We start from the raw sequence: 71127 nt of genomic DNA on the forward strand, positions 1-71127 counted from the left end.
GTGTGGAGCAGAGCATGATCCTATATTGTTTCCAAGGAAAGAGGGGTGACATGAAGGTTGTGGAGCAGAGCAGGATCCCACATTTCCCTCCCAGGAAAGAGGGGTGACTTGAAAGTTGTGGAGCAGAGCATGATCCCACGTTGTTTTCCAGGAAAGAGGGGTGATGTGAAGGTTGTGGAGCAAAGCATGATCCCACATTTTTTCCCAGGAAAGAGGGGTGATGTGAAAGGCGTGGAGTAGAGTATGATCCCACAGTTTCCCAGGAAAGAGAGGTGATATGAAGGTTGTGGAGCAGAGGACGATCCCACATTTCCCTCCCAGGAAAGAGGGGTGATGTCAGGGTTGTGGAGCACAGCATGATCCCACATTTTTTCCCAGGAAAGGGGGGTGATGTGAAAGGTGTGGAGCAGAGCATGATCCCATGTTGTTTCCAAGGAAAGAGGGGTGACATGAAGGTTGTGGAGCAGAGCATGATCCCACAGTTTCCCAGGAAAGGGGGATGACATGAAGGTTCTGGAGCAGAGCATGATCCCACATTTCCTTCTGCTGGCACCATTTTAGGAGCAGGAGCCTCTGTCTGAGGGGTGGGAGAGGCAAGGAGCTCCTAAACCACCACAGCTGTTTTCTCAGGGAGCAGGGCTTTATTGCAGCCTTTGTGACTTGTCATTACACTTTGGTTTCACCCTGGTCCTGCTGAAAACCAGCAAAACCCTTGGAGCTGGCTCCAGATGGAGTTGGACTGTGGTCTGTGCTGTGAACCACAGAAGAAAGGACACTAAAACCATGGACTTGGTGCTGCTTTCCCTGCCTGCTTTTCCCACAGCTAAACAGAAGCCCCCTTCATGCTTGCCAGTGATCCTGAAATGAGTAGCAGTGACCAGAGTGAGCTTAGAAAGGCTTTATGGCCAGCTTTGGAATGTCTGGTGAGCGCTCACTTCAGCATGAACAGCAGCCAGCTGGTTCTGGGCTCCCCTAATCTGGTATTTGCAGCCTTCCCTCGCTGCCAGATGACATTTTAGGCCTTGGATGGTTTCACTCCTTTTGCTTGGTTTGGTTTCAAGTTTACACATAAACAGCCACTACACGAGACGCCAACAAACCTCGACTCAATTCCTCATCAGAAAACAATTTTGTACTCCCACACCAATCCCACAAATGCCTCTGACTCTCTAATAAGGCAGCATTTAAAATGTGCTTCCTGACGTGACTTAGGGCTGAGATATGATCAGGGCTGGAGGATCCCTCTGAAAGGAGAGGGTGAAAAAGGACCCTGAACCACGGGCCTGCTGTTGCTGCTCTCCAAGAGAACTTGGGACATCACCTTTGAGGAGCTTTGTGGGGCAGGTGGAACCTCAGTGTGCAACACCTGCCATTCCACCTTTTCCAACCCCACAAATTAAGCCTTACACTACAGGACTACTCAGACACCCATGAGCGTTGCCACATGCTTGATTGGTACAAATGTAATTACGGCTGAGGTGGTGGTGATGAGCTAAAAATAAAGCCATGACTTCAAACTACAGGAGATTTTAGACCAGGAAATAACTGGTCCTGAGCACTGGGGACCAGCTCAGGGATTTGAGCATTTTCAGATTTGGGGTAGCAATGATGGAGGGCTTCTGTGGGGTACTGGAAGGAGGCCCAGGCTCGTTCCTCACCCTCTTAGCCGCAGTTTTTCATGTAGACACAACACAAGCCATGACCTTTCTCTGGCTTGATTATTTACAGCTCTGCTGGGCAGGGTCTATTTGTCCCCATGTGTTTATGTGGTACACAGAACACGGGGACAAAAATTTCCACTGGGACTGTCTGGGTGACAATACCCCACAAAAACAACGTGTGCCCAAACAGGCCCAGCAGGATGGCCCTGTAGGGAGGCATGGGGAGGTGAGGATGTGAATCCACCCAGCACAGCCAGCAAGGGGGTGGCCACAGCACCCATCATGGAATCACGGAATATCCTGAGCTGGGAAGGACCCACAGGGATCATCCAGAGCAACTCCTGGCCCTGTCCAGACCCTCCAAAAATCCCACCCTGGGCATCCCTGGCAGCGTTGTCCAAAGGCTCCAGGCTCTTCTCCTCTGGGGGAGAACCTTTCCCAGTCTCCAGCCTAAACCTCCCTTAAAACAGCTTCAATCTGCCTTTCAGAGCTCATCTGCAAGGAAAGTTAAGGCATAAAAGTGTCAGGTCACCAAACTCGATGTGAAACTTGTTGAAGCTCTTGGAGGGCAAGGTAGACCTTCCTTGAGGACCTCATGACTCCACTTAGCAAAGACCTCCTGTGTGTTGTGCAAGCTGACCTGCTCATTTTGACTAAAACTGGTTTTAGCCCTCCCATCCCCACCCCTGGCCAAGGAACAGGTCCTCCAGGAGATGCAGGGAGGGATAATTTTGGATGGGGAAAGCATTGATGAGCTCCACTTGGCAGAGATGCAGCCGGGACAAGGAGTGCATCCACAGCCCAGGATTCAGCCAGGGGTTTGGGATTCCTGTTTTCCCCACAGAAATGAAAACCCCTCACATCACCCTGAACCAATCTCATTCAGATGAGTTTGTTTTGCTCAGGCTTTGTCTGAGCAGCTCCAGCTCCAGCAAACCAGGCTCTCCTCCCACCCCTTTCAATTTTCCTGCTGCAAAGAACCAGCCCAGGCAAAACCAGCAGCTGAACTGGGAAAGGAGGAGTGGCGACTGAACTGGCCCCTCCCAAGATCCACAGAAACCACCAGAATGATTTTTGTGGCCTGGCTGCTCTACCCAGGGGGAGGTGTACACTGGTATTTCCAAAACCCAGTGCTCATTCCAGCAGCAGAGATTGCTGGTTGGGAAGTGATTCCCAGAAATACCAGGAATATCTTGCAAGCCCTTTCCCTCCTCCAGCCCCCAATTCCCTGTTAGCTCAGAGCAGTGTCCTGGATGCTGTCTCTGCTCCTGGAGGGGCAGCGCTGACACAGAAGCTGTGGGGCAGGAGATCAGCTCCTCAGTCTCCTCTGTTCCTCCAGGATGAGCAGGGGGATGGAGGCATGCAGGGAATGCCACCAACAACAAACACCGGGAGCTTTCCAGGCTGCCTTTACACATTGGGAAAACAAACAAACAAGAAAGGCATTCAGACATCCCCTCTGTGTTTGACAGAGCACTTTAACGCCAACACTAATAACTCCCAGGGGCTGCCAGAGGACAGAAAAAGCACGAGCTCTGTCTGTGATCCAAACATCAAACTGCAGCTCACACTACATCTGTGCACCTCAAGAGCTGAAGCCTTTCCAGCCCAGGAAGCTGAAGAGCTGACCCCGTCCAGATGTTTCCACAGGACATTATCAGTTGTTCACAGAGAGGGCCCTTTGAGAAGCTGAACAAACACCTGATAAAGCTGAGAGGCAGCAGAGCTGCACTCACCCTGTGCCAGGCAGCATTCCCAGAGCTGGCCTGGGAAGCAATCAAACCAAACAGTTTAACACCTTGGCTTGGGGAACAAAGGAGAGTAGCAGTCTAAACTGAAATGGAAGGAAACTAGGCAGAAAACAATTATCAAAATTGGAATTTGGCCTGGATGGAGAGTCTGACATGAAACCCACCACAGGATAGTGATGAAGGCTGAGCAGAGAAAATCCCAGTTTTCCAAAAGGCAGCAGAGTCCTAGCAGGGCTTGTATAGGACAGAGTTTCATGAATGGTTGAGAGCAAGAGCAATGTCAACTCCTTAATCACCAAACTGCTTCCGGCAGCACCCACGGGCTCCTGATGAAACCTCACCAATTATTGATTGGACTCAGCCCTCTTGAGCATGCAAGATCAGATAAGGTCACAGCCTGAAGTGATTCACTGTTGACCTGGAATAAAGGGCTTCATTACAAATACAACACTCATTAGCCACACTGCTTAATGGAAAATATGCATTTTAAAGGGGAATAAAAGCCATTGCCAGGATTACTGTTCCTAATCCAGTTACACATAGCTAAATCTGAGTGTTTACACGTGGCTTTAAAATTGTTTCCATTTTGGAAAAAGAAAAAAAAAAAAGAAAAAAAAAAAACAACCAAGAAAAACCAAAACAAAACCAAAAAAAACCCAAAAAAACAAAACCCAACCAACTATACCAAAATCTGTACCTGGAAGATCTAAAATATGTATTCCTCTACAACTTTGGCACTGAAAAAGGGCTTCCAAAGATTTCTTAGGCCTTTAATTAGCATTTAAAAAATTCATTTATCATGAATACATGTAGAAAATTTCATCAGATCACTCAGGTGTTTATATAAGGAGCTTTTGTTTTTGTTTCAGAGCATCAGACACCACTTACACTGACTCACCCATCTGCATTGTCTTCATGCAGATTGCAAACAACAAAGAACAGTGACTGTGATTAGAAAATTTCCACTTCAAACTTTTATTTTTCCCCCAACACAATATTCACCAGCCATCACAGCAACAAAAAACTGCCTCGCTGAAGGTTCTCTGGTGACAATCAAAACAAGTGAAATGCAGAAAAAAGTGTGATGGACTGCATCAGGCAGCAGGAACAGAACAGCATTTGAGTGAAGTGTAGCTTGGATGGATCCCAAAGAAGAGATGTGCTGAGATTGTTTACAAACACAGAGATGTCAGAGCTCAAGCTGGAGTTGGTTGGAATCAGGAGGAATTCTCCAGGGGTTACAGCTTCCCGTCACTGCATCTCTGAGAAAGGGGAAAGCTGCAAGAAATGTGGAAGTTTCTCTCAAAACAAGCAACCTTCTCCCAGCCTTTATTCCCAGTCTGTGTTTCCCTGTCATCCCAGGGATTCACTGTTGATCATGAAGGAGAACTGAGGCAGCCACATTTCTCTGCTGGGATGCTTCTCCTCGTTTTGGGAGGGTCCCTTAAGTCAAGACAGAATCCATCTTCTGCCACTGCTGCAGCCCCTTTGCACTTCTTGAGGAACACAGAGGGTCTATAGAAGTGACCACTCTGCTCCCTGGAAATTCTTCTGCCACACCTGGGATCTCTGTAGGGTGGCATCTCTGCCCCATTGGGTTTGTAGCCCAGAGCATCTCTGTTTCTCCAGGATGGATGTGTGGATAAGGGAAGCTGCATCCAGGTAAATTCCCTGAGCCATCCTGCAGGCCACCATTCCCCAGCTCTCTTCCAGAGCTGAATTCCCTCTCTGAGCCAGCTGCTTACAACTCACATAAGGAATATCATCCTTACTTTTATCCAACAGGCAACCTTCTCCTGGCCTTTATTCCCAGTCTGTGTTTCCCAGTCATCCCAGAGCTTCACTGTTGATCATGAAGGAGAACTGAGGCAGCCACGCTGCTCTGCTGAGATGCCTCTCCTCGTTTTGAGATGATTCCTTAATTTAAATCAGAGTCCATCTTCTGCCACTGCTGCAGCCCCTTTGCACTTCTTGAGGAACACATAGAATCCAAGAAAGTGACTACTCCACTCCTTGGAAATTCTTCTGCCACACCTGGGATCCCTGTAAGGTGGCACCATTGGGTTTGTAGCCCCAGAACATTTCTGTTTCTCCAGGATGGATGTGTGCAGGAGGGAAGCTGCATCCAGGTAAATTCCCTGAGCCATCCTGCAGGCCACCATTCCCCAGCTCTCTTCCAGCAGCTGAATTCCCTCTCTGAGCCAGCTGCTTGCACTCACATAAGGAATATCATCCTTTTATCCTTTCTGCTGAGGCTCCACAGAGCTCTGGAAGTGAATATCCCTGACTGAGCATTTCACATGGAGTCAGAACCTCAGAGCATCCCTTCTGGGGTCAACAGGAGGGGAAAACAAACTTCTGGATTTATCCAAGCTCTTTCAGACACTGGAAAACCTCACATTCTAAAGGGAATCTGCTGAGTATCATAATCCCTCCATGGTGACCTTCAAGCTGCCATACTGAGCAGGGAAATTTATATTTTGCTGGTTTTCTCAGCTCGTTTAATTTATGAAGAAGCAAAAGTTTCAGCTGAATGAATTTTAATTATTTCTTTTCTTTGTAAATGATGTCAAAAAAAATCTGAGCTAGCACTGACCTTTTTCTGAAGGGCTGAGTGAGTCTTGTCCTGGGCCATCAGAACTATTAAAATGAAATTAAAAAATGAAAAAGAGCAATAAATATAGGCTTCATTCACAGGGCCAGAACTTTAACTGGTGTGGACTGGCAAAATTCAGTGGAAACATCAATTCAGAATAGGCAGACTCAGCTGTTTTGAGTATTCGATGTAGAAGATGATGAAATCTTGCTTTAAATTTACACCTGTGCCTTCCTGTAGATTTCAGCAGCCCAACACCCCAAGATCCTATTCCCACTTGCACTGATTTATTTCCACAAAATTAGATTTCTGTTTTGCCTTGAGAAAGGTGTTCCTTTAGGAGCAGGGGGTTTAGGAGCCGGTCCCTCCCCAGCTCAGCATACAGGTATTTATGTGTCAATGAATAAATGGGAATATTTCAGTCCCAGAAAGATAAAATTTCTGTGGATTCCATGAGGAGAACACAGATTTCCAGTCTTTCTTTGGATACCTACAAGGATGGGCACTCCAAACCTCCCTGGGCAGCCCCTTTTTATGCTTGACAACCTTTTCCATGAAGAAATTCCTTCTGTTATCCAACCCGAGCCTCCCCTGGCACAGCCTGAGGCCCTTTCCCTGGCAGACAGCACTGCCAGGGCAGCTGTGTGGCCCAAAGCAGCATCCCCAAGGCTGGCCACAGCTGGAAATGGTAACTCAGGAGCAAAAGCTGTGCCTCTGAGCCATAAAATGACCACATTAAATAGGAAGGAAGTGAAACAATTATTCCCGTTGCTTAAGGTATGGGCTGACAACATCAAAAGGGCTGATAATTAAAAATACAGTAATGTTTTCCCAAAGTCTCTCCACTCTTATTTCCTCTTTTGAGCTGCCTGGTCGGTGTTTTATGAAGTGTCATTTTATCAAGTTCTAAAAATACCTCCAGACTTGTTCGGGGCTGTCCCTGTCACCTACAGGACATTGAATCACTCTCTTTGCTTTAAAGGCACAAACCCTGCCTGGGCAAAGCCCTGGGGCAGGGAGACGTTTTGATGCATGTGCTCAGTGTTAACCATGCAAAAATTCCCCACAAGCCACAGTCTTGGAGTGCCTCATTCAAATGGGATTTGAGAGAAAAAAACAAAAACAAACAAACAAACAAAAAACCCCCAGACATTGGAAAAACTTAGAGGGCAATTATCCAAGTTCTGTAAAATGCATGTGTTTTCCTGAGAAGAAAATTTGGCAATCTTCTCTTAACTTTCTTGGGGTATAAACACCAAAGCTAAAAAAAATTTTAAAAGCTATAAATTAATTAACAGAGCTTTCAATGAAATAGTTGAACCAACTTGTCTCATAGCACAAACTCAACAGGTCTTTAAAAAGACAACAAAAAGTGTGTAAAATTCAGATTGTTCGACAGACAGTGAGCTCACCTCAGGGATGTCACACACACCCAGACACAAATCCACTAATCCAAGTTATGCCTCAGGCACAGAGAGAGGGGAGAAATTGGAAGCACTAAAAGCAGCAGGACAAAAAAAACCCAAAAAAACCAACCAGGACAAACCCCCAGCCTATGGAGACCTCTCCATGAGAGGAGGGCTTGGTGTCCCCACAGCCCTGCCAAGTGCCCAGCCCTTTTATCCAGGCACCTGCCCTGGGTTCACTATATGATGTCTTTATCCCCAATCATCTTGTTCTGTTTATGCTGAATAATAAGTTTTGCACCTTTAGGACTTGTTCCAGAGAGTGAAGGGGGGAGAGAAGAAGCAGCAGTTTGTTTTCAGACACTGCACTCACTCCTCCACATCCCTGCTCCTGACTGTGCTGTCTGTGGATGGACAGACAGTAGGACAGAGCTCTCCTTTGCTTTTAGTTAGTTTAGCTAGCTGAGGCAAAGAAGTTCCCTGGACTGTGGAGTTTTTTCCTTATCTTTGGAGCTGTTTAAACCTGCCCTGGCCTGAACACCCAGCAGAGCACCGGCAGCTGCATCTGTGGCCACCGGGCTGGGCCTGGGCCATGACATTTCTATCACTGATCAGAGACTGAGTGAGCTCAGCTACAGCCCATGGAGGGACTGTCTGAGTTTGTCATCTCTTTTAGAGCAGCAAGGGGTTTTATTGTTTAATATTGTTTAGGTTTTATTGTTTAATAAACAGGGTTTTTCCACTTTTCTCCAAGGAGGTATTTTCTCCCAGACTGGTTGTGAAGAGGGGCAAATTGAATTTGCTTTTCTAGAGGAGTCCCTCTGGGAGTTCTCTCCCAAATTTGCTCTGAACCAAGAGAGCACCCCACTGATACTGATGGATACCATGACACATTTTCTCAGCTCCTGGATTGGGAAAGACGCTGATAGCATCATCCATGATGGCATCATGATGGCACTGAGGGCGCCGGGCCAGCTCTGCTCTGCCAGGCCGCCTTGGCCACCTTCCCACCCGGCAGCCGTGCCCTGAGTCACCCGCCCGCCTTTCCCCAGCTGCAGGCACATCTGATGGCAGCCAGCCCTATCCAGGCCATCTCCCTGCCTGTGGAATGCCACCAGGCAGGGCTGGGGAGGCTGGCTCTGGTTTCTCCATGCTCAGGGTGATTTCTCCCACACGTGGCGTGCCTGCTCCGGTGGTGACAGAGGGCTGAGCTTGCCCAGCGTGGGCGTCCCATCCCCTTGCTCCTTGAGGGGTGAGTGATGTCCCATCCCCTCACTCCTTCCTGGAGTAAATAATCAACAGGGAGTGGCTCAGGGAAGCCTGGAGCTCAGACAAAGCCTGGAGCTCCATATGGAAAAGCATCGGTGGCACAGCAGGGTGAGGAAGCAGAACTGTTACTCTCCCGACCACACAAATTAAGGATTATAAATAAAAATTATGAAAGCCAAGAGAAGAGAATTTTTAATAGCTTGAGGATTCATCTGGACGCCCTGATTTTACTGTGCCCTGAAATAATCTGCTGGGTTGTGTGTCGCCAATATGGGTGTCCCATCCCCTCGCTCCTTGAGAGGTGAGTGATGTCCCATCCCCTCGCTCCTTCCTGGGGTAAATAATCAACAGGGAGTGGCTCAGGGAAGCCTGGAGATCCAACAAATCCATAGGGACAAGCACCGGTGGCACAGCGGGGTGAGGAAGCAGGACTGTTACTCTCCCAACCACATAAATTAGGGATTATAAATAAAAATGATGAAAGCCAAGAGAAGGGAATTTTTTAATAGCTTGAGGATTCATCTGGATGCCCTGAACTTACCCTGCCCTGAAATAATCCACTGGGTTGTGTGTCACTCACCCAGTTTATGACCTCTGGAAATTTGGGCAAAAAAAGAAGGAATTCCATACTTGCACCACCTCACCCAATTTGTATTTACAGAATTAAATACCAGGCTGGTGTTCTGTCCATCTCTGCCTAGAAGATTAGCAATTATTCCACATTTTCAAGAAGCCATATTGCAAACAGTCAGTTCTGCTAATTGCCTTAATTATTCACCCCCTGATTTAAATGCAAGTTTTTCAGCATACTGCTGGCGACTTAATTAATTATAATTAGGCACAGGTCACGTTTCAGATATATAATCTTTATAAATGATAGACAGATGAGTAAGGATAGGAATCCAGATCGCCAAACACAAGTTCAGCCCCCAATTAAAGAACCGTGCGCATCCCAAATTTAAATGCTGCATAATAATTATTTCTATAAATAATAGTATCTAGAGAAGGAGCTGATGACAGAGCTGTATCCCAATAATTAGGAATGACTCCAACTTTGTTTACTATTCCCTAGAGATGCATGCCTCTTGGTTTTGTTTTTAAATGACCAGCTCATCCAAACACCTCAGTGTAGGATATATATTCACAAATATCCACACTGTCAAATATTCAAATATTCAAACTGTCTCTTCAGCCACCTGCCCTGCAGAATTAACACCATCTCCCAGAAAAGTCATTCCTGGGTGGAAATAGTTTGTTGTCCCAGTAAGGAAACCAAAATATCAGCCAACAGCATGATGCATTTATTCTCAGAGCTTTTCTCTCCATTTTTGGTCCACCAAAAGCCATTTCTGGAATGTTTTTAGCTCAAAAAAAAAAGAAAAAAAAAGGTTAAATATGCTATATTTTTAAGTGAAACATACAGCATGTAACTCACTAAAGTGCATTCAACAGATGTTTAAAAGCTGTTGATTCAGATATTTTGCTATTTAATCACATTTTTATAAGGAAATATGTGATCATGCTATATCTCACATGATTGGCTGTTTTCCTATAATAAATTTTGATCCCTTACCCAACTGCAGTCCCATTTGGCAGATGACAGGAGGTCAGGAATTAATTATGTTCCTACTTCTACTGAAAATGAACAACTGGGTAGAGGAGAGGGACCTTGTTGGAGTCCTCAGGGAAAGAGAAATTTGAATTAACCAGGAACAGGGAGCAACACAGGGAAACAGGCTGCCAGTAACTATTGCTGGGCTTTAAACCAGTTTCCCACAGATGAAGAATAGGAGACACAATTCTCCAAATTTTTCTTCTCTTTGGACTGTTCCAGTCTCTTCAAGGTGCAACCCTTCCCTCAGAGCTGAGCTGAAAACGCTTCCACTGAAGTCACCTGTGTGGTTTGTCCCTCCAACACCGTTTTCCCCCAAGGTTTTTCATCACATCAGCCCCAGAATTCCAGGGATGTGACTCAGGGGACTCAGTCCTTCCTCCATCCCAGCTTTTGCACCTCCCACAGCCCCAAACACTCCTGCAGGACTTTGCTGCTTCTCCCACCTGAAAAAAGCCAAGCAGCTGGTGATGCACTGGGTTTCTTGTGGAGAGCACAGAAACTGGGTTTAAATAAAGGTGTCAGACAGCAGGCTGATTAGCTAGTTAGTCCTGTGCTAATTAATTCACCTCTCCTGTAAACCTTGGCTCAAAACCTGCCACTTATGTGGCACCAAGTACAAGCTATTCGTGCACTCCCCTGCCTTTTTAAACTCCTTGGAAAAGGAAGGGATTGCTTTCCTTGTGTAAAGCCCGACCTAAGAGTCCCCAGGCATGAAAACTGAGAGCCAGAGCACAAAGAAAACACAGGGCATAATTGGTAATTCGACCTTTGGAGCTTATGGGGAAGATTAGGGTTAAGAGCTTTACAAAGTTTGCTCTTGAATTCGCTGTTTACAAAAGATGCCAGAGAGATAAGCAGGGAAGATTTATTTTTGGAAACTCAGAGACAAAAGATGTGCAGGTCCCAAGTTCAACATTGCTAAGCTCATGCTTGAGGTTATTACCTGCATGATGAGTGTCACAAATATCACAAAACTGAATGGATCTCCTGTGCCACCACTAACAGGCATGGAAAATGCTCTATAAATATGTGATTGACCATCCATACTGAAATATCAGAAACTGGCAGGATTTAGGAGGTTACACTGAAATCCAGCAGGGAGAAAAGTGTCACTTTTCCCATTGGGATGTCAAGCATGAGGTCCTCATATTACTTACACACCTGGAATATATTTTTTTAAAAAGTTAAAGAAGGTGTTGAAACCCTAGTTGCTGAGAATTTTAGACTTTTTATACTAATAAACACTAACACCCAAGAAAACACTACATTTAACCCAAAACCATAAAAAACCCTTTAAAAATTAAATAATAAAATGAAGATTATAAATATATAATTTAAATAAATATATATCACATAATAAAAGCCTTCAAATTTAAAGTTTTAAAATATAATAATATATATAACAAAAAATATGTATAATTTAAAATTTTAAAAATTTTAAAGCAAAAACTAATCCTTCCTCTTTACCTTGTTCTTCACCTTGTTCTTCACCTTCTTCTTCACCATCTTCTTCATAAATTTAAATTATATTGTATAATTAAACAAAAATAATCTACATTACAAATAATTAATTATTAAATTAAAAATAAGAATAATTTAAATGTAATTTCTTAATTAAACAATTTATCCTGAAAAAATTTGCTTCAAAAATGCAACTCCATTTTATAATTTATTAATAAAATACTCTACAACTCACAACTTATAAAACTATAAAATAAATAAAAACTAACAGACATCTAAACCGAACAAAAAATACCATCTCAAACATTTAATCCCAACCTTAAAAAAAAAGAAAAAAAAACACAAGAAGGCATTGATGGTATTCCTGAAAAAGGTGTGTGATTCACCCTCTAGGCATGGATGGGTGCCCATTTTCCATGACTGATCGCTCATTCCTGGCAAGATCTGGCAAAGCCAAGTATCAATAGCAGTGGCCATTTGCCAAATGGGCTCCCAAGTGAAACTGCCAGCTCATTAATTAATGGAACTGGAATAGCCTTCAGAGAGACAGGACTTTCAGTCACTCCTTACCTCCTTTGGGGAAAGGCTTTTCATCAGGGCTCATGGTGACAGGACAAGGGGGAATGGGCTCAAGATGAAGGAGGGCAGGGTTGGATTGGATATTAGGAAAAACCTCTCTATTGTAAGATTGGGGAGGCTCTGGCACAGGGTACCCAGAGAATTTGGGGACTCCCCATCCCTGGAAGGGTCCAAGGCCAGGTGGGACAAGGTTTGGAGCAGCCCAGGACAGTGGAAGGTGTCCCTGCCATGGCAGGACGTGGAAATTGATGGCAATTAAAGACCCTTCCAACCTAAACCATTCCATAATTCCCCACTTCTGTGATTCTAGGAATGTTCCCTATTTGGCATTTCCACTAAAGACCCTTCCAATCTAAAACATTCCATAATTCCCCACTTTTGTGATTCTAGGAATGTTCCCCTTTGGCATTTGGCATTTCCGTTAAAGACCCTTTCAACCAAAACCATTCCATAATTCTCTACTTCTCTGATTCTAGGAATGTTTCCATTTTGCATTTCCATTAAAGACCCTCCCAGCCTAAACCACTCCATAACTCCGCATTTCTGTGATTCTAGGAATGTTCCCCTTTGTGGGAGTCACCCAGCCCCACCATTTGTAGGCTTGGAGCAGATTTCAGGCTGATCCTCAAGGGTTGTGCTCTTCAGGCAACACTGAGACAGCAGCACAGGTCTGTCACACCTCAGCAAACATCCCCACAGGAGAACTGGCTCGGGCAGAGCCCAAGGAGGGCTGAACAACCCCTGAATTGAGGTAAATGCTACACCTCACCACAGCAGCACGTCCCTCTGCCAGCAGGAGAGCAAATGATGCTGAGCCTTGGAGGGCCTTATCTCATCTCTAATAACACACAAATTCTTATCTCCAGCCTGGTAACATGTGAGCCCTGATCAAAGGTTCCTGTTAACAGCATTTATTTCTGGTGTGATTCTCTGGAAACAAATACAGTCGAGCCCACGTTTCTTGCCTTTATCTCTGTGGGGGCACGAGGTCTGGTGTCTTTTATCTGCTCTGCTGCCTCTTATTTCTGAGATGTGTAAGAACTTTATTTCCCTCAGAACAGGAGATCCTTCCTAGCTTCAGTTAAAATTGACCAAATGGTTCAAAAGTTGTTTGGGGGAAACAGGAAGCCAGAACAAAAAAAAAAACAAAAAATCCTGAGTGACTTTGTGACTCCCATTTCCTTCAGCTCAACCCAAGCTAAAACACATCCTTGCAGAGAAAAAAAGAATCCCTGGAATAATCACTTGGTAAACAAACTTTTTCTTTAGGGATGTGCTCCTTTCAAGGGAATACACACAGAGGTGGGAGAAGGGAATATCCTAGAAAAACTAAATTCCTTTAGGTGTTTTCAACGTGCCTGAAACAGCAAAAGGAGTGGAGTGTGCTCATTTAAAATCCCTGCACCTCTCCCTCAGCAAGTAAACTCTCCACTGGAGCATGTAACAACACAGGATACAGAGACCTAAGGAAAGTGAGGGAAGGTTTTAATGTCAGAATATCAGCTGTGGGAAGCCAATGCACTGCTAAGGATTCATGGGACATTTTCTACATAATCCTCAAGGGGGGTTTTGGTTGGTTTTTTTCTTGTTGTTTGGTTTTTGGTGTGTTTTTTTGTCATTGTTGTTTGGTTGGGGTGGGGTTTTGTTGTTGTTGTTGTTGCTTTTGTTGGTTTTGGGTAGGTTTTTGGGGCTTTTTTTGGTTTATTACAAGAGGATGGTGCTACTTCATTAATGCTGAGCTTTATGGGTTAGAGTCCGGGAAGTCCCATTCTGGAAGCATCATCTGTCCCTCTGTGCTGGCTCTGAGAGGCCCCTCCAGGGCTGGGCCCAGTTCTGCTCCTGCAGGAGAGCCCTGGAGGGGCTGGAGCGTGTCCAGGGCAGGGAACGGAGCTGGGCAGGGGCTGGAGCCCCAGCAGGGGCTGAGGGAGCTGGAAGGGGCTGAGGCTGGAGCAAAGGAGGCTCAGGGGCCCTCGTGGCTCTGCACAAGTCCCTGCCAGGAGGGCACAGCCGGGGGGGTCGGGCTCTGCTGCCAGGGAACAGGGACAGGAGCAGAGGGAGCGGCCTCAGGCTGGGCCAGGGCAGGCTCAGCTGGGACAGCAGCAGCAATTTGCCCATGGAAAGGGAGCTCAGGCCTTGGCAGGGGCTGCCCAGGGAGCTTTGCAGTGCCCATCCCTGCAGGTGTCCCCTGGAGGTGGCACTGAGTGCTCTGGGCTGGGGACAGGGTGCCCATGGGGCACAGCTGGCACTGCATGGGCTGGGAGAGCTTTGCCAGCCTAAATGATTCTACAATTAGGACTAAATTCAAAAAGATCTTACAGCTCATCCAGTCCCACCCCTCCCACGGACAGGGACACCTTCCACTGTCCCGGGCTGCTCCAAGCCCCAGCCTGGCCTTGGCCACTTCCAGCCACAGCTGCTGAGGGCAGAAAGCAAGCTGATAAACAAAAATCACACCACCAATTTCTATGAAAATGTGTCTTTTCAATCGTGTATTTTTTGACTCCTTTCCATTCCTCTGATGGTCCAAGTTTTACCAACCATGAGCCCAGCCTGCTTCAAGTCTTGCTCCTTTCCTCAGTCTCTTGGGCCTAATATTTGATAATTTGGGCATCAGGCACAGCTGGTACTCCATGGGCTGGGAGGGCTTTTCCAGCCTCAGGGATTCTGGGATTCTGTGATTCACAACTCTGCCCCAAATGTGTTTGGTGTTTGGGAGCTGCAGCAAAAGCTCTGCCAGTTTGAGGCAGGGCTGCAAACTGCAAAAACATTGGGAACAGACAGAGGGTCCAAGTCCAGGGAATGGGTATTTAAGGATAATTGCCACCCATAAACCCTGGCACACGCTGGGTCTAGGTTCCCAGAAATGCCAGGTTATTGGGAAAGCACAGAAGGAATTTAAGGAAGGTGAGATCAATATCCCTATGTCTAAAAATCTGTTCAGTTTCTTTCCTGCCTGGCCAAAGTGTGTGTTCCCCTGAGATAAGAGTTGCACACAACTCCAGTTTCTCCTTGGTTTACTCAGGAGCACTAAAACAATACAGGTTCTGCTCCAAGAAATCCAATGGGGATCAGCAGAGCTCCCCTGCACAGCACCTGAGAGTGTATTGCCTCCAAAGTTTAATTTCCATGCAGAGTGAAAGCTGGGATGTGAGGGCCAATTACTTATCACATTACTAAAAAAGAAACTGAATTATTGCCATAAAGTTCATAGCAAAATCTATATTCTATATAATTTAAAGACTTCTGGGCAACCCTCAGCTTACTTTCTGAATCGGCCACGTTAAGAAAACCAGATTGCACTGAGACAAAGGAGAGAGACTGCACTGCAGGAAAGAAATGAACAATGTTCAGTTTATTTCACTCCTAATTAAAAGATTTCCAATGCTGGGAGAAGCAGCAATGAAGTGCTGTGGCTGCTTATCTGCCCCAGGCCAGAGAGCAATCCACTTCACACCTGGGAGTGAGCAGTGACTCCAGAAATCTCAGTGCTGTCAGCAGGACAGCTCAGCCATGGAAACACTCATCTCCTGCGAGGAGAGAAGCACATCTGGCCCACAGAGGGGAGGGAATTCATGCCACTGGGGAAGCCTCTGCATGGAGATCTGTGTGGAGAGGAACTGCTCACAGCACTCTCTCCCTCCGCTTGATGCGTCCAGGGCTCCACCAAAACCCGCTGTTTGTGAAAAAGACAACTCAAAGTGAAGACATGCTTTTAAACATTTAAAATAAGATTTAAAAAAGCAAAAAGAATACAAGGGTTTGATCAATCACATCTTGGGTTTACTTTGTTTGTTGGGTTTTTTTTCAAAATACAATTCACAAAGGGTTTTTTTGAGGCTGACTTTGTTGCTCCTAGGGGAGGAAATAGCCCTATGCCTAAGGTCCAGCAGATTCTCATGGGCTAAGGAAATGATTTCCCCTTGTTTAATGCCAGCCTGGCACAGCCTGTGCCCCTCAGAGTGTTTGCTGGCAGTGCCACCAGTCCTGTGTGTCACTAAGCTGCTGCTGAGTGCTTGCAGCATCCAGGCTTCACACAGGACCAGGTGGCCACAGTGCACAGGGACATGTGGCCACAGGAGTGGCCCTGTCACACCCTGCAGGAATGTCTGTTCTGCTGGGAGCATGAGCAAGGCAAGGGGACCACAGTGCTCTGGGGGGAACAAGACTCATGGGTTGGCCCCAGCTGGATACTGGTGTGGGATATCACACCTATAACCCAGCCCACCCCAAAAAAGTGAATTATTTCACACTCCAAATACAGAATTTGCTTCCTAGGGTTGATCAACACAACTAAGTTCACTTTTTTTCTCTGCTAATAATAGCCTGTGAAACCAGGATTGTTCCCAAGAACTTGGTACACAGCATATGTCTTATGTTCTCCACAAATATTAAACATTCCCCCGCCCATCCCTTCCATACTTCTCCCTCATTTGCTGCTGTGACAAAGATATTCTTTAATGAATCTCAATGACTCATCCCAAATGTTGTTTTTTTGAATTGTGATAAGCACTAGACAGGGTGACTAATGGCCTGTGTGCAACACCTAGACAACGTGAGCAATTCCTTGTTTGCCCAAACCATATTAGATACTGATAACAGATACAGGCATTGCACCTGCTCCATTGTAAAAAAGGAAAAAGCAAGCAGGACAGATAGAGCAACTGCTGCTTGTATTTGTACAAAGTGAATTTATCTTGTCAGTGTTCCAGAGAACGTATGTTGGAGCTGCTCTAAAGCTCTTTGCTCCTGTAAAAATGACTAATTTGACATTGTGCCCCTGGGGAAGTAAAAGCAGAAACTCAGCCAGCTTGGCTGGGATGGAACTGAGCTTCCCAGGGATGGCTGTGAATGAAACACAGGCAGTTTTCCAAGTCTGCCAATGTGGGCACCAGTGGACACAACCATTTTCTCATCCACTTATAGTTCAACCTGGCATTGCCTCTGCTTTTCCTACTTCTGTGGGAGTAGGGCTGGATTCCCTCATGGAGAGGCCTGGACAGCCTTCCAGCAGGAGAGGAGGTCAATCAAACAGGATGTAGATGTGACATATGGGTTATTTCAGTCAAAGTCAAACAGGATGTAGATGTGACATATGGATTATTTTAGTCAAAATCACTCAATAGATGAATTTTTGCTCCAGACACTTCAGGCTGAGATCGTCAACACGCAGTGGGGTGGATGCTGCTCACTACAGTGCTCTACTCCTGAATTTTTGCTTGGGTCAGGAGAGAAGCCACCAACTTCTCCCTCACTCTTAGAACTTAGAAACACACATCCCAGTAGAATCCCAGAATTATTTAGTTGGAAAAGACTTCCAAGATCATTGACCCATCCCCACTTTGTCCCTAGCTTAGAGCACTGAGTGCCACATCCAGGCCTTCCTTGGACACCTCCAGGGATGAGGACTACAAACCTCCAAAGCTTAACAGCCCTTCAGTGCAGAAATTCCTCCTGAAGTCCAACCTGAGCCTCCCCTGGGACAGCCTGTGGCAACTTCCTCTTGTCCTGTCCCTGTTCCTTGGGAGCAGAGCCTGACTCCCCCTGGCTGTCCCCTCCTGGCAGGACTTGTGCAGAGCCACAAGGGCCCCCCTGAGCCTCCTTTGCTCCAGGCTAAACAACCCCAGCTCCCTCAGGTCCCAACACGCAGCACCTGCCCGGAATGAATTTCAAGATATTGTGTAAACAGAGATATTCTTATTCACTGACCACAGAGAGAGTCACTGCTGTGCTTTTAGTGAGGCTGTGTCCTTGCACTGAACATGCAGTAAGAGGGATCCATGGGTGAAATGATGGCAAAAGGAATCAAGTGATTAGAAACGACTCTGTTCTCACTTTCAGTGCCACGAGTTCTGCCACTGCCCTGCACTTGGCTTGCACAGACAAAAATCATTGAGGGGAAAAAGAGAAGTGGGAGGTGAGGGATTAATCACAGAATATCCTGAGGTGGTAGGGACCCACAAGGAATATTAAAGTACAGCTTTTTGCCCTGCCTAGATCCCCAATAGTCCCACCCTGGGCATCCCTGTCCAAAGGCTCCTGGAGCTCTGATAGCCTTAGGGCTGTGACCATTCCCTGCCCAGCACCCTCTGGGGGAGGAACCTTTCCCTAAAATCCAACCTAAATGCCCCCTGGCCCAGCTCCAGCCAGGTTCCTGTCCCTGTCCCTCTCCCAGAGCTCAGAGCTGTCCCTCAGGAGGAGCTGCAGCCCCAGGGAGCTCTGCCCTCAGTGTCCTCTGCTCCAGCTGAAAGAGAATGAAGTCAGCTGAGAATAATAAAGAAGGCAAAAAGAAAACATAAAAGATGAACAAATTCTACAATGCCAAGGCTCAAGCCCTGACACACAGTGGAATATGTCAGCATGGAAAATAATAATCTTAAGTCAGTGTTCCAAAAATATTCCCGGAGCTCACAGGGACAGTTCCCACTTAGAGAAGCACAAGAGCAGCAGTGACAGAGCTCTGAGCCACGGGCTCTCACACTCTGTGCTGTGAACATCATTATCTACACACCTAGGGCTAAGGCAAAGTTTTTAAACAGCTGTCACACCTTATCTAAGTGCCAGCACACAACTTTAGCAGCTATGGAACAACGATGCCAAACTCCTCTACTTTTTGGTGCGAGGGGGAGGAAAAAAGAGGCCCACACCCAGCAAGATGAATTCCTGCCCTCGCTGCACTGAAGGGCACATCACAGTGATTAGTGAGCTGACCAGGAGAATCACAAGCTTGTGCACAAGCAAAGTAATCCTTAAATGAAACCAGCAGGGAATAAAAGAAAAAGCTCTGCTGCTAAAGGAAGCTCAAACATACTTTTTTGAGCCCAGTCATCCAAGTGCAATTATTAAGCTCTGTTGTTTCTGAATACACTTGGCCTTAAAATATTAACATGTGCTTTTTGTTTTATGCCTCAGACTGCATGAAATGAATTAAATAGACCCAAAATGGTATGAGCAATCTCTCAAGCACTAACTAGTTTAACAACTAATCTTCTGCTTTAGTATGAAAGGTAAAGGTTTAGTTTTTCAATCATATGAGGCATCATCCTACAGTTCATGTGTTAGGCATCTCTCCTGTCCACTGGCAACATTATTTGAGGCATGCCTGCAACATTTTCACTTAATTAAAAAAAAACCCAACAAGCAGATGCTTAACCACTTCAAATTTTTATATTTTATGCAGCTGGGAGTTCACCTGACTTTTTTGAGAGTTATGAAGGTGAAACTTTAAGGGCAAAAGGTAGCAATATCTGCTGCTGCTCAAACTTTGACACAGTATTTATTTATATTTTTTCTGGGCAGTAATTAGCCGTGTTGGTTTGCATGTGCTCAGAGTAATGACACACACACACAAATAACACTGCACTTTGTGACTCACTGCCATGCCTTCGCAGAAATTACCTTGCTCACACTCTGTGCCCCAAACACCGTGGGGAGAACTCTCCAGTGGGGACAGCCAAGCCTTGTTTTGTTTTAGCTGAACAATTTATTTCAGTGAACAATCCATGTCTGACTGAAAAGCCGTCCAACACCCCCCCCTTCTCCCCCCAAACCTGTATAAATATTTTGTTTCAGCTGAGTTTGAATGGCAGAGTAAATGAGTTTCATCCTTTGTTTCAACCATAACAGTGCCTTGTTTGAAGTTGCTATTTCAAGCTGGGAGAGCTGGGCCTTTATTTTTCAAAGATGTTATTTCCTGAGACCCTTCACTCTGTGAACTTAGAGCCGGCCGCCACCACTGGAGCTTCATTGTTAATTGTCTTTTTTAGGGGCACAAATATACAGCCTTTCCTTTCAAATTCAGGATGCCTCTGTTTATTTATGCTGCCGAATGCAAACTCTTTGGAGGAGGCATCCCTGGAGCACTGGGAGGAGGTGCAGGGCTCTTCTGGATACCATGAGAGCCCACCAGGCATTTTTGGGGCTCCCAGCAAAGGGCTGCTCCCTCCAGGAGAAGGGAGGGAGAAGAGGAGGAGAAGGAGGAGAAGGAACACGTGCACCCCAAACCTCCTGAGGCAGAGGAGCTGAGCCAACATGCAGATGAGGGACAGCACAGCACGAGAGGGATTTTCACTGCCCTGTGTGTCCCTGTGTGGCGCAAGAGGAATTCTGGAGGAGTAAGTCACAGCTGCTCTGTCTGAGCTGCAATGCAGCCCTGCCACATACCTGCCTCCTCACATTCCCCCTCCACGCTCCAAACCTCGGCATTTTTAGCATCTTGTTCCCCCTCTTTGCTGTCCCCAGTGAGAAGATGGTGTGCAGGCAGCAGTGAAGCCTTTCCCTGACCATCAGCTGCTGCCCTTCAGCCCTGCAGCTGCTCAGATCAGAAATATGGGGCCAAATAATCCCCTTGGACAGCCATCCATTGGCCAGGTACTTCAAAATAATCTAAATGGCTCCTTTACCTAAATTCATTACAAGAAAGTAACTCTTCTGCTTATTTCTGAGGCACTGTTGCAGAGAAAGGCAGCAAAAAAAACCAGAACTCACTTTCAGCATAGGTCCCCATTAAAACAAAAAAATTATGATCAAGAAGGACTGAAAAAAAGTCTTAACTATGTAGATTACCACAGAAAAGAGTACTTTGGAATGTTTCTTTCTTTATCAGTTTTTTTTTCCTTTTCCCTTCCTAGCTTCTTCACTCTTGAGCACCATAGCTAGTTTTCCTCCACTCCTACAAAAAACCAAAAAACAAACAAAACAAAACAAAACAACCTGAAAATATCAGAAAAAAATATCTCAGACGATTGCAGCTAGATGCTGATTCAATTATCCTTCAATTGATACCTAACTCCCCCTTTTGTCTCTGGCTCACCGTGTGCCAAAACACACAGGAATAAAACCACAGAAAATTGTGAGGACAGACAATTCCTAAAATAGAACCAAACACACGGGCACAAAACAAAAACCAAGCCAAACCTATTTTTTTCCTTTGACTCTCTGAGCTAATGATGTGACAGTTTGGAAATGAGCCATGCAGAGGGGACAGAGAATTAAAGAGGAACTTGGACTGGAGAGGAAAGTTTCAGCTCTGTGCTCTGACCTGCTGGGCTTTGGCCACTCCAGATCAGAGACTCCCCCAGGTGAAGCTTTCACTCACACTGGGAATATTCATTCCCAAATGTCGAATTGGCATTTTCCCTGCTGCCTCTGTGCACCTCTGGAGGAGCCTGGCTCTCCCTTTGCTCCAACCTCCCATTAAGGAGTTGAAATTAGCAATGAGATTCCCCATTAGCCTGCTTTTCTCCAAACTAATGAAACCCAGCTCCCCCAGCCCCTCCTCATACATCATCCAGCCCACTGAGCACAAACCACTTCTAATGAAGTCTATTTCTACACTAACAATAAGTAAAATTTAATGAACTTAAATACTCTTACATAAGAAGAACTGCTCTAAAAATACAACCTTTCAATAGAGCAAAATGTGGCCAGGTTAACAATTTTGCTCTGGGTCCCAGAATGTTAATTTAGCAAGAAATAAATAACTCCCAGCCTTTCATCTTATCTTTCTGACAGATGTTTCCCCTATAAAAAGGGTGTCATAATTGTTTTTGTCAGTGTTATAATTAAAATTGCTATGCAGCTGACATACAGTTTTTAATGGTTTCCCCTAGGATTATAGCAGATGTTGCCTTATTAGATCAGGGCTCTCCTGGAGTAAGAAATGTCATTGGCATAATCAAGACACATCTTTAAGCCTCTCAAAGTAGACTGTCACAATTTTCCCAGTAACATTTGACCCTAAGGGATGAAATATATCCTGCTTTTCTACGGAGAAAGTTTTCTGAGGAGTTTGAAAGAAACACTGACAAAAAAAAAAAAAAATCCAGTTTTTTCTACAGCCAGAAATAGCTGGAAGATACAGGAGGGAGCCCTGACAACTGCACCAGCAAGGCCAAAGAAACTGTGGCTTTTTAATGGCAAAAATATTCACAGGCAAAGGTAAAGAATCAGCTAAAATCTGGTGAGGAGCTGCAAAATAGCAGTTACTGGGCTCTTATTATAGGAAAAGTTACAACCCAATGACACAAGTGTTTTTAAATAAAGCAAGGTGGAAGAGCAAGCTTGATTCTAAGGGCAGTTTGGATCCCTGGTGTTCACTGCAAACCCGGGGAAGCCAAGGGGGAAGCAAGAGGAAAGGGTGGCTCCAATGGTCAGCCAGCTGGGAAGGGCACATGGGTCCCTTGTCTGCAGGCACACAAAGTGTTTAATATCATAAAATAAATAAATAATATCATAAATAAACAATATCATAAATAAATAATACCATAAACAAATAATTTGTAGGTGATTTCGCAAGAGAATCAGGCAAGTTAGGTGGTTCCAAACTAAAAAAAGCCACCCAGTCCTGCTTGTCCACAAAATCAGGGGGAACTCACTTGGACAAAATAAATCCAGCAGAAAGTAACTTTACATTTTGGTGTCACCGAGCTCCTTGCAATTTTCCAAGGGCCACCAAATTTATTTTTTTTTTCCCCAAGGTGTGAGGAACGCCAACTCTGTTTCACAGGCTGCAGCGTCAGGATTCGCAGGCTGCGGCTTCGCCGTGCTGCATCCCGTTTTATATTAAGAACTCCCCAAAATAATTGCGGAAGGTGCGACATGACATAATCCCTGAAGTTCCACAGCACCCAGTGTCGCAGTTTGCTGGGGAAAATCACAGAATCAGGGTGGAAAAGATGGCTTGAGAGCATCTTGAGAGTCCAACTTTTGACAGTGCACCAAACCGTGGCACCGAGTGCTGAGCACCTCCAGGGATGGTGACTCCACCATCTAATGCCTTAATCAGCCTTTCTGTGAAGAAATTCATTCTTCAAGAAATAGTACAAATAGACTATTTCCATTTGTAATTTTAGGGGTTAACGCTCCTAATCTCACCCATCTCGACCAGAGGCGTTAATTAAAAAACAAGCATGGAAAAAGTCCAGCATGAATTAACTCACGTATAGCCAGGGAGTGGGGAGGAAACAAAATGAAAAAACCAACATCCGTCTGTCGGAATGACATAAAACACCTTTTTTTTCCCCCCACTTTTCCTCCCCGAGCCGCTCTCAGCATCCCCAGCGCTGGCGGAGCGCGGCTGTGCCGGTACCAGCGACGACAACAAGCGGAGGGGCCGGGCTTGAGGGAGGCGGGTCCGGCCGCCTCCCCCCGCCCGCTGAAGAGAGCCTGCGAGGGCGGCCGGGCGGCACAGCGCGGAGCGGAGCCGGGAGGCGGCAGAACCAGCGCGGAACCAGCGCAGCATCACCGCGGGCCGCCCGCGCCCACACACCGCGGGCACCCGCCTGCCTTTCCCCGCCGCATCCCGCCCCTTGTGTGCCCCCCTGCTTTGGCCAGGACTCTCCGCCGGGATCAGCGTTGCTGCTGCTGTTGTTGTTGTTGGCCGGCGCGGCCGCATCGAGGATATTTTGGCTCGCCCAGAGGCAGCGGCGCCTCGATCCCTTGGACGCCGCGTGTGGGGCCGGGGCCGCCGCCGGGGAGGGAGCGCAGGAGCGCCGGCATCGGTGGCCAGGTGAGGCGGGGGAACGGAGTGGGGGAAAAGGGTTCATCGGGGTTCCAGGAGCCCTCCTGCTCCCCTCGTCGCTGCTGCTTCCGACCCCTGGGCCCCGCGGGTTCTCCCCGGGGATGGCGATCAGAGCCCCGGCCTTCCCCGGGTGCCGTGAGGGGTTGAGGGGAGCGGCCCCGGGCTCATTCCTCGGGGGATGCCGCGGCCCCGGCAGGAAGGGGTTAATGGGCAGCGCGCTCTGGATTTGGTTAGGAGTTTAAAGGGACTTAAAAAAAAAAAAAAAGAAAAAAGCGAAACGCTGGGCTGTGTGATCTGCCCACCGAAGTTTTTTATACGTGGGCGAAGCGTGTGTCATGTGTGTGAGGAGCCGCGCTGGCTCCCGGCGGAGCTCGGGGGCTGTACGGGGCACGCCGCTCTCTCCTACACTCTTCCTAAGGAGGCTACTTTTTCCTCTGAAAAAAAATTGCCATTTAAAAGAAAAGCAACAACCAGCCATCATATCCTCCTGCCCGCTATCCCCCTTAAAAAATTCCCTCAAAAAAACCAAGGAGGAATAACACTGGAGCGACATCAGATCCCTCAACGCGCTTCCCTTGTCCATGTGGATGCTGCCCAGCTGTGCCCAGCTGTGGGCAGGCACCTGGCTGCTGCTGCTGCTGCTGAAAAGAAGGCGATCAGAATTCAGGAGTATTAGTTAATAAGTGCCTGATCCTGTTGACCCTGTTCTGGTTCACCCACTCAGCTATGCGGGGGTGTTGAGGAAGGTGTCCTGCCAGTTAAACCAATTATAGCTGGCAAGTCGCAGTCATCAGCATTAGTGGAGGAGTTGGAGGTGAGGCCCAGTCACACCGTGTTGTGGGCCGTAGTGGCTTTTCTGAATTAAAAAAAAAAAAGAAAAAAAAAAAAAGACAGTTTTCTAAGTCCAGCAGAAAGGCAGGTTTAACCCTCTGTGCCAATCCGCGTTGCCTTTCCAGCTCTGTTTGTCTGTAAGGGTTTCGTATCTCAGGGCTGGAAATTTGTGCTGCAGATGGGGAGAGAGCTGATGTGGGATGAGCAGAGGGTCTAGAAATTCCTCGGCTTGAGATATTCCACTGGAGTGTTGCAAAACATGCTGAGGATCTCCATGTGTTTTTCAGCCAGAGCTCGGGGTCTCATTTTTCCAAAGCTTTCCTTTTGAACAAACCCAGCGTGGAGAAAAACGGGCTTGGGTTAATGAGCAATGCCGTGTAATCAACACTTGGTATAAACCTTTTGTCTTAGGACCCTAAACGACTCTAAAGAAACAACAAAAAAAAAAAAAGGCAGGAAGGAGAGAATCCTTTTTAGTGGATGGGGAAGTGCCTAACAGGATTTGTGGAGAGGTCAGAATTGCACACAAGTGCCAGGAATCTTATTTGTACTCCTAACCAGGGATCAGACCTCAACTTACAGAATATTCACAGAATATTTCCTCAAACACTCAAATCCCCAAGCCAGATATCCCTGGCCACCAGAGCAGAATTCAAAGGCAAAACAAAGGGTGTTGGAAATTGCCATATAGTTTTTGAAAAGCCCAGCCAAATGCAAGGATAAACAGTTGTTTAAACTGTGGCAAATTTAATGAACAGATTAGGATGCTTGCTGAGTGAGACTCACGCTGTGTGAAATTCTTTGCTGCTCAATGAGATGTGTAATTTAGATCAAATATTTGTACGTGCTGTTTGAGGTAAAAAACATCATTCAGTAGATTGCGCTTTTTGAGTAACATTAATGAATATTCTTTTCAGTGTCAGTTGATTTATTTTGTTTCAATTAGAAGGCCCAGTCAAGTTGAAATAGGCCTTTCATGTTAAGGACTCTTGCTATTTTTTTTTTTTTTTTTTTACTTTTATTTTTAAGTGATCAGCTATTTAAAAGGATGAAAGGGTTCCTTGTCTTTGGCTGTTGGATGTTTTTATTTTCCTCTCTGGTTATATGGACAGCTTTTGAATGTGTTGCCATTTTCAACAAGCTGGGCTTATTTTAAGATCCTAATTTACGATTTTTTCTGAATTTTAAAGTGATTTTTTTTCCTTGTGTTAACAGGGTGAGTGATAGATTTGGCTTGTAGTAAGTGACCACAGTTTTTGGAAATCTTGATAGTGTCCTCTGTGATTTAAGTACAAGTGCGTGTTTTCGGGCAGTTGCTGTGGAGCAAGGGAATTCACCCAATGCTGTGAAAAAAAGGGAAGGAAAATTAAGAGTGTAGCTTGATAAGGTATCATTCACTGACACCTGCATTGCTGCATCACGATAAACCTAAACAATGGCCATAAAAGTGGCTTTATTCCTTATGTTTGATCTTTCCCATTGGATATGAATCTTATCACTCTTCTCCCTAAGTGATATATAGGGGGAAAGTCACACAGGCCTCACACAACTCTGTTCCTGGTGATAAAGGCAATATGATAAAGGTTTGACTTTAATGGCATGAACATATTGATAGTGGTCCCATTATCAGCCCTTTAAAAAGGGTATTTCACTGCACAAACCCCTTTTCAATTGAAACTTAAGCCCTCTAAAGCTTTATAAATGCTTTAATCCCGTGTTTAGAAAATGTACAAGATAATGTGGTTTGGAGTAAAGGAGTCAAGGCCCGAGGTTGGGGACACTGGGAATTGACTTCTCTGATTATTCGTGAGGGGGTGAAGGTGTATCACAGTGTCACTCTGTCACTGCTCCTCCTCTGAAAGCCAAAGTCTGAGGTGAATCATGGTGAGAGGGCACAAAAATAACACAAAACTGATTTCTTCAGATAATGGGTGAAAAGTTGGAGCATAGCCCAAAGAGACAGGTACTCAGTGAGCAAGGGGTCTTCTGTGGGCTTTGCAGGCAAACACAAATTCTGTCAAAGCTCTCCCAGCTGAAAAACAAGGTGGGAGCTGCCATGTGTGCTTGGGAGGCTGGAAAAGCTTTCCCTGTATCTCACTGCCAGAGCTGGGTCTGGTAGCATCTGGTAACATCTGGTAACATCTGCTTCCCCCTCCTTTGGCTGTGCATTTAATGGCACCCCTCTCCTTTTTCAGATGAGTGACTTTGGGGTCAGGAACATGGATCAAGTGGCCCCAGTGTCCAGCATGTACAGAGGAATGCTCAAGGTGAGTACCCTGGAGCTGGCAGCTCCAAACCCAGCTGGGGCAGCTCCCAGCAGTGCTCCTGTTGTGTTCCTGCAGTGCTGGAACAGGAATTGGACAAGAAGTGAGCACAGGTTTCATTGCTCCCCTCTGATCTTCTGCCAGAGCATTCCCACTGAGTTCCACAGAGATGTGAAAAGCAGGGCTGAAATGGGAAGGTGCAAATCTTGAACCCCCAGCCCTCTCCCCCAACAAGGCTCCCTCTCTCCATTCCCTAAATTTAAAAGAGGTAGCAAGAACTGAGCTCAGATTTGCTGGTATTGGTGGAACTTGTGCCAAAATGAAGGTTAAAGGATGGGCAGCAAGAGATCTTTAATTTGATGAGGCTGGCAGAGGCCTGTCCTGATAGGACTGATCAGGTTTGGTACCTTCCTGAACCTTGTTTGGATTAAAACTAGGTTGTTCACTTCCAGCTGTTATTAATGGAAGCCAAATACATTGTAACAACTCCAAAAATCATTGAATTTATTTTATCTTTACGAAGGCTTGTGTCTGTTACCTTGTTTTGAAAGGAATTTACAAACTGAGGTTTGTAAATTTACAGTCTCTTACGACCGTAAATTTACAAACAGTATTTTACAGAAATTTACAATTTAAATTCTTACAGAATTTACAAACTGAGGTTTTTAAATTTACAGTCTCTTAAGACTGAGCCTTTAGAGTACCTGTAAAGGCTCAGTTTTTTGAAGTCCCCCTACCTATTCTTGCAAGTTGCTCTTTAATCCCAGTATCAGTTTTTTTACCCAGCATTGATCAGTGTAAAGGTTAGGGAGACCCTTTCTGCTCTCGGTAGCTTTGAGGAATGGCCATGCTTTGAAGAATCAGTGAGGCTCTGGGATGCTCACTGCTCTGATGCATTATCTCCCTTCTTAACCTTTTCTTCTCTTCACAAAAAAATCCAAGAGATCCCCAACTTAACATCTGTGTGCCCTTAGCACAGTGGTTGATCTAAGCTGTTCAGTTGTCACAGAATTAAGTCAGAGATTTGTCTTGTGCTCTGCTGTGGCTGTTCACATTCCATTTATTTCACCCTGCAATAATTACATGTATTGGAAAGCCAAGCAAAGTAGTTGTGAAACTGATAGGACGAGCAGGATTCATCCTGCATTGTGTTTTTCCTCTTTTACTACTATGAAATGAAGAACATGCTTGCGCATTAATTTTCTCCCTTTTGAAATCTGAAACCAGCACGGTATGGATTTTACTCATTCACATGCCACAGCATTTTTTCCAGTGACTCAGGAGAAGGGTCATTTACACAAAATGCAGGAGTTTCCAGATTGTGTTGAAAGAACTTGCCCTTTCTTTTAGGTACTAGAGATGAGTCAGAGCTTTTATCTAGTAATGTATAAAGAATCTTTTACCAGCAGATTTGGTAGATGTTAACTTGTTTTATTCAGACATGAGCCTTTCCAAGGCTGCTTTTGACTTAGGGAGTATCTGAAACAGAGCTCCACAATTTGTCCCTGCTGTCCAGGAGGTTTTTTCATGTAAAAATCAGGGAATGAGAGGGAAAATTAACCCTAATTTGCTGTTCCAGGAACATAGTTTAGGTTGCTTTTTTAATTGCACATGAATACTGCCCTGAAAAATCCTTGCCTTGTCCTCAGCTAAATCCACTCCTTTGGCACAAGCTGGCAAATGAGTGTTTGCCTAAACCAAACATTTGCAAGTTGCCTTTGTCTCCAGCCATGGGCCAGCTGCAGCTTTCCAGAGCAATGTTCTATCCTCAGGTGCCTTGAAAAAAATCTCAGGGGCAACTTTTATCCATCTTTGCCTCAAGATGTTGCAGATAGGGTGTCCCTGTGACTGACAAGCAAGTTTCATAAGTTGTTTTTGAAGTTATTTCCTCCTCTGCTCACATTCCTTCTGCCCCCCCAAAGACTGAAGTGGTTGGGGGGAATTTAGTAATTTCATACCAGTATTTCTGGCATATTCAGTTGGCTCAAGTCAAGTTTGAAAGGAATTAGGTTTTCAAAATATAACAATATTTCTTGAATGTCAGTATATCAGTAGAAACCACTTTTATCTGGAACATTTTTATCAGTCTTGTTTATCCTTTGCTACAAAATGAAAGTAGAAGTGTTTCACTGAGCATCTGAGCACTTGAAAGACTTCAAATTGTGGTTGCTGGCAAATCCAGTAAGGCAGAAGTGTAAAAGTTGCTGTAACATCCTTCCTCAAGTCCTATAAAGCTGGCTGTGTAGCTTCAGTTGATGTGGTTCAGATGAGTTTTATCCTTTAGAAGAAAAAAACAAATTCATAAATCTACTGTAGGTTTTGTACTGGCATTTTTCCCATAATTTACTGATCTGCCATCAAATCCTCATCGAGTGGATAATCAATTTAAAGGGTTAAGGAAATGAGGATTTCTTTAAAATGCACCTGGAAATAAATATGTATTTATACACACATGAGCATTGTCTATTGTTAAAAGCCTCAATTACAGGAAATAAACCCAAGAATATCTTGATTTGGCTTTACTGTAAGCTGCAGCACATCCCCCACCTCGAGGGCCCTCATCGGTGGCTTTTATTCACGTTTCAGAAGCTGTGCCCTCATTGTGGTTGCATTTCAAAGCTGCCTCATTCAAGGTAGTGGTTGTGCATGATCTCCAGATCTAGGAAACCAAACCCAGACACTTCCTAGCAGAGGAGTTCACAGCTCTGCAGCAGAATGCTGACGTGGTTCTGTGTTTATTCTGTTCCCCTGCAGCGTCAGCCAGCGTTTGACACCTTTGACAGCTCCAACTCGCTTTTTGCTGGATATTTTTGCTCACTCAGTGAAGACCAAACGCTTCAGGAAGTGCCAACAGGATTTGACTCCACTTCTTATGGTAAATCTTCACTTTGCTCCTTAGTCCACTTGGTAGAGCAGAAATTTTTGGGGTCTAACTAACATTTCCTGGGTGGTTTAATACACAGACTTCTGTGTATGTGCTTGATTTTGTTCATGTGAGTTTCTTTGTGGATAGTTGTTGTTTTCTGTACTGGAAAGAAATAGGAACTGGGATGCAGTAGCCTAATAGTCTGATTTTTCATGGAAGAAGCCTTAGGAGTTTAGGCAGAGCTAAGAGTTTAAAAATCTTTAAAAGAAGATTTTATGTGTTTAAATTTGCAACATCTCAACCATAATTAAAGTGCAAATATTCTGAAAGCTTTTTGATTCTCTGGTGTTAAATCTCAGTATGTTTTATTCCATAGTTTAAAAAATAAGGTAGGGATGCTTTAAGATTTTTTTTTTTAATTATTTGTGTGTGTGTAGGTCAGTATCCCACCAAGAGTGCCCTACATATCCTTGCCAAAAACCCCTGACAAAATGTAGATATTTTACCTGATGCTGCTTTTATCTCCCCTTAGGGAAAGGAAAAAAAACCTCAAGCCCTCAAACCCAGAAAACCACAGGTCCTTTGTTCTAGTGTGATTCTAATCAGTCACCTGCTCTGGTCAGCAAAGCAAGTGCTTGCAGATATTAGGGAGGGTGTGGTAAAAGCAGAAGTTAAGCACAAGTGCAGCCTGTAGATAGTCTGGGAGAGCAAGAGGAGCTGCACAGCTCTGAACGGGCTTGGGATCTGCCAGGAGTGCCTGGGACAGTGGAAGGTGTCCCTGCCCATGGCAGGGGTGACACTGGATGGGCTTTCAGGTTCCCTCCCAGCCCAAACCATTCTGTGACATCATCCTGTGATAAAATGAGGCATCTTCTGGTAAAAATTGACCAATAAGAAAAGCTGAGTGGGAGCTGGATTTATCCTTAAAATAGAATCTTCTTGCAAATTTGAAAGCCAGTGAAGTAGATCAGTGATTTTTACTGACATATAATGGTGCCAGCTTTGTGGTTGGATGCATTATTCACCCCCAGCTTGTTACCAGTCACACTTGTTTGGTCCAGATGATGGAATAATCCATTGCACCATGTGCCTGGGTGATGAGATGTGATAAGGTCTGAAATGCAGTGTTGAGTAGTGCAAGCTGGCTCTTCACAACCCTGCTGTCAGTTACTTAGCTCTCAAATTAAATAAAGATTGTCTGGAGTTGCAAAGAAGTCTCAGGGCAAATTATAGGTGGTAAAAGAGGAATAAGCAGTCTCATTTCCCTTAAAAAAATAATCAAGTTTCCCTGCAACAAAGGCACTTTATGTAACTACTGAGAGTAAATAAGGATCTATGCATGGAAAGCTGCAAAGCTTTAATTAGTGATGCAATCTTATCAAACGAGTAGCACAGAGATTTTAGAGCATGGTGATCTCTGTTTTTAAACCACCAACTTTTTAGCATGTTTTTTTTTTTTTTTAATTCTTCAAACAGTAAAAGCCAATCAGTCCTTTCAGTGCCCTGAAGTTAATGTGTCTTCTTCCTCCCCTCCACCCCTTTTCTTTTCTTGCAGAGTCGAACAACTGTGAATTGCCTCTGTTAACCCCGTGCAGCAAGGCTGTGATGAGTCAGGCCCTGAAAGATACTTTCAGTGGTTTCACAAAGGAACAGTGTCGGCTGGGTATCCCAAATAGTAAGTGTTTGCTATTTATAAACTCTTTTTTTTTTTTTTTTTTTTTCCTTTTAATGCTAAGGAGGAGGCTGAATAGCTGCTCTTTGAAAAGGAAAGAATGATGTCAGTAGGAAATACAAGAATGGATCCTATGTGAATCTGGCACAGCTTGCCTTGGAGAGGCCAGACTTGCTGGTGTTAAAAATGGGTGCATGGAGAGCTCATGCTTTGGCAGCAGGAGAGAGTCAAGCAAACTGAGGGCATCTCTGGTTGAAAGTGAATGCAGAAAGAAAAGAGAACTGAGTTGTTTGGGTTTTTTAGAAATTCAAGAATACATTCATTCTGAATTCATTCAGGACTCAATAACTTGGCTAAACAATTTTAGGGGTTTTTTTAATTTACTGTTTTATAAGGAAGATATTTGACAAGGGCCAGGAGTTATCTCTAAACGTTGGATCCTTCCTGTCTTGCAGATCCCTGGCTGTGGACTGAACAACAAGTTTGCCAGTGGCTTTCATGGGCTACCAATGAGTTCAGCTTGGCAAATGTGAATTTCCATCAGTTTCTTATGAGTGGCCAAGATTTGTGCAACCTGGGCAAGGAGCGTTTCCTGGAACTGGCACCTGACTATGTGGGTGATATTCTGTGGGAACACCTGGAGCAGATGATAAAAGGTAGTTAGAGAGCCAGAAAAAACTTGATTTAGGGCTCTCCTGACAGAAATAGAAATGGGACTCAATTTCAACACTGGTTTCACTATGAAGGGTTTCATTGCATATGAGAACTCGAAATAAACTTTAAAACTTGCTTAATAACAGCATTTTCAGCACTGTCAGTACATCCTTGGTATGCCAAGCACAGATGCAGATGGCTGCAGACATTCTGTGTGCAGGCTGAGTAGATCTGTGGGCAGGTTTTATTTGGGAAAATCACTGGAATAAGTGAAATTGGGGTACGACCACTGTAAATACCCCATAAATAAAACAGCTAACCCCATAAATACAAAGTTAACCAACAGTTGAACCTTAAAGCACATTGCAGTTATTGTTGGTTTTAAGTTTAATGGGAAAATTCAATTGATGGGATGGTTTTTAAAGCCTGTTTGGTTTTGCGGTTTTTTTAATGATTTCTGTCATGAGAGAGAATGCAATACAAATAGAGCATGGTACTAAAATTTTTGTGAATTTACCAAAATACTCCCAAGAGTCAGGAGCTTTCCATGGCATACAGGTTGGATCTTTAAAACTATAAAGCCAATTTTTTTCTTTTTCTCCTCTCCTCAGACAGCCAAGAGAAAACACAGGATCAGTATGTGGAGAACTCTCACCTCACCTCAGTTCCTCACTGGGTCAATAATAATTCCTTAAGTAAGTGTTTTTAAAAATTCATATTTTGCATCTCTCAGTTTATTCTAAGCACGTCACAGATTCAGGGTAGAAACAAAAAGCACCAGAATAGTTACTGTGCTTGAGGAGAACATTTGACTTCAGCTGCTCCAGCCTTTCCTTGTATTGTTTGATTGTCACCTGATTTATATCGGAAATCGTTTGAAGAGCAAAGGCTTTGAGAAAATGAAATTTCCTCTTGCTATGCCAAGCCCTCCATGTGTGGAGCACAATGACCACTCCCATCTCTAGCAAAAAGAGGCAAAAACTGAGAAGCAGCAAGAATTCTGTTTAGGCCTTTTTAAAGGCTCTGAGAGTGTGCTAGAGCTGTTGGGAGTGTGTGGGATGCAGTGCTGGCTCCCTCAGATTGTTTGATTGATGGTGTGTTTTATTCTACCACAGTCAGCCTTCAGCTCAGCCTGATTACACCACTTAATAGGGAGAGCCTTGCTCAAAACCACTTAAAACTTCCCCAATTTTTTCTGTAGTTTCCTTGAAGAATGAACAATGGGCATTTGTGGCTGGCAAGTTAGAGGGGGATTTGCAGAATCTGATTTGGTGTATTTAGTGTATTAGTTTGTTTAAGGGTCTCCAGGGGAAAAATCATCTAATTCTTTGGTTTCTTTTTTCAGCTGTTAACGTAGATCAGAATTCCTATGGAATGCAAATGCCTGGATACCCTAAACCCCTCAGTTATCCCAAACCCAATCTCCTGACTGACGTCTGTCAGACTTCCACGGCACCGAATCTCCTCAACCCAGAACAAGACTTCCCATTGTTCCCTAAAACCCAAGCAGATGCTGTTGGTGTGAACTACTGTGCAGTAAACCAAGATTTCCCGAGGAACAATCTCAATTTGCTGATGGATAACTCTGGTGAGTCGTTATCTGCATGATAACCATGGGGACCAAGGCCGTGATCTGAACGCCTCTTCCTCCTTTGCATGATTTATATGGACAGGCTGGATTGAGGGAAAGAAACCATCAACACTGTCTTTTATTAATTGTTATTTTATTGTTGGATATTGTCATCCATATTGTCATCCATATTGTCATCCATATTGTCATCCATATTGTCATCCATATTGTCATCCATATTGTCATCCATATTGTCATCCATATTGTCATCCATATTGTCATCCATATTGTCTATATATTGTCTATATATTGTCTATATATTGTCTATATATTGTCTATATATTGTCTATATACTTTCATCCATATTGTCTATATATTCTTGTATTTATATTTATTGGCTTTATTTGATGCAGGCAAGCTGAGAGAGCACGAATCCAGTGACAGTGGTGCTGAGAGCTATGAGAGCTCAGATTCCATGCTGCAGTCCTGGAACAGCCAATCCTCCCTGGTGGATTTGCAGCGTGTGCCATCCTATGAGAGCTTTGAGGATGACTGCAGCCAGTCCCTGTGCCTGAGCAAACCTACCATGTCCTTCAAAGACTACATTCAAGAGAGGAGTGATCCTGTGGAGCAAGGGAAACCAGTTATACCAGCAGCCATCCTGGCTGGCTTTACTGGTGAGTGCTGAGGCAAAATGGTCACTCCTGTTTTTTTATGTAACATCAGTTTTCCCTCCAAGCGTGTGCCATGGAGGTAGAGACCACTAGTCACAAATAATTTTAATTTTATCTGTTACTAAACAAAGTCTCAGGGATTATCCACCCAAAGCAAGAATAGGCAGGCACATGAGATCAAGTGAAAACCAAATGCACTTTTGATCTGTTTGAAAAAGAGGGGAGCTTGGACAAAATCTCCCAGATTTGGAAATTCCCACAGGTGTTGTTAAGGCCTTGTTGCTGTAGTCCTTGCTGAAATAGGTTTTTTCCTGTAGGATCTTTGCCAATCCAAAGACTTCAGGACAAGCCCTGGAGCTCAAAATGCAGCTGTTTGGGAGGTGGGAGTGAGGGTTAAAGGATCCATATGAGAGGGAAAGCCATAACTTTTGTCAAATCCTTTGTTTCCATGAAAAACATGACTTCATTTTCCCATGGGTAACAGCAGGTTTGTGCTATAGAGTAAAACCTTAGGTTTCTTTCTGATCTATAAAAAAGATAAATCAGATTAATTACCAGGTCTGTGATACAAGTCTGGTCACATACATTGCTTGTGGTTAGAGCTGGCAGAGGTATTAATTTGTGGTTTTTCTGTCTCCTCTTTCCCAACAGGCAGTGGACCTATCCAGCTGTGGCAATTCCTTCTGGAGTTACTGACTGACAAGTCCTGTCAGTCATTCATTAGCTGGACAGGAGATGGATGGGAATTTAAACTTGCTGACCCAGATGAGGTATGTGGCTAATGGGGGTGAAAACAAAGATTTTGGAGTCTGATCTGACCTCTGTGGGCTCAGTCTTGGATATAATGTTTGTTTAGCTGCGCATCAAATATGGTAGTGCTGCTTTTGAAGTATTTTGGGAACTTCATTTATTAATAGTGATGCATTTTCACTTTCTGATACTGTTGCCAGTAGGAAAATTATTGTATTAAGAGATAAAAAGTCCAGTGAAACTTTTAGATTTAAGAAAAAAGAGGGGAGAGGAATAATGAACTGCAAGGAGCTTCATAGCATTGAACTTCCAGTAAAGAGTTGTCCCCTGCTGCCTGGTAAAACTGTTTTTTTGAGAGAGCAGATTGAGCCAGAGCTCCAGGAGTATTTGGACAAAACTCTCAGGCACAGGGTGGGATTGTTGGGGTGTCAGTGCAGGGCCAGGAGCTGGGCTTGGATCCCTGGGGTCCCTTCCAGCTCAGGATATTCTGTGATTCCTGGGCTTGCCCTGTGCAGGGCCAGGAGCTGCACTGGTGGTGGAGTCACTGTCCCTGGGGGTGTTCAAGGATTAAAGACTGGATGTGGCACTCAGTGCCATGGTCTGGATGACAAGATGGTGTTGGGTCTTAGCTTGGGCTTCATCTCAAAGGCCTTTCCCAGCCTGGTTGATTTTGTGACTCCTTCCAGCTGAGGATATTCTGTGTTTCTTGGGGTGGTCCAGTGCAGGGCCAGGAATTAGACTTTGGTCCCTATGGGACACTGCCAGCTCGGGATATTCTGTGATTTCTCCCTAAACCTGACCTCCTTAAGCATGTTTTGGCCCATCCCCTACAAACTGGTGTCTGTCACAGTGAGGGTGGCTGTGACAAACCTCTCTGGTTCCCTGACTTCAGGGTGAGGGATGGCAAAAATGAGAAGGAGCAGATTTGATGGGGTTGCCCAAAGGGAACTTTATTAAAGGGTGAAAACAACAAACGTGGAGCACAGTATGAGGGGGCAGGATCCCCAGACCTGAGATAAAGGGGAAGCAACAATATAGACACTTGGGGGTAGAACATTCTAGAACAATAACCATAGAGAGGAAACAAGTAAGGGGAGCAGAAACCTGGACAAAATCCAATAGGGGAGCAGAACATGGACAACTTAGCATAACAACATCATCTTGGGGGAACTCTCAAGCTCACCCTAAGTTAAACAAATGATTCCCAGGGCTTGAAACTCAAACCTGGGTGTTTTGGAGAAAAATCTGTCTGACTCTGGTCCAACTACCACTTTGCTGTCAGCCACCTCCTCGTGGAGCTGCTGTTGGGGTCTCTGGTGGGATCAGTCACCAGCTCTTCTCTTGCGAGGTTGGGCCATCCAAAGCAAATAAAACGCTCTGACCAAGAAAGGGTTTTGTTTAATCAGCCACTAAGAAGAAGATGAATGGAACAAATTCTGAATGAATTTTGCTTTCTGGCAGGTGGCACGGCGCTGGGGGAGGAGGAAGAACAAGCCCAAGATGAACTACGAGAAGCTGAGCCGGGGCCTGCGCTACTACTACGACAAGAACATCATCCACAAGACGTCGGGCAAGCGCTACGTGTACCGCTTCGTGTGCGACCTGCACAACCTGCTGGGCTACACCCCCGAGGAGCTGCACGCCATGCTGGGCGTGCAGCCCGACACCGAGGACTGATCCCAGAGCCTGGGAGTCCATCTGGAGTCACCAGTGGTGGGGACAATGGCCGGGAGCCACGGCAGCCAGGCCCGCCGCGCTCGGGGGAGGCAGAGCGGGAGCTTCATCCGTGTTGGCAGCGGCCGGTGGGGCTCTGGGGAGGGGGCACAGCCCTGGATGCTCCTGGGGGCAGCGTTCCAGCTGCCTGCCCTGCCCCACACGGCGCTTTGACACTGCCCTGGAAGGATGGGTTGGCTGTGGAACCAAAGGTTGGCTGTGAGAAAACCCAGCAGAGCTCTGGCTGGGATGTTTTTGAAACACCACCGTCCTCATGCAGTTTATTTAAAAACAAACACAAACTAATTTATTTGAAATGAGCAGTAAGGAGAACTGGTATTACTTTTGTTTTAAAGCACGTTTTGTTATTGTTATTATTATTGTTACTACTCCAGAAATTTGCTGCATAGGTACATAACCAGATGTAGCAAGTGTTAACATAAAAAAACCCCACCCTTTAAAAGAAGGGAAGGAAAATCATACCATTTCAATATTCAATTTGTATATATTCTGTGATTCCTTTGGAAACTCTGATGTTCCTATTTAACAGATACTGTATAGTGTAAATTAAACTAATTGTATGTGTGCTTTGAAATAGGATGAATGTAAACTCATCAAATGTGGGGTGGGAGGGGGTTTCATGTTTGTCTAGGATCTACAACCTTCTGCAAATATTGAATTGGCCTGAGAGACAGCAGAAGTTGTATGCTCAGTGTGCATGCATTGCGGGGGCAGGGAGGGAGGTCGGGCTCAGGATTTTGCCAGGACTGAAGCTGGCAATTTTTTGTGCATTTTGGCATTTTTACAGGAAACTAATGTTGTATTCTGGGACATAAAAGGGCCTGTTTGTGGTTTCTTCTGTAACTGAAAAATAAAAATATTAATATGGGTAAAATTACCTTTTTTTCTTTATAAATGGCATATGTTTTTCAACTTCTATGCATGTACTTTTAAAAAAAAAGTTTATATACAAGCCTTATTTTTTCAGTTCACTTGTCTCTTCCTGCAGTTTATTCTGTATGATTAAAATATGAATTCTATTTTTGGAAATAACTGTGACTCCTTTTCAAAGATCAGGAGGGTTTTATGTAGCAGCTATTTTTACTGCAAAAAAAAAAAAAAAAGAAAAAAAATCACTGGAAAAACGTACTTTGTAAGAAAGCTTTATTTTTTATCTGAGCTTGATGTACAGTTAAATGTGTTGTACAGTGTGAGAGGTTTCAAAATATGACTCTTCATTAAAACCTCTTGAAAAGAGAATTTTGTGTGTGCTTTTTGATCTGGAAAGTTTCAGAGTTCCTTCTTTGTTTGTTTGTTGGTTCAATTCTTATCCATCCTTCACCACCCTCAACAGCTGCAGGATGAAAAAAAGTAACCCAAAAAAAGAAAATAACCAGCCAGGCTTGGGGCTTAATGGAGAAAATACTGCAAGAATGTGGAGGCTGGATGGATGCAACCACTCTCTCTGGATAGAAATTCGAGTTAACACCTTTGTGTTGTGCCTCTGAAAGAAAACTGGCAGCTCTGTGGTGTGAAAGAGCTGGGGGAAGACATGGAAAAACACAGGTGGGAAGACAACTTTAGCTTGAACTGTTCCCACCCTGTGCAAAGGAACCCTGCTGCCTCCATCATCCTCTTCTTCATCCCTCCACCTTCCAGACAAGCAGGAAATGCAGAAACATTTCCACACATTTAAAAAGTGAAAAATACAGATATTAAATAATGCTGGCCCTAAGCCTCTTGATCTTTTCACCAAGCTGTGTCTTGCTGTTGCTTTTGATGTAGTCACCCTGTGAAAAACCAAGGGCTTGGGGTTTTTGGGGAATGGGCCTTTCTAAATGGGAGGAGTTCAGAGGGTAAGCCCTAAACAGCTGCAAACTTATTTCTCCTTGTCCTTCAGCCTCAGTTTTCCTTGTCCCTGGAAAAAAATAAATAAAAAAAAAAAAAAGAGTAAAGGAATTATAAAGGAATAAAAGGAAAAGAATGGTTTGGGTTAGAAGGGACCTTCAAGCTCATCCCCTTCCAGCCCCTTGCTCTGGACAGGGGTAGTGCTACGTATGGTCCTGATCCTGAAGGAATTATTTATTTTGTGTGAAAATAAAGTATGGGCTGTCAGGATGAATGTGAGATTTTTTTTTTCCCTTTCTCACACCATGGCTGCAGAGCACTAATTGTCTTCTCAACCTGGTCAAGTCCCACTTGCAGCCTTTTTTTCCCTGAACACGGAATTATTTCTTTATTTAGACTGAAACCATGGTTGCCTCTTGCGTGGGTGATCATTGAAGGCTCCAAATTAGAGGCTCAAGGAAAGTTGTTTATTTTCCTCCCCCAGCAGAAAAAAGAAATTTCATGGTAAGTAGAAGTATCCTGATCCATGCAACCCACACTAGGGTGTTTGGAAGAAGTAAAAATATTCAAGAAAAAACATTGGGACTGCCCGGGGGGGTGGTGGAGTCCCCATCCCTGGAGGTGGCACTCAGTGCTCTGTGCTGGGGAGAAGGTGAGCATGGGGCACAGCTTGGATTTGATGATTTTGGAGATCTTTTCCAACCTCAGTGGTTCTGTGTGATCCATTCCATGAAAATCTGCCCTCCTGCACTGGATTGGGTCCACACAGGGGTTTAAGTGTAGCCCAGGGTGACCCAGAAGACAATCATTAAAGGATATTTTGTCCCAGCACACACAGAAAGCCCTGCTCTGTGTTCTCAGCCACCCAGCATCAAAGAGGCTGTTGAAAGGAGTCTGGCTGAATTCTTCACCTTCTTCAGGACATGCCTCCCTGGGCTCCCAGCTGCCAGCTTTCCTCATGAGACTGCAGTCAAAATAAAGTCTTGCAGTTGGCACCTGCCCATGGCTGGCATATCACCTCTAATAACAGAGTTTGACTTCAAAGCTTTTGCCTTTTTTAAATTAAAAACAAAACAAAACAAAAACAAAAAAAGAAAAAAAGAAAAATGTAAATGCCATCCCAAGTAAAACACTACCTGTGGGTTGGGAAATCTCTGAGCTACAAATGCTCAGTGTCCAGGGGACTTTTCTGGGAAACATCTGTCAGCTGCTCCTCATTCTCACACTCACCCTGGGTCTGAGGGCCACACAGGTGAGGAGTGAGGATGGGGCAGATGATGGATCACTTATCCCAGTGCTTTATCCTTTATCTGGAGGCAGGAGGACTGAGCAAACCTGGCCACTCCCTGCTGGTGGTTCCCCAAGTGAGCCCCCATCCCCTCACAGTGCTCAGCTTCTTGGAAGGGACACCCTGCCTGTTTCTTTTCCTTCTAACTTTGGGATTTCTCACCTTGGCCAGCCTAAAAGGAAGAAGCCCCTTGGCCACTCTCTGCTGACTTGTCCTCAAGCACTGGAGGCCAGCAGCTCACGCAGGCTCTGAGGTGAGGGCACACCAATGTTGTGCTCAGCAGCAGAACAAAGCTGTTGTAGCTGTACCCTGATGCTTTTTTTGGCTTTTTGGCAGTCCCTGCACACTGAGCTGATGATTTCAGAGAGTTGTCAGCAATCCATCTCCTGGTAGCTACCCTTTCCAAGTTCAGCATCACATACACTCAGCTTGGGTTACTTTTCCTTGGGTGGATTTCTTTAAACCAACCTACACTGATGCTCGCCTGCCACCTTTCTGTGTGCTGGGAGGTCCTTCTGGAGTTCCTCACCAGCACTCTGGCATTTGGCTACTGAAAATACTCAGCATTGTCTGCAAACCTGGAGGTTTCTCAGCCCTGAACTTTTGGCCCTGCTGGCTGTTCAGATGCCAAGGACCAAAAGGATGGATGCAGGATTTTGCCCTTCTTCTGTTTCTAGTTCCCATCTCTTCCATGGCTCTTTTGATGCCCTTTCCAAGGCTGACCTAAATTTTGATGAGGTAAAGAATTGCCAGACCTTGGCCATGTGATGGATGCAGGATTTTGCCCTTTTTCTCTTTCTAGTTCCCATCACTTGGCCATGTGATGGATGCAGGATTTTGCTCTTCTTCTATTTCTGCTTCCCATCTCTTTCATGGCTCTTTTGATGCCCTTACCAAGGATGACCCAAATTTTGATGGGGTAAAGAATTGCCAGACCTTGGACATGTGATAGATGCAGGATTTTGCTCTTCTCCTCTTTCTTGTTCCCATCACTTGGCCATGTGATGGTTGCAGTGTTTTCCTTTCTTCTATTTCTAGTTCCCATCTCTTCCATGCCCTTTTGATGCCCTTTCCAAGGTTGCCCCAAATTTTGACAGGGTAAAGAATTGCCAGACCTTGGCCATGTGAGTTTATCTTGTGTCTCATGTTTCTCTTTGTTTCTCTGTGTGAAGTGGAGCACAAGTTGAGCCCCCTGTGTTCCCAGCACCCCGTGACTGCAGCGAAGTTCATATGCCAGACACGTGAATGCTCAAAAGGCTAAAGAGGGAATAAAAGGTGTCCCTGTGAGCCAGAAGAATGAAAAAGTCACTCCAGGGCTCACAGCCCTTGGGAAAGGTAGCCAGGAACTCATGTCCAACGTTTGCCATGTGATGTGCCCTCTGCAGCCACACAATCAGTGAAGTTATTAAAAATAAATAAGATTTGCTGGTCAGTAACAGCTTAATTTGCTCTGTGCAAATTGAGATTTTCAAGTGATAAGGTTTTGGGTATGAATAAAGGAGTTATTAAGTAATTCTGTGCTTTGGGGAAGGAGCATCAGAGCTTGACATTTTTCTTCCTTCTGCCTCTACTTCTCTTGGCATTTACAACGAGGTGAATGATGAACTCAACAAAATATGAGTAGCAAGTATAACAAATGTAATGAAATCTCTGCACATGCAAAATGTGGGGGTGTTGGAAGATATTTTTCCCAGCTGCTGTGTAGATAGCAAGAAAAATTGTCCAAAAATCCCATATATAGAATGTTTACCATGGTTTTCTGCATCATGATGTAAAATGAGGGAGCAAATGCAAAATACAATTCCTCTAAAGCCTGCATACCCAAAACCTATTTGCTCTTTATTGTCTTTCACTATGAGCAGAGCCAGAAGGGAAAACAGGTTTGTCTGTGCATTCCTTGGGCTGTGGAGGGAAATCCAGAGCTCAGAGGGAGGTGGGCAAGCTGAGCCAAAATTGTGTGGTTTGAGAATGGAGGGAGATCCCACCACGAGTGTGTGTGGGGCTGGGCTTCCCTCCCAGGGGCCAAAGGCAACAAACAGAGGGGTAAAACCTGCAAACCCTCTGGAAATGTGGGGCCATGTCCTTCCTTCTGGAAGAGCAGGGTTGGACTCATCCTCCTGAGGCCAAGGGGGACAGCTCCTGACCTTCTCCATGTACAACTCACCTGCATGGTCTGGGGTGGGATTGCTCTGCTACAAGAGGGTTTCCAGAGGCCCTTCTCCCACCTTTAACCATCTGAGTGAAGTGCAGAAAGGAAGGAAAGTGTTTTCCATGGAATATTTGCAGGTTGAAAGTCTGGTGCAGTGAGCATAATTCCCCTTCTCCTTCATTTCAGTGAGCATAATTCCCCTTCTCCTTCATCTGGATGTTCAAGCCTGGGACAGTGGAAGGTGTCCCTGCCCATGTAGGGGTTGGAACTGGATGAGCTTTAAGGTCCCTTCACACCCAAATCATTCCATGATTCTGAAGCTAAATAAATAAATTTAAATAAATAAACTCACTCCTGCTTGGCTGCCTGTCTTTGGCCTGCTGTATCTTGAATCAAACTTCATTTCTTTGTGGTTTTTTCTGTTTTTCCCCTGACAGAAGGCAAAGAACAATCCAGCAGATGCAGTTCTCCCATTTAGCTTCCTGCCATTCCCAGGCAGCTCTCCTTCTCTTGCAGGGTGCTTTTTTTGTTTTTTTTTTTTTTGCTCTGTGGAAGGAGAAGAGCTCTTCCAAGAGAAATATCATTCCTCCCACAAGCCTCTGAACAGACCTGTTTGTTTGTTTTCCCCATCCTGAGTGCCAGCCCTGGGAGATGCCAGGAACACACATCTTGCTGAAGCCAGGAGTGGGTCCCAAATCCCCTTCTCCTACACTGCCCAGTCCTCCCTGGGGCCACTGCTGAGCCAGCAGGGACATCTCTGCCTAAGGATGGTTTGGAACAGTTCCCCCAGTGTCCTGTGCACAGCACTCCTTTTCTTCCTCATCAGGGCTCCATGCCTGCTGGCATCCCCTTTTTTATTTTTTTTCCTTTTTTTAAACACATACAACCATTGTTGTTTATGTAGGGAAAATTCCACTTTCTCCTCAAGGGGCTTTGCCAGGCTCCAAAGGCTTGGGGTGTATCTTTCCCACAGGCAGTGCCTTCCAGAATTCACAGATCTCTCCTCTTTTTCGTGCACATGAACATGGTTTGGGTTTTTATTCCCTGTTTTTAAGCAATGTCTCAGCTAAGCCCAGTGCTGAGATTGAGTCCTCATCCCACAGCTGTGACAGGGAAGGAGGTTCCTGCTGGTGAGGAGTGGACAGTGAGGGTGATCCCTGTTTCCCTTCCCTCTCTTGAGTATCTCCAGCCTGCAGCAGCTCACAAATGGGGGATTTTCCATCCCCCCTGCAGGATCCCTGTGCAGACCTCACCCAGGTACTCAGTCAGTGCTGCTTTGTCTCATGGTGGCTTCCATGAGGCCACTTCTCCAGGGGTCAGCACAGCCAGGTCTCACTGCTGGCCTTGCCCTCACCTGGGTGTTTTCCAAACCTTGAGGACTCCCAGTGCCAAACTGCAGCTGAGGGAGCAGACTTTCCTCCTCCACTCTGCTCTTGTGAGGCCCCACAGCACTTCTGCATCCTGGTCTAGGTCTAGGCCTGCTCTAGGTGTAGGCCTGGCCTAGGTCTAGGCCTGGTCTAGGAATGTTGGAATGAGGGTGGAGGAGGCCACTAAGATGATCCCAGGGCTGGATCCTTTGCTCTGGAGCCAGGCTGGGAGAGCTGGGGGTGCTCACCTGGAGAGGAGAAGGCTCCAGGGAGAGCTCAGAGCCCTTCCAGGGCCTGAAGGAGCTCCAGGGAGAGCTTAGAGCCCCTGACAGGGCCTGAAGGGGCTCCAGGAGAGCTCAGATGGACTGAGAACGAGGCCTAGAGGGACAGGACTCGGGAGAATGGCCTTAAGCTGAAGGAGGACAAGGTTAGATGGGATAGTAGGACAAAAATTCTTCCCTAGGAGGGTGGGCAGGGGCTGGCACAGGGTGCCCAGAGCAGCTGTGGCTGCCCCTGGATCCCTGGCAGTCCCCAAGGCCAGGTTGGACATTGGGGCTTGGAGCAGCCTGGGACTGGAAGGTGTCCCTGCCATGGCAGGGGTGGCACTGGATGATTTTAAGATCCCTTTCACCCCAACCCATTCCATGATTCTACTCAATAACCCTGCCAGGGGTAACTCCAGCACTTTGACCATCATTGTGTGACTTTACCCAGCTCAGCCATGTGCTGTGACTCATTCAAAAAAACCAAAAACCCATCAGTGGAGAGCACAGAGGTCCATCTCTGCTCTATCCTCCCATCCTAAGTGAGCAAAGCCTTCCACTAGCAGCAGAGAGATGTTTATGGGAAGCAGGATGGTGCTTCCAGCTCTCTGCAGAGCACAGCAACCGGAAAAGCCAGCACGGAACAGCCTCTCAGGGAAGAGCTTTCCACGGCACTGAGATTGGGCCCGAGATGTTCATGTTTTATTACATCCATTTTTCTCCAAGAAATATTAAAATGCTCTCACTCTTTGAAGGGAGGGGGGAAATAAAGCACAGGAGGTGCCGAGCTGTCCCTAAGCAACGTATCAAATAAAACAATAAACTGCTCGCAGGCAGAATGGCTGTAAAAGGACCCACAGCACTTGCAGGCTGTCAGGGGAAGAATAGGAATGGAAATGATTCTGAAAATTATTAGTAATACCTTAACAACAGCCCCTTAATAACTCCCACAGAATCTTCTGTCACCAGCACAGCCGAGCTGCTGCTCCATGCCAATTACTGTCCCTGCATTTCCCTCTGCTCCAGAGGGAACTGCAGAGGATCCAGCTGAGACCTGAGTGAGATTCTGCTGCTCTTGCAAGTCCCCACTGCAGCAGCAGAGGTGGTGTTGGGTGGAAGCTCCCCCAGCTCCCCAGAAATAAGAATTTAAACGTGAATCAGAAAAGGAACTCGGCCCTGCAGCTTCAATCCTGCAGTTCTGTCACTGTAGGGACTTCCCTTGCAGGAGCATGGAGTGACAGGACAGGGGCCATGGCTTCAAATTGAAAGAAAGTAGGGTTAGATTGAGTATTAGCAAACAAATCTTCCCTGTGAGGGTGGGCAGGCCCTGGCACAGCTGTGGCTGCCCCTGGATCGCTGGCAGTGCCCAAGGCCAGCTTAGACATTGAGGCTTGGAGCAGCCTGGGACAGAGGAAAGTGTCCCTGCCATGGCAAGGGTGGCACTGGATGATTTTAAGGTCCCTTCCAACCCAAACCATCATGATTCTATGATTCTGTGACTCTCACATTGCTCACAGAGGCTTTTTTTGCTTTGATTTTACATCCCAGACTCTTCCAGTCGCGGATCTGCAAACACTAAAGGCAGGGAGCAGGGAGAACAGAATGTGGAAGATTTTTTGAGTGGCTTCTGCCTTGTCACTGCAGCCTGGCAAAGCCTTTCCCTGCCCTGTGGCCACCACTTGACTCCTCATTTCCTACAATGCTTTTTTCTCCCATTTCTGGACAGCCTGGGCGGGGTTGGGAATACGAGTGGAAAGAGGGTCGTGATCTTCATTGTTCCTTGTTCCTGTGTGTGGGAGGCAGGAGAAATAAAGAGATCTGGTCCTTAGCTGTAAATCAGAGCAGCTCCATCCAGGAAATACCCAGAGCACCTTATCAGTCCCTGACAGCCAACTCAGCTCCCTCCTGCCCTTCCTGGCCTGCACAGGGGGACAAGAGGGGACAGGGATGGCCTTGGCTGCTCCAGGTCCCAGAGCTCTTGGAGAACTGTGCAGAGCCTTTGTCTGCAGAGAGGGAAACAGTCAGGTCCTAAACAGGGCTCAGGCATCAAGTGGGACCTGCATCCTGGAGGAACTCTGCTCATAGGATGGGATAAACAACGCCAGGGGATGCTACAGGGAATATTGCACTGTCACATTCACATTCTCTGAAAAATTCCTTCACCCTGGATTTTTCTCCTGCGAAGCTGAGAAGCCTCAGAGAAAAAGGAAAACAATAATCTCATTTGATTCTCCTGTGTTTTGCTTATCTGGAATGTGTTTGGAGATTGTTTACCCACAGGTGATTGTTCCATTGGATTCTGGTGTGAGTTGTTTTCACTCTTTAGCCAATCAGGGCCAAGCTGTGTCAGGACTCTGGAGAGTCAGGAGTTTTCATTATTCTCTTTTTAGCATTCAGTAAGTATCCTTTCTGTATTCTTTACTACAGTTTAGTATAGCATTCTTTAATGTAATATGGTACCATAAAATAATAAATTAGCCTTCTGAGAACATGGAGTCAGATTCATCATTCCTTCCTGCCATGGGGATCCCCACAAATACAATATTGCACTGCTGCTTTTCTGATTCATTCTCCCACCTAGAAAAGCCCAAAGTAAAAATAGCTCCAGCTTTCCTTTTGGGCCTGGAATAGGAGGGAGCAGGGAGCATGAACTGGCACAGAAAGTGTCCTTGGGGACACTTTTCCCTGCTCTGTTTTATCTGTGGATGGGACAACCCTGCATCCCCTTGGATTTCAGGGCTATCAAGCCACCATCCCTGCAAATGGAGAAGAGCAGAGCTGCTCACCCTGTCCCCAGAAATAAATAGAGGAACAGAACGTGGTGCCTGGGTGAAGTCATGGCTGCGAACACAGAGTTCTCCACCAGGTTATGAAATCCCAGCTGAGCTGCTAGGAAAGGGGCTCAGCATTGCAGCACGGCCTCTCCACACTCCACACTGCTGCTTTACTATTAAAAACCAAGGAAGTTTGCAACAGAAAACCACATTTGCAAAATGTGGGACAAGATTACATCACTGTATTGTGAATGTCCTCACTCTTCTGGCTGTGGCAGGCCTGCATGTCAGGAACAAGTGCTCAGCTCTTGAGCAACCATGTGTGTCAGCACACAGAAAACCTGGCTAGGCATTCAACAGTCACAAGGAGAAGCTAATTATAACATTTTAAGGTTTTTTAGAATTGTTTTAAGGCTGCTTTTTTCTTACCTGTAGTGTCAGGCTCTTAAGTTTAGGTGTTTTTAAATGCAGCACCCCCAGGGAAGATGCTTTGTGAGCAGGAGATCTGTCTTGGTTGAATATTTATCTGTCAAAAAATGCATGTGAAACCAGTTTAGATTATTCAGATTTGTGCCAGACTTGTCTGTTGCTATAGGACACAAAAGAAAACACTGTCATCTCCAAGGTAAAAAGAAGGAAGTTTAATTTCTGACTTCAACATTTATAGACTTTCAAAAGTGTCAGTGGATTAGAGGATGACAGTGTCACCTCTCCAATGACACTGGACAAACCAACAGCCCATCAAATTTCTCCTCCTCCAGTAAAGAATGCAAAACAGTAAGTATTTACAGAAAAATGCCTGAAAATTTTCATTACAAGAATGTAAACATCAAAAAACTTTTAAAAACTTAAAAAAAACCAAAAAAAACAACACTAGTCCCTGGTTCAGCTGGGAAAAAAAAAACCCTAAAAAAAACCAAACCATATAGGATGTATTTGTAGACTTATATTTCAAAATGTTCTACTGAAAGATCTGCTTTTTCATCCCAACATTTCTGTCCCTCCCTGATTTTGCCCAAAATGAGAACTGAAACCAGAACATCCCATCCTTTACTTTATGAATGAAAGGTTTAACTGGTCAAAAGGAAACTGTGTGTCTGGGGGTGGGGGAAAAAGCCATCAAAACAAAAAAAAAAAAAAAAAAAGAAAAGAAAAAAGTTTTAATTCTTGTGTTTTAAACTTAGAATGTTTGATGTTTATCAGCCTCTCATTTGAATGACTTAGGAGTGCATGAAAACCAAGATAAGGTGGTTTACATATTTCCCTTGCTGGAGATGGGCTGTTTGTGCTTGCAATGTACAAAGCACTTTAAGCTTTACATTTTAATGTGACATATTTATGGGAAATAAAGAAACAAACTACTTGCATCATCATGTCTTCGATTCTAATGCAAATTTCCTTTCCTACTGATGGAAAAGACAAATAAAACCAAGGCTCAGCCCATGGAAGTCCTAACAGCATCTTCCTTCCTTGGCTGTGTTCATCTTTCTCTTCTCTCAGGATATAAAATCAGTCCTTGTTACAAGCCCCAAGTCTGGCCAAGGCCTGAATTTCTATGGAGAACGACAAACAAACACTGAAAAATTTCATTTAGGGAAGTAGTCTGTTCCTTGGTTGTTTGCTTATTCAAAAGGAAATAAACAACTGTGTAGCAATTCATGAGCAAATCTCAACAGATAGCAGGAGGATTTTAATTGGGCTTTCCCCTTAGATCTGCAGAGTGCTAAATCTGCTTTTTAGCTTGGTGAGTCAGGTTTGTGATTATTTTATTATTGGTGTCTTTCTATTTGAAGCTTCAGGTGGAAAAATAAAAAAATCCTATTATTATCCACGAATTCAATCCCACTACACAAAGCTTTGCCAACAGGAAAACTGTCTGGATTTGGATTCAAAGGCAAGGGTAAACTCACAATTACAAACATTTTGAGCGTTTTCCAGGCCTGGAAAGTTTATCAGCTTGGAAAACATCCCATTCCTGAAACGAAACACAGCGTGACCAAACAGGAGCAATTCTCAGAAATATTTGTGACATTTGTGTTCCAGCCTGGAACTCAAACTTCTGGATATGGCAGGAGAGGGCACCTCAGGGAGTGCCCAAAGCTCCCAAGAGACATCCAAGGTGCTCCCTGGGGAACTTCTGAACACCTCCAGGGATGGGGACTCCCTGGGCAGCCCCTTCCAGTGCTGGACCAGCTCTTTCAGTGAAGAAATTCTTCCTGAAATTTCTCTCCTGGGAGGGAAACAAGTCTGGTGCAGAAAACTCAGCCTTGTGGATCATTTCTGAGAGCTGCTGATCATCAGGGAGGGGGACAGAGGGGACAAATTCCTGATACAGGGACAGATTCCTGATACAGGGACAAATTCCTGATACAGGGACAGATGGAAGCTGAACTCCATAAACTCAAGACAACTGAGTGTAAAATCACAAAGCTTGGGAAGAAAATTGGGCAAGGGAAGAAGAAACTTTGACCATGATTATGTTTCTTTCTAGAATAGGTGTGCATAATTCTAGAATCATGGAAGAGTTTGGGTTGGAAAAGACTTCAAAGATCATCCAGTTCCAACAGCCCAGGCTGCTCTGGGTCATCCATCCTGGCTTTGAACACTCCTAGGAGCAGCCACAGCTTCTTGGGACAACCAGTGCCAGGGCCTCACCACCCTCAGAGGGAAAAGCTCCTTCCTAAAATCCAATCTAACCCTGCTCTCTGTCAGTTTGAAGCCATTCTCCCTCATCCTGTCACTCCAGGCTCTTGGAAATAGCCTCTGCTCACAGGATGAACTCCCCATAAACACTCCTGAGCCATATGGCAGAGAGAATCACTAGAAAATGCAAATCTGATGATGGAGTAGCTGATAAAGATTCAACAAAACTCAGTGTCTAAAAATTAAAGCCAGATATGAGTGTTCTGGGGAAAAATAAGCACATTTGTCATAACCAATGGAAACAAAACTTCATGTTGTGTGCTGGATTCTTCACCTCTAGAAATGCCATCATCATTTCAGGAAGGGGTTTTTTCAGCTGATGTGCTCAGGATCAGATGAGAATCAGTTCAAGGAAAATTCAGTTCAAGAAAATCCAAGAGATGACGTGGTGGGTCTGACATCAGATTGTGAGATCAGGTTGGCCCCTGCTTCTCTTTGAGCAGGAAAGGCAGCCCTGGGACTGTCTCAGAGGAGTGACAATGACAGAACCTACAACCCCACAACAAGAACCTGAATTTATGGAGCATTGCACCAAAAAGTGAGGCAGAAACTCCCCCTCACCCTTTCTTTTGCTGTCCTCTCCCCACACGCAGCACAGCTTCTCTGATTCCCCTAAATTCTCCCTGCTTTTCTCACCAAACAGAGGCCTCAGTTTGGAATGCAATTTGATGGAGCTTTGTTTGTGCAAATGCCTGGACAGACCTTCCACAAACTGTTCCTCCCAAACATCCCCAGCAATGCCCAAACACGCAGCAGCTCCCGCTCTTGCTCAAGAGCTTCTGACGTCTCATTAAAGAGACACCGCTGCTTAATCCTCATTTGTTCCATGCCTTGAAAAGCAGTGACATTTCAAGAAAAAAGGGGGGCAGGTTTTGTTTCTGGAAGTGTCTGTACTCTTTCAGTTTCCTGTTGCGTTTCACGGTAATCTCACCCTTAATAGGTGCAATTTTTGAGGCTGCGCAACTCCGCCTGCAGCGCTGGATTTTTGTGTTTGGGGCGTGTTTGACACAATTGCAGCTCCAGCACAGCCACCACTGGCCAGGGGAGTCCTCCTGACAGCCTGCCAGGCTGAGACCACACGTGTAGTAGCTCTTCTTTCAATATCCAGCTGCCTGATCAGCTCAGAACAAGCTGCAGGGCTCACAGTTTTGTGGACAAAATTGTAAGTGGGATAATGCAAACTCCTGGCTCTAAACCAAAATCAGAGCTCCGGCAGCCAAGCTCAGCTCTTGGGGCTGGATGGGAATAAGCAGCTGGTTTTGGTGCTCCAGCCTGGCAGGAGGTACCCCTGTGAGCTCAGGGATGGATGGAGATTTCTGGGGAGCAGTGGAGTTGTCAAGGGACTCAAAGCTGCCACAGAGGATGATCAGGGGCAGTCACCAACCATGTGAAATTCAGCAAGGGAAAATGCCAGATTCTGCACAAAATGGGATGTTGGAGTCCTGGATGCTGAGGATTTGAGACTTTCTGTGCTACCAGGCACTGACCCCCAAGAGAACACTGCATTGACCTGAAGCCCTGGAGAAGCTTCCAAAATGGAATGACAGAACTGGGATTGTGGGTGTGGAGTTTGAATAGAAGTGTGTGATATCACAGGGTGGGAAACTCAGACTTTAAGAGTTTAGAATACAGTAATAGATATAAAACAAGATAGAGGTTTTAAAGTGGTAGCTAGTTATTCTTCTTCACCTTCTTCTCCATGGGTTTGGGTGGTATTTTGTAATTAGACAAAAAAGTCAGCATCACCTGACACCAAAAATTAATTATTAGGTTAAAAGTAAAAATAATTTAAGTGTCATTTCTTAATTAGGTAGTTTAGCCTTAAAAGACCTTATAAAGAAAGACAGTGAGCCATTTTGTGCCTTGCTAGTGAAATACTGCAGAACTCACACCTTGCCTGTGATATAGATAAGAAATAATAAACACCTGAGTCTGAACATTAAATATTGTCTGCAATGCTTCAATCCCAACCTTGACAGAGGCAGAAAAGAAGCCAAAACCCAGCACTGGGGAATGAGATGCTGAAGAGCAGTACCATGGAAAGGGACCTGGGGGTCCTGGTTGATGGCAAGTTGGGTGTGAGTGATCCCTGGGAGCCAGGAGGGACATCCATTGTCCCCAGGCCCAGCATCACTGCCTGGGACAGGGAAGGATTGTCCCACTCTGCTCTGGGCTGGGGAGGCCTCACCTTGGCATTGTGAGCAGTTTTGGCCACCAAAATATAAAGAAGACATTGAATTATTCCAGAGTGTCCAAAGAAGGGCAGTGGAGGTGGTGGAAGGCCTTGGGGGAAGCTGTGTGAAGGGCACTTGGTGTGTTCAGCCTGGAGAAGAGGAGGCTGAGGGGAGACCCCACTGCAGTCTGCAATTTCCTTGTGAGGGGAAAAGGAGGAGTCTGGGGGGTCTCTGCAGTCAGGATGACCCCGAGATGTGTCAGAGTCTCTTTTCCCAGCCCAGGAAGGAGTCAGGATTGTTCTGTTGTGGTTCTCAAGGCTGTTTATTTGCTGTTATCTATCACATTCTTTCCCTGGCCTGCTGAGGTCAGTCTGGCAGGTCAGTCCATGGCACACTGCCCACCTTCAGGGTGCTGTTGTCTTTTTATACTAAAAACTACATGTACTTTATTTACAATTACGATAATTTTATTTACTACATGTGCTTTATTTACAATAATTCTCCAATACCTATCACCTATGTTAGACAGTCTGTCTCTACCTTAAACCAATCCAGAAGTGCCACCATCACCCAGAAGATGGAGGCTAGGAAGAAGGAGAAAGAAGGACAAGGCACACCCAGATTCCTCCATCTTAGGACCCTGAGCTCCCATTCTAAAAACCACAAAATTCTACTTTTCACCCCGTGACAAGCAAACTATCTTTCTACTTAAACTTTCGTGGCTTGTAAATCCTCATATAAGGTTGGTAATTTTTTCCATGGGTCAGAATCCCTAGCTCAGGGGTCCTGGGCTCTGTGCCAGGGTTTCTGACCCCCCTGGCAGGGGCTGGAGCCCTCCAGGACAGACAGAGGGATGTCCTGGATTCCAACAGAGGGGCAGGCACTGATCTCTGCTCTGTGGTGACAGGGAACAGCTTGAAGCTGAGTCAGGGCAGGTTTAGGTTGGATATCAGGAAAAACTTCCTCACCCAGAGGGTGGCTGGGCTCTGGAACAGGGTCCCCAGGACAGTGATGAGAGCAGCAAGGCTGACAGAGCTCAGGTTTGAGCTCTCAGGCACAGGCTGTGACTGCTGGGGATGGAGCAGGATCTGGACTCGATGATCCCTGTGGGTCCTTTCCAACCCAGCCTGTTCTGTGATTCTGGAATGGATGGAAACCCCCATCTCCATCCAGCCCTGGGAATTACTCACCCTGCAGACACTCAGGGAATTTGCAGGTGCTGCAAGGAGCAGGCAGCGTGCCAGCTCCAGACACTTGGCCGTAGCACCACTGCCCAACTGGAGAGCAGCCTCACCTGAACAGGCAATATGAAGACAATTAAGATATCTAATCACAGATCAAGCCCTCTGCTTTACTGATAGTGGGGACAAGAGGAGAAATACCAGCAGAGGTGGCACTGCCAGGTGAGCACAGTTTGCACATTCCTTGTGCTGGGGCCCACCTGGACAGGGCACAGCAGCCAGCAGGAGCCACAACACACAGGGCAGAAATGCTCTTTGCTTCCATTCTTGCATTAGTTTCCAAACCTGGGGCAGCAAAACAAACAGCAGGAGCATCTGTGCTGCACTTTGAATCCAATCCCTGTGTCAGTAGGGTCCTGCATCATTTCTGTCACAAGACTGAAGGGTGCAGCAAGGTAACAGGATCCCACGTCCCATAAAAATCTGCTTTTCTCAGAAATGAGCCGTGTGTGTCAACATCATTCTCTGAATCAGGCCTAGACAGCCACTGTGATCCATCACCCACAGACCCCTGTCAGCCAGGGATTCCAGAGGCTGACAAATCCCTCATGATAAGGGGATAAATGATAATCAGCTGTGGTGGTGAAGGTTGGGCACACATTTATTGCAGATGCATCTGCTGGGGCAGCTCACGATACGCCATGAGCTCTTGGAGTGCTGCAGCCCTGTTCCCTCTGAGGAAAATGGAGAGGACAAGGAAATTAAAAATAAAAAGCAGCTTGTGGTTTGCATGGTCTGTTTCATTCCAGTTAAGGATCACAAATCAAATGGATTCTTGAGTCACAAACATTTCCTACAAAGCAAAAAGCAAAGGCAGATTTGCATTGAATCTCATTTCAGAGCTTTGTCACTGTTGGAGGGAGGCACTCCTGTGCTCCTATCTTGGCTGCCCAGCTGAGGGGTTCAGCACAAGGAACTTGGCAGAAACGCTGCTGAAGACAAGTATCAGGTCATTTCAAGCCCTGTGTGTTAAAACCTTGTGAAACAGGAGTACTTCAATAGGAAATAGCAAAGAAACTGCCCAGGGCTGGGCCATAAATGTGATGTCTCAAGGAAAGTAACACAAATGGTTTGAACTTCAAAAAGGAAAAAAAAGACCCAACCACACACAAACTCTTTAGGAAATTCACTTTTTTCCTGTATCTGTGTCTCTCATGAGGAGTACTAATCCTCTTTTACGCCCACAAGCCACACTCTTTAACCTGTGGGGGATTAGGGTGGCTTTCTTTGTCTCACTGTGATACCCAAGAGCAACAAAAACCCTCCAGACAAGGGACTTTTCTTTGAAACCTGCCCTCAGGTGAAACCAGGCTGTGACTCACCCCTCAGGTAGCCAGCTTAGGTGGAAGCCAAGAACATCTGAGGTGTCAACCAGAGGTGACCAGAAATCCAAGGTCATAAAAATACCAGAAACGATTTTTTGTCATGGAAATAAAACTAAAAAAGATCTCCTGAGCTTTTCAAAAGCTACCTAGGAGTCTGCTTCCCAAAAGGATTCCTAGCACAAACAAATCCAGCTGGATCAGCCTCTCTGACCCTGGAAAACTCCTTCCACTTTCTTCCAAGCACCTCCCTCTGAGAGTCCTTGCATGGGCACAGAGGAGGACAAAGCTGAAACTCTTCCCAGACTGCCTGAGAGAAGAAATACTCACTCAAGAAAAGCCATTTAAAAATGTCAAGCAGTGGGGCGTGCAGGCAAGGGGCAGAGCAACAATAAGAGCCAATGCTTTTATAGTTTTTTCCCTGCATGTAGTTTGTGAGAATTGATCTTACTGGGAGCTGCTTCCACGTAGTGTGATGTGACCTTACAGAAATGAATGATTTTAGGAGGCAAATGCTGTTTTGTTCTGTTGTTTCTTCTTTTTTCATTTTTTTTTTTAATCAAAAGGTTACTCCAGAAGTAAAAGAATCTTACATAACTCCAAAAAAAAAAATTCTGTGAAAATAATGAAATCTAAAGCAAAAGAGGCAGACTTCTTTCTACTGCAGACCTCATGGTACTTTCACAGACCCAAGCAGAAGTGAGGAAAAATGTTCCTACATTTTTAGTGCTCGGTAGATCTGTTGACACAGAGTTAGGGGTAAAATGTGCTGTGCAGTTCAGCTGCAGATGTGATACCAAACTGTCATGGGGCAGGGTTGAAATCCCGGTCAGGACATCCTATTTTGCTTCTGATTAACTTCTGGTTTTGCTTTTCATGTGATGCCCATTAAACTGTTTGCTGACTGAAGCAGGGTTTTCAGCTGCTGAGTCCTTCCAGCAGCTATTTAGTAAAACCCTTGACATTCCCAGTTGGATTATCCTGATGCCAAGAAATCCAGAAAACAGTTCAGGACACATTTCCAAGCCTTTCATCTCTGGGTTGCCAGCAGGAATGTATGACTTGAGATCTGTGGACTGCTTGGTATATGCTCCCTTACTAGAATTTCAAATAATATCCCTTAGAAACAATAATAAACTCAACTCAGAAACCATCCAGGGCTGGAAAGAAGTTGTCCCAGTACTCCTGCTGAAAATTGCCTTTGGATCTCAGTGTTTTGATGGAGCAGAAGTGCATTGTTTCCTGGCTAAATTAAATAAAAGCAAGTCTGTGTGCATTCATTCCTGTGCCCACGCTCACTTCCCTTCAGTCCCTCACTCCCTGAGGGGATCAGGAGGACAGGAGGACGTGCTGCTCTCTGCTCCAAATTATTTATTTTCTACTGTAGAGAATCATTTGGAGCATGCAAAGCCCCATGTAGAGCCCAGTGGGTCCTTCTGGTGACCCCTGGGTTTATGATGGTGCTGCAGGGTGATGGAGGAGCAAATCAGAAGCAAATTATTTGAGAGTCTCTTTTGCACTCATTCCACAAAAATATCAGTGAGATAAAACTTCGGGGGATAAACTTCTGCCTCTGAGGAAGTGGCTACTGTCGATTTCTTGGCTGTTTAGGTGGCCTGGAAAGGCCCAGGATGGCCTTGGACAGCCCAGCGCTTCAAAGGACGAGGAGAGACTTCTGATCTTGTTTCGGTCTCGGTGTTTATTAATTGTTTATCTAAAAGATTTTCTTTCAGCCCGACAGAGGTCTGCACAGCAAGTCAGCCATGGGCACACTGAGAGCCCCCGGGGCGGTCACTTATCTTTATACCCGAAGTTACGTGTACAATATTTATCATTTTTCCCCAATACCTTTCACCCTTATTAACCGGTGCACTTCTAGTAAAGACCAATCCCAAAGTGCCACCATCACCACAGAAGATGGAGGCCAAGAAGAAGAAGAAGAAGAACAGGACACGCCCCAATTCCTCCATCTTACTTCTTTAGACCCCCCTGTACAGAAATCCTAAACCCTGTGTTTCACACTCTAATTAACTTATCCCTTCACCATTCACCCCAGTGAAATCCCCCCATCCTCATACAGGTGTCGTCTCCTGTGTAGGATCAAAGTCCAGCCACCAGACACTTCTGGCAACATTCCAGGACTCCCGAGCCCCCCAAGGGTGTTCTCGGCCACTCTGCACCTCCATCCTGAGGTGCTGAGATCCCACAGGCTACCACAGAACAGCAATTTCTTTTGCAGGGGCCAGGAGAAATGTTGTTTCATCAGGGAATTCCAGTAATACCAATTTTTCCATTGCAGCTCACCCTGAGTGCTGCCCCCGGAGATACAACAGCTTCTCTTTCACACAGACTTTGTGAACTCCAAGTGTTTCAGCTTTCCAGATGGAGGAGATTTTGTGATGTGATGTTGTGCCCATGCTGGCAGCACTCCAGGCAGCACCAGTTCCTGCACAATGCACTGACAGAAGTCTGGGTAAATGGGTGTGGAAAATTGGGTTAAATTCCCTACATGCCGCCCTTAAATCAGCTGAAGATTTCATCCCTGTACTGGTCAGAAGATGCAAAGTTAAGACAGGGCTCTTAAGTATTATCAGGCCCTGCAATGAGATCTCTTATGTTGGTAAAGAGATGCTCCTGAGCTAAATTTGGTGCTGCTGCCAGCACTAACGCTAAATATCTTTGGGGCATGATTTGGCAGTGAGAGCATGTCTAGATTTGGAAAGCCAGGTGTCTGCTAAGGAAGGCAGGAGCCTCCCCTGAAATGGAAAAATGCAAACCCCCTCCCTCTGAATTGCTATAAATTTAAATTAAAGGGCTCTCGGGTAAAAAAAAATATGGGAGAAGGAATAATAGTTCTTTATTAGGAAAGATAATAAAAGGATAAAATAAACAATGCAGTAAACTCAAACAACGCTGCCAGAGTCAGAACCCAACCTGACACCCTGTGGGTCAGGCTGTTGGCAGCAGCCCCATTGGAATTGTGGCTCAGCCCTCCTGCAGTGTCAGGGGTGGCTCTGCTGGAGCAGGGATCCTGGAGAAAGGTGCAGTCTCTTCCTCTGAAGATCCAGTGGCAGAGGCAGCTGCTGTTCCTCTGGGAATCCAGTGGAGAAGCCGTGCTGGTGTTCCAGAATCTCCAGATTATATCCAGGCAGGAATGCTTGGCTCCTCCCTCTGGGCTCACATCTCCCAATGGGATGCTGCGGTTCTTATCAGCCATGCAGTGACATCCAATAGCTGTTATCAGCAGATGTCCCCCAAGAGGGAGGGTTGGGTGTGGAAGAGATGAGGAAAACTGCCCACTTGATAAAAGACAACTGCCACACAGATAGCAAAGAGAATACAATTTGCTTGGCAATCCAGGACAGAACGTTTCAGGGACTGTTCCCAAAGGGTGGATTGCACACAAAGCCACCTTGTTTTGGGTGGTGAGCCAGTTCAGCAGCACAGACATGGGTTGGTCTGTGCCTTGTGCTCTCAGGAATATCCCTGGTCACATTTAATTTACCACTGTAGGCCCAGCCTGTGCTGCTGCTTTGTTAAAACAGGTTTAGAAGTGAGTTCAGTTCTTCCACCCATTTGGTGCCAGTGTGGATCGTGGAGCACCCTGTGGTCATGGAGGGAGAAGAGATAAATGTTTGTGGCAGCTGAGTTGGCACAGTTAATTCCTCAAGCAAAATCTCAGCCAATCCACTGAAAAAAAAGTTTCCGTGTTGGCTAAAAAAAAAGTAATTAGGCACTGAAAACCCTCCAACTTACAAGGTCCTACAATACAGGGATAACTTCTTCCTCTCTGTTGTTTGTTTGTTTTTTTAATTGAAATCAGACTTTTTTTCATTGAAGTGTGTAGGGGGGAGTAAACACAAAGACTGAATGTTTAACAAGCGTGCCTTGGAAAAAAATTAGAGAGAGAATGTATGAACATACGTAAATATGATCAACTTTTACATTTATGTATGGCTCATTGTGACCATTCAGTACCTGAAGGGAACCTGCAAGAGAGATGCAGAGAGACAATTTCCAGGGGATGGAGGGACAGGACACAGGGAATGGCTCCCACTGCCAGAGGGCAGGGCTGTGTGGGATCTTGGGAATTAGGAATTGTTCCCTGGCAGGGTGGGCAGGGGCTGGGATGGAATTCCCAGAGCAGCTGTGGCTGCCCCTGGATCCCTGGCAGTGCCCAAGGCCAGGTTGGACTCTGGGGCTGGGAGCAGCCTGGCACAGTGGAAGGTGTCCATGCCATGGCAGGGGTGGGAGTGGATGATTTTTAAGTTCTCTTCTACCCCAAACCCAACATTCTTTGTAAAGAAAGGCACCCCAGGATCTGGGAGCCCCCAGCCATGGGAGCACAGGGCTGCCTGCTGCACACCTGGAGCCAGAGTCTAGGCCAGGTGAGGCTCCCCCAGAGCCAAAGGAACCGTGGAAGCCCCAGGGAGATGGCAGAGGAGCAGCCATGCCCCTGCCATGGAGTTTGAACCTGCCCTGCAGCAGGTAGATAATGTTTAGGACTTAATAGCAGCCAATAACCTTTTATTGTCTGCAAAGTGTTTTCAGAAGAAGCTGGGTTTGAGGGAGTGTAATCTTTCCGAGAAAAGCAAGCCTATTCCACTAATTATCTTTGACAGTTACATCAACCCTCAGCTTGTTTGAAAGGGATGATGGAGGAACAAGCCTTTGCAAGCTGAAGCCTCTCTGGAGCACGAAAACTCTTCCTTGCCCTCTAAGAATAGCATCCATCCCTCCCAGTCAGCATTCCCTGGAGACTCAGAGCATGCACAGAGACCTGCAGGAGCAGTGTCTGTGTGTGCTTGTGCATCTTTGCCAGCCCTTCTGCTCAGCTAAGGCCTGGAAGGTCATCAAAACCTGAAAAGACTTGTTACACGCTGCTTATAACATCCAGAAATGTTTTGGGTTTTTTTAATTTGCAGTGGGGAAGGGGAGGCAGGAGCTCAGCAAGGAAGATGTCCACACCTAAGTTCCTGCAGTGACCACTCTCAAGAGCTGGCCAGGCCAAAAGTGACCCCTTGGGCACCAGGGGTGTTTTCCCCTCTCCTGTTGCCCCCGTGGGCAAAAACTTGTTACAGGCTGCTTGTAAGGTCCAGAAATGTTTTGTTGGTTTGTTTTTTTTGTTTTTTTTTGGTTTTTTTTAATTTGCAGTGGGGAAGGGGAGGCAGGAGCTCAGCAAGGAGCCAGGCTAGGCCTAAGCTTCTGCAGTGACCACTGCTAAGGGGAGGCCTGACCAAAACCTGACAGAACTTGTTACAGGCTGCTTAAAATGTCCAGAAATGTTTTATCTTTTTCTAATTTGCAGTGGGAAAGGGACGGAATGAGAGGAAGGAGCTCAGCAAGGAAGATGGCCAGGCCTAAGTTCCTGCAGTGACCACTGCCAAGAGGTGGCCTGGCCAAAAGTGACCCCTTGGGCACCAGGGTGGTTTTCCCTCTCCTGCTGCCCCCATGGGCAAAAACTTGTTACAGGCTGCTTACAATATCCAGAAATGTTTTGGTTTTTTTTAATTTGTAGTGGGGAAGGGGAGGCAGGAGCTCAACAAGGAAGATAGCCAGGCCTAAGCTCCTGCAGTGACCACTGTCAAGAGCTGGCCTGGCCAAAACCTGACAAAACTTGTTACAGGCTGCTTATAATATCCAGAAATGTTTTGTTTTGGTTTGGTTTTTTTTTTTTTTTTTAATTTGCAGTGGGGAAGGGGAGGCAGGAGCTCAGCAAGGAGCTAGGCCAGGCCTAAGCTCCTGCAGTAACCACTGTCAAGAGCTGGCCTGGCCAAAACCTGACAAAACTTGTTACAGGCTGCTTATAATATCCAGAAATGTTTTGTTTTGGTTTGGTTTTTTTTTTTTTTTTAATTTGCAGTGGGGAAGGGGAGGCAGGAGCTCAGCAAGGAGCTAGGCCAGGCCTAAGCTCCTGCAGTAACCACTGCCAAGAGCTGGCCTGGCCAAAGTGACCCCTTGGGTTTCCTCTCTCCTGCCGCCCCCCTGGCCTGGGGGCTGAGCATCAGCTGCTCCAGCCTGCAGGTATTCTCCTCCTGCCCTGCAGTGCCAGAAAACAGCATGGAGGGGCACAAAGCTGGAGAAAATTTCCACTGCCCACAGGAAACCCTCCGGAGTCACCAGAGTGGGATCTTTGCCCTCTGAGCATCTCCTGTGGTAATACCCACGGGTCATACACTGAAAAAGATGTCAGCAAGGATGAAGGCACACAAACGAACCTGGCCTTCCAAATGAACCTGGCCTTCACCTCTAGTTTTGGAGGCTGAGAGCTCCCTGGGAAAGTCTAGGACTGGCCAGAGTTTGGGAGAAGGACTGACACCACGAGGTCACTCCAGCTGAGCTGCTCCCTGACATGTTCCAAAACAACCCAGAGAAGGTGACTAAGCCTGGTTGGTCTGAGGAGCACAATTTGATACTCTTGGTCTTGTTGGCCTTGCTGCAGGACTCTGCAGCCCACCCAAACCCGGCCTGGTGTTAAATCCCATTTGTGCTCCCCATAGCTGGAACAGGCACAGCTCCTGGGGGAGGGAATTTTCTCTTGCTGCCAGGGCACTGAGGGGATGCTCATGGGGACCACCCCTGCCAGGGGGAGCAGGGGACAGGCAGAGGGTGGCAGCTGGGGCCAGACACCTTCACAAGGCAGCAATTCCCCAGGCAGCTCCTTCTTGCAGGTGCAGAAAGTAAAGGCCAAGGGTGTGCCAACTTTTACAGCACTCCCTGGCTTTCATAAATCTGCTTTATGAGCCGCCTCAGAAGTGAGGCTTAACACCTGAGGTCCTGACCTGTGAGTAAAGCCAGGACAGGGAGCAGCCTTGTCCTCAGAGCTGCCTGGGAGCACAGCCCACGTCAGCTTTCCATTTATCTGTCTGCAGGAGCAAAGGTTTGAGCAGAGGGAGAGGGAGCAGCCCTCATTCATCACCTGAACCGTACATACCCCACCTGAATCACTGTCTGGGCCTTATCTGCAGCCACTTGTGTACAGCCAGCTTTGAACTCTCCTCCTCACCATCACCTGGGCACACCTGGGAGCTCCAGGTTGGAGCAGGTGTAGGGAGAGGCTGGGCCATCCCCTCTGAGGCAGGATCTTGTCAGAACCCAGGAAATTCCTCTGGCTGCCCTGGAGGACTCAAGCCCCTGCCCAGGGGACTCAGAGACCTTGGCACAGAGCCCCAGACCCCTGTGCCTTTGATTTAGCCCTTGGAAAAAACAATTACCAACCTTTATATGAAGAATTACAAGCCAAGACAGTTTAAGTAGAATGATAGTGACTTTATCACAGGGTAAAAAATAGATTCTTTGGGTTTTTAGAATAGGGGCTCAGGGGGCAAGATGGAGGGATCTGGGCATGTTCAGCCTTTCTCTTTCTTCTTCTTCTTGGCCTCCATCTTCTGCTGTGATGGTGGCACTTTTAGATTGGTGTAGAGTAGAAGCTCACTGTCTAACATAGGTGATAGGTATTGGGAAGTAATTGTAAATATTGTACGTGTAGATTTTTGTATAAAAAGATAATGCTACCCCAGGGGCAGGCAGAGTTCCTTGGACTGTTTTGTTGAGTGGACCTCGGCAGGACAGGAGAAAAAATTTTATAGCTAAGATACAATAAACAACCTTGAGAACAAGAACTGAAGAGCTCTGACTCCTTCTCTGACTGCTGGGCTGGGAAAAGAGACTTTCCAACTTTTCTTGGGGTCACTCTGACCTGCAAAAGACCCCAAGAGGATCTGGGCAAAGAGAGGGACTGAGCAGAGACAGTGGGGTCCCAGAGCTGCACAGTCCCTTTCTGCCCATCCTGGGACTTCCAGGACCAGCAGCAGTGCAGCAATGCATGAATTCTGCTAAGGTGTGGAGGGCACTGCAGAAAGCAGCACAAGAGCTGCCAAGCCAGCATTGAGCTGCTGTCAGCACCTGTGTGATGTTTTATAGTGAAGGATTAACAGCTATCATTACAGCTTTGGCTTTTCTAGATGTTTATTTACAAGCTGGAGAAGGCTTTTTAAGGCAGTCAGGATGGATGTGGGTAAGCTTCTTGCTGAGGGAAAAAAAAAAAAAAAAAGAGTAAGAATGAGATCTAGCAGCAAAATGGAACGGCAGTCAAGAAAAAGAGGAAGAGAGGGGTTAGACAAAAGAGAAATCCCACAATCCAGAGGAGCCCCATGCCATCAGAAGCTGATTTCTTTCCTGCTGGTGCTGAGGGCTCCGCAGTGTGTGGGTGCAGCTCCTGGCTGAGTGCCCACAGCGTGGGAGGTGTGCTCAGTGCCAGGGTTCAGGGCTGCCAGCCCAGCCGTGTCACCTGCCCCGGGTACTTTGTCCTTTCAGCCACGAGCTGCTCTGCTCACCTCCCTGGAGCACACAGGGTGCCCTGGCTGAGCCCTCACCGAGCACAATCCGGGAACCTGCTGGCACAGCTCACCCTGACGTGGGGTGATGTCACTCTTAGGACAGAGGTGCCCCAGGGTGCCCAGGAGGGCTCAGGGGTTGTCAGAACCCAGGACATTCCTCTGGACTCGAGACCCTGGCAAGGGGCTCAGAGACCTTGGCACAGAGTCAAAAACACCTGTGCCTTCCGTTTTAGTCCATAGAAAAAAATTACCAAGGCATTAAAGTTTGAGTAGAATAATAGTTAATTTGTCACAAAGTGAAAATGTAGAATTTTGAAGTTTTAGAATGGGGGTTCAAGAAGAAAGATAGAAGAATCTAAGCGTGTCCTGTCCCTCTTCCTCTTCCCCTTGTCCTCATTCTTCAGCTGTGATGGTGGCACTTTTACATTAGTTGAGAATAAAGACAGACTGTCTAACATAGGTAATAGGTATTAGAAAATTATTGTAAATAAAGTACACATAGTTCTTAGTATAAAAAGCTAACACCACCCCAAGAGCAGTCAGTGTACCTCAATCCAACCTGCTGGACAGACCTCAGCAGGTCAGAGAAAGAATGTAACAGATAAAAAAAAATAAACAACCTTGAAAAACAAAACTGACGAATCTCAACTTCTTCTTCTGTCACAGAGCTAAAAGAAAAAGACTTTCTAATACCTCAGAAACCATTTCAACCACAAAAACCCAAAAAGGGGTGGCAACGGAAAGTGGCTGCAGAAGAGGGGCAGAAATTTTGGGAGTGAAGTGCAGCGGGATTCACACCCAGCACAGCAATGCTCGCCAGCAGCACATTTACAAAGGCCCGGCACATAACCTTGGCCTGAGCTGGTGGGACAGGAGCCAGCACAGCTCCAAGCCCTCCCTCCTTGGCTGTCCAGCTGCTCAGGGCAGCGCTGCAGCCCTTGGGCTGGGCTGGAGGCAATCCTGCAGCCCAGGAGGGGCTGTGGGCTCTGTGCTCACTGGGATGCAGCCAGGGAAGATGAGCCAAGAGCTCCTTGTCAGAACCTCCAGGAGCTCCTTGTCAGAACCTCCAAGAGCTCATTGTCAGGACCTCCAAGGGCTCCTTGTTAGAACCTCCAAGAGCTCCTTGTCAGAGCCTCCAAAATCTCCTTGTCAGAGCCTCTAGGAGCTCCTTGTTAGAACATCCAAGGGCTCCTTGTCAGACCCTCCAAGAGCTCCTTGTCAAAGCTTCCAGGAACTCCTTGTCAGAGCCTCTGGGAGCTCCTTCTCAGAGGCAGGGAAGATGAGCCAAGAGCTCCCTGTCAGAGCCTCCAAAATCTCCTTGCCAGAGCCTCGAAGAGCTCCTTGTTAGAACCTCCAAGAGTTCCTTGTTAGAACCTCCAGGAGCTCCTTGTCAAGAGCCTCCAGGAGCTCCTTGTTAAGAGCCTCCAGGAGCTCCCTGTTAGAACCTCCAAGAGCTCCTTCTCAGAACTTCCAAGAGCTCCTTGTCAGAGCCTCCAGGAGCTCCCTGTTAGAACCTCCAAGAGCTCCTTGTTAGAACCTCCAGGAGCTCCTTGTTAAGAGCCTCCAGGAGCTCCCTGTTAGAACCTCCAAGAGCTCCTTGTTAGAACCTCCAGGAGCTCCTTGTCAAGAGCCTCCAGGAGCTCCCTGTTAGAACCTCCAAGAGCTCCTTGTTAGAATCTCCAAGAGCTCCTTCTCAGAACTTCCAAGAGCTCCTTGTCAGAGCCTCCAGGAGCTCCTTGTCAGAGCCTCCAAGTCTCTGTCTGGTGTTCTATACCAACGCTGATGGTGCACATCTCCTGCTGTTGGGAATGTGGGATGAGAAACTGAAGAAACAGCTCTTTTAGCCCAGTGGCAGTACACCCTGAGTGAGGACCTTTGCAGAAAAAGATTGAGGCCTTTTCAGAAAGCCAGTTTTCTCTAAAAAAATACAGATCTAGAATACAGTGTCCCTTATGAGCTACACACATGGCTGCTGCAGGGATAACTCTTCCTATCTGTACAGCCTTCAGGAGCAATGCAGCAGCTTCAGACATTCTTCTTTCCAGGGCCTATTTAAAAAATATTTTTAAAAAATTATCAAAGAGCAAAGTATCAAGCATGACAATTTAGCCACAGGTTACTTGAAGGCATCCCTGAGCTGCAGCATCTCCCAGGAGCTCTCTTGGTGTTCATCAGGACAATGGAACTGCACAGACACCAAAAGCTACCACTGAGACCAAGGACTTTTTAGTTTCACTGCTGTGACACACTTCCCAAGAATTGAAGTTTCCTTCAGGACAGAATAAGAGATGGCAACTTCTCTTTTATTTCTTTTTCACCCTGAGAGGAGAGAGGTTTGAGGTGTTTTTGAGGGTCCCTCCTGCCCAGTCCAAATTTCACAGAATCACAGAATGCTTTGGGTTGCACAGGACCTAAAGATTATCTTGTTCCAACAGAATTGGACATGGTGAGGTCACACCAACAGGTCACAGAGTCCTGCTGCACCATTCAGGGTTTGCTGGGGACACACACCCTGTCACCTCTGTCACAAAGAAAACTGAGCTCAGATGTTGCTGGCTGTGACAAGGATTACAGAAATGCCTTTTCTGGATCTGAAGGAGGTGAAACTGTGACCTAACATGTTCTGCACGTGTCCCAGGGGCTGTGTCCTGCCATTCATTCATCTCTGGTGAGTCACAGGGAGCCTGGGGAAATGCTCAGGGCTCTCTACACGTGGCCAAGCAAAGCCTCTCACCAGAGCCAAGGCAGCGCTTTCAGCTGCCCAAGCCAGATTTTATTCGTGTAACATCCAAGCCCAGGAGATGCAAAACAGATGTAAAAGGATCATCAAACACCTTATCCACAGGTGGGAAAGCACTGGGAAGGGAAGGAGTTAAATCTCCCTGCAGCTGGCTGAGGTTGCTCATCAAAGAGTCAGAGAATCATGGAATGGTTTGGGTTGGAAGGGACCAAAGGTCCTGCCCATGTCCAATTCTGTTGGAACAAGATAATCTTTAGGTCCTGTGCAAGCCAAAGCATTCTGTGATTCTGTGAAATTTGGACTGGGCAGGAGGGACCCTCAAAAACACCTCAAACCTCTCTCCTTTCAGGGTGAAAAAGAAATAAAAGAGAAGTTGCCACTCTCTTATTCTGTCCTGAAGGAAACTTAAATTCTTGGGAAGTGTGTCACAGCAGTGAAACTAAAAACTCCTTGGTCTCAGTGGTAGCTTTTGGTGTCTGTGCAGTTCCATTGTCCTGATGAACACCAAGAGAGCTCCTGGGAGATGCTGCAGCTCAGGGATGCCTTCAAGTAACCTGTGGCTAAATTGTCATGCTTGATACTTTGCTCTTTGATAATTTTTAAAAAATCTTTTTTAAATAGGCCCTGGAAAGAAGAATGAAACTGCTGCATTGCTCGTGAAGGCTGTGGAGATAGGAAGAATTATCCCTGCAGCAGCCATGTGTGTAGCTCATAAGGGACACTCTATTCTAGATCTGGGGTTTTTTTGTTTTGTTTTGTTGTTTGTTTTTTTTTTTAAGAGAAAACTGGCTTTCTGAAAAGGCCACAATCCTTTTCTGCAAAGGTCCTCACTCAGGGTGTACTGCCACTGGGCTAAAAGAGCTGTTTCTTCAGTTTCTCATCCCACATTCCCAACAGCAGGAGATATTGCACACACCAGGATTTCAATATTTGCAGTTAAAAATGGGGCTTGTGCTTCTAAGTTAGGGAAAGCACTGGTAAATATGTAGATTTTCAGATGTGTGTTTTCAGATTTTCTGCAGCCATCTCCTCCTCCTCCCCAGAGCTGAGCTCCCAAATCCTTAAGCAGCAGATCATCAGCCCTGGCCCTGATTTTCAAACATGTCCACAAAAGGCCAAGGCAAGCCTGACATCTTCCTTGAGCTGCTGCAAGGAGCTTAACTTAAACACTCCATTTAAAAATTAAAAATAAAAATGCTGGCCTCCCAAACCTCCCCTGCTCTAAGAGTTTGCCAGCACTCCTCAGCTGCATTCCTGGGAACATTTAATGACAGTTTGCTTTGCTCTACATGCATGGGTAATATATAATCCTTGTGCCACCACTTGCTTTGAGTGTTCTTCATGACTGGAGGCTTTTTTTTTTTTATTTTTTTTTCCCTTCTTGCTTTTGATCTCAGGGAGACTGTTATTCCTGTAGTAGCAAAGCTATTTGTCCTTTTAAGTAAGCATGTGGTAATCCACAAAATCCATGATTCATAATGAAATTGGCTTCAGTCTGCAGGAGTTTAATGGTTGTCTCAACCCAGGACAACTGGAAATTTTGGCACAGAGCTCTGCAGCCCCTCCTTGAAGTAATAACCTCTGAAGTGTTGGACAAACTGGGTAGCTGATGATAACCAGCATAAAACATGATATATGGCATAGCTCTGGGTAAATTAGAGAGTGCTTTAATTTGAGCTTGTGCAACCATGTTTAACAGCAGTGCTTGTTTTGACTGTGTTAGTTGTAAAATTAATATTACAATTGGGCCTGACTCTTAAAGATCTTTGAAGACCACCAGCCATGCTGTGCTCTCTACTAGGCCAAGGCATATGGAAAAAAGCAGTGTATTTTGAATACATATAATTATATAGAAATATAACTGTAACTAACATATAGCTAACATATAACAATAAATATAGATATAAATATAGATATAAATATAGATATAAATATAGATATAAATATACCTATAAATAAATATAAATATAAATATAAATATAAATATAAATATAAATATAAATATAAATATAAATATAAATATAAATATAAATATAAATATATTATATTTTGACTTTTACTCTTGAATTACAGAACTAAAGGTTCTATAATTCTGTTCTGTTCACACCAAGGCTGCACAGGGAGCTGTAACATTTTTAAACCATCTTTGGGGGTTTTTTTAAGTGACATGTATGTTCCTCTTGTCCCATATACTTGCTGTGCAATATATTTATGTCTTTGTATTTAAATAGAAAGCCATGCTGGCACTAGAGAAGTTAGGCTGACGCCCTTTTAGGAGAACACAACCCCTTCATCATGCACAACCTTAAATGCACTTGCTGCACCCTCAGCACTCTGCTGAAATGCACATTTAAATGCCATTCCAGAGTATTTCACTGAACCTGCCACCTGACCTGCACCAAAAACCTGTCCCCTGCTTCAAAAACCATTATAAATCTAAATCATACAATAAATATCTTATTTATAATATATTATTTATAAATGATAGGTGGTCCAAGACATTCTTTTAACTTGCAGGAGGAAAGAAATGTCTGTCTGTAGCTGTGGCTGAGCACACACAGCCTGCTGGCTTTGGTGAGTGAAGCTGAGCCAGTCCTTTGTTTCTTTTGATCCATTAAAGCCTGGGCCCGTTTCCTTCTGTCACAGCAACATCACAAGCAGCAGCATTCAAAGCAATGTTTGTTTTCTCACCCCTTGTTTATGCTCTGGCTTTCTCAAGGATGTTCCTGTTGGTTTGAAATTTCCCAGGATTAATTTTAGCTCGCAAGTGATTTTTTTTTTCTTTTTTTTTTTTTTTTTTGGTTTTTCTTGGAAAGCCAAACCCAGCGAGCGCCTGAACTGAACAGGGACTCATGGCACTCTAAGAACAGACACTGTGTCCCTTTAAAAGCAAAAAAAATGACAAGTGGTCTTTGTCTTCTGCTGCCCCAGGAGGAAAAAATAGCCTGTCCTTAAATAAGCTTGGAGGAAATCAAAAAAGATCCACCAGATGGGAGACCTGAGAGGAAGAGGAGAAAGAACATGGGTGTTGAAAATATCCTTGCACCAAGAGTTTCATGTTTTGGGTGCTTATCTACATTTTTGGTGCTTATCTACATTCTTGGGTGCTTATCTACATTTTCTCAGATTTAGCTAAAGTTGGAGGGAGCAAATCAGTAAATTATGTGTGCAGCACAACACAAAATCAGCTCTTCTGGTGGTTCTTCTCCTGAGCAGTGCAAGCTTGGCTCAGAGGTGGAAATGGCCATATGCATCTCCTTGAGGCTTTGAAAACACCCACAAAACCTGAAAGCAAATACATAGATTTACCCAAACACTGCCATTTTTTGGCATTTTCAGCTTCCTGCAAAGCACCTTTCATCTGAGCAGCCCTGAGCGGTCCATGCCTGTGCTAGACCCAGAAATCATTTTTGTTGCCAGCTGCAAATTCACCACCAAAATTAAGGAGAAATGTCAGAGTTTCCAGGAGCCACTGGGAGACCTCTCATCACCAGGAGCATCCCAGGTGTTCCTGGCTGTCCCTGTCCAGGCTGAGTGTCACCCACAGCACCACCTGGGTGATGTTTTCCTTTCAGGACCGAGGATTTTTCTGGGTGGAATTGCCTTTCTTCTCTTCATCTGGAGCACTGAGCTCAAAGTAAACCTCCACCATTGGGGAGCCAGCAAGGGTGGGGTTTTAGGTCGTCATATTTTGGATATTTTGTAAATATTTGTCTCTCTGCAGCAGGTCCAGCTCCTCCCTGTGCTGGGCCCAGGGCTAGGGCAGCTCTGCAGGTGGGAAATCACCTGAATGGGACAGAGGGACAGAATTCTCTCTCCTGGCCTGCTGGCCCCACTTCTGCCACCCTTTTTTCCCACCTCAGGCGAGCAATCAGCAAAAAGCAGCAGAGCTTCACCTTCCCTTCTTTTGGATGGTGCAATGCTCCAACCCCCACATCCCCATGGCTTTCTAGCAAGGGAGTGTGGTGAAAAAAATGACAAATGAACTGCCTTTTCCAGGTGATTCCCACTGTTTCCCATGAAATACTGATTTCCCATGAAAACCTGTGGTTCCTGGGTCTTGGCCCCTTTTCCCTGGGTCTTGGCCCCTGTATGGGCATCCAGACCCCAATCCAGGGAGGAGATGTCCCTGCTGGGGCACCCTGGCTCTCCTGCACCCCTGTGGGAAGTGGGCACAGCTCCCTGCCAGGTAATCAGAGCCTTTAATCCCAAAGATTCTATATTTCAGCCCTCTATGGAGGGGAGGAAGCTCTTCTTCCTCCCAGCACCCCACCCAGGAGCAGTTAATCTCCATCCAGAGATCCAGGGCTGGAGAGGCACTTGAGCCTTGTGTAAATGTGAGCAGATCAGATAAAGGTGATTTAAGGCAGAGGGAGGCACAAGAATTGCTTCAGCCCAGGGTTAAAAAGGTCTCCTGAGCCACTGGACACGGCCACATCTTCTGGAGATCTTTCAAAAAACACTCCCTGCAAATGCTGCTCAAAAATCCGGGCTGAGCAGATGATGCTGATACAACAAATATGTTATGACATAACTTTTTTTTTTTTTTTTTTTAATTTACTCAGGCACATAAATAGCTTTGTTAATTGCCATTCCTTTTGAAACATTGGAATATGTAAGCAGTGTCTGCCAGAAGAGTGGGGAAATATTTCTGAATTTCTGTGGTAACAAGGGGGACCATGTTTGCAAACACCACTTAGAGTTCTACAGTGGAAAATCATCTGGAATTGGCTTCGTTTTTTTACAACTTGATCTTACCATGAGCTCTCAGGTCCACAAAAAGTACCATTACCTCTTGTGGTTTTGTGGTTGAAATTACTTTTGAGGTATTAGAATGTATTTTTTTTTAGCTTTGAGACTAAAGAAGAAGTTGAAATTCATTGGTTTTGCTTTTCAAGGTTGTTTATTTATTTTTATTTATTACATTTTTTCTTTGGCTTGTTGAGATTTGTTTGGTAGGTTGGGTTGTGGCACACTGTTTTTGGGGTGGTGTTAGCCTTTTGTACTAAGAATTACGTGCATTTTATTTATAATAATTTTCTAATATTTAATATTTACATTTGACAGTTTGTTTCTATTATAAATTAATTACAAAGTGTTACTATTACAGCAGAAGATGGGGGATAAGAAGAAGGAGAAGGATAGGACATGCTTAGATTGTTATATTTTGTTATTTGAACTTCTATTTTAAAATTTCAAAATTCTACTTTTTCACTTTGTGACAAATTAACTATTATTCTACTCAAACTTTTGTGGCTTGTAAATCTTCACACAAAGTTGGTAATTTTTTTCTATGGACCAAAATGGAAGGCAGAGGTGTTTTTGACTCTGTGCCAAGGTCTCTGAGCCCCTTGCCAGGGTCTGGAGTCCTCCAGGGCAGCCAGAGGAATCTCCTGGGTTCTGACACATACCCAAGTCCAAGAATTCTGGGGAAGCAGAAGAATGGAAGATTTTGTTTAAAACAAAAAGACAGCATGGGGAGAAGCAAAATTTGGTTTCACATAAGGGCTCCAGGAACAAAAACTCAAACCAAACTGCAGCAGAGGCAGGAGATGGGGATGGGGTGGAGGTTTCAGCAGGGGATGTTCTATCCCTTCAATGTCACCCTGGTTTTTTAAGATTTTCTAAGCCTTCTGATGTTGACGTTCTTGTAGTGAACTTTCTCACACACTTTCTGTAAATAACTCATTGTTTTGCATTCTTTTATGGAGGAGGAGAAATTTGATGGACTGTTGGTTTGTCCAGTGTCATTGGAGAGGTGGCACTGTCACCCTCCAATCCACTGGCACTCTTGGAAAACTCCAGCTATAAATGTTGGAGTTTGAAAATAAACCTCCCTTTTTTCTTCACCTTGAGAACAGTGGTGTGAGCTTGTGTTCTTTCTCGTCCTATAGCGACACTACAGAAACTACTGAGGAGTTCCCACCTGAATTTCAGGTGCTGGTGCCAAAGGATCAGCCCAGTGCTGCCACCATCACAGGGTCTGTCCCGTGAGGAATGCCTGCGCACCACAGGGCTCTGCTCTGGCTCTGGGGGAGGATGACCAGAATACCCCAGAGGTCCCTTCCA

At 45.6% G+C, this 71127-nt stretch overlaps 1 protein-coding gene and 1 long non-coding RNA gene across 2 annotated transcripts; both read left to right on the plus strand.

Annotated features, from left to right (window-relative positions):
• The first annotated feature begins 8749 nt into the window (after positions 1–8749).
• Positions 8750–23435, plus strand: LOC134415053 (uncharacterized). Its single transcript, XR_010026907.1, has 3 exons — positions 8750–8984; positions 12894–13089; positions 20102–23435. It is a non-coding gene; the product is annotated as an uncharacterized LOC134415053 (long non-coding RNA).
• A 107-nt stretch (positions 23436–23542) lies between these two features.
• ETS2 (ETS proto-oncogene 2, transcription factor) lies at positions 23543–38110 on the plus strand. The gene is made up of 10 exons (XM_063180758.1): positions 23543–23844; positions 26883–26954; positions 29706–29826; positions 31373–31492; positions 31945–32145; positions 32755–32838; positions 33489–33731; positions 34127–34390; positions 35039–35157; positions 36599–38110. The coding sequence occupies exons 2-10, from the start codon at positions 26883–26885 to the stop codon at positions 36812–36814; spliced, it is 1440 nt and encodes a 479-aa protein (XP_063036828.1). The 5' UTR covers positions 23543–23844; the 3' UTR covers positions 36815–38110.
• Positions 38111–71127: the final 33017 nt, after the last annotated feature.

Source organism: Melospiza melodia, chromosome 2, assembly GCF_035770615.1.
Source record: "Melospiza melodia melodia isolate bMelMel2 chromosome 2, bMelMel2.pri, whole genome shotgun sequence".
Taxonomy (NCBI): Eukaryota; Metazoa; Chordata; class Aves; order Passeriformes; family Passerellidae; genus Melospiza; species Melospiza melodia.

Coding starts and splice junctions, on each gene's coding strand:
- ETS2 (XM_063180758.1), top strand. CDS start 26,883: ATGAGTGACTTTGGGGTCAGGAACATGGATCAAGTGGCCCCAGTGTCC. Junction 29,827..31,372: donor ATTTGACTCCACTTCTTATG/GTAAATCTTCAC, acceptor CTTTTCTTGCAG/AGTCGAACAACTGTGAATTG. Junction 32,839..33,488: donor GGTCAATAATAATTCCTTAA/GTAAGTGTTTTT, acceptor TTCTTTTTTCAG/CTGTTAACGTAGATCAGAAT.